Source organism: Erpetoichthys calabaricus, chromosome 7 (genome assembly GCF_900747795.2).
Source record: "Erpetoichthys calabaricus chromosome 7, fErpCal1.3, whole genome shotgun sequence".
Lineage (NCBI taxonomy): Eukaryota > Metazoa > Chordata > Cladistia > Polypteriformes > Polypteridae > Erpetoichthys > Erpetoichthys calabaricus.
Genome location: NC_041400.2, coordinates 1,411,346 through 1,483,434, shown reverse-complemented (window position 1 = coordinate 1,483,434; position 72,089 = coordinate 1,411,346). Strand labels below are relative to the sequence as shown.

The 72,089-nt window shown below is 41.5% G+C and overlaps 1 protein-coding gene across 3 annotated transcripts; it reads left to right on the top strand.

Moving 5' to 3' along the window:
• The first annotated feature begins 35,611 nt into the window (after positions 1-35,611).
• On the top strand, positions 35,612-56,884 carry pitx2 (paired-like homeodomain 2). Of its 3 annotated transcripts, none has more exons than XM_028805105.2 (5): positions 35,612-35,902; positions 42,662-42,729; positions 42,979-43,107; positions 53,242-53,444; positions 55,552-56,884. In XM_028805105.2, exons 2-5 carry the CDS (start codon positions 42,684-42,686, stop codon positions 56,113-56,115), a joined length of 942 nt encoding a protein of 313 aa, XP_028660938.1. In that variant the 5' UTR covers positions 35,612-35,902; positions 42,662-42,683; the 3' UTR covers positions 56,116-56,884. The 3 variants fall into 3 exon arrangements, with proteins under 3 accessions (XP_028660938.1, XP_028660936.1, XP_028660935.2); XM_028805103.2 differs by lacking the exon at positions 35,612-35,902 and adding an exon at positions 39,217-39,665; XM_028805102.2 differs by lacking the exons at positions 35,612-35,902; positions 42,662-42,729; positions 42,979-43,107 and adding an exon at positions 51,995-52,578.
• Positions 56,885-72,089: the final 15,205 nt, after the last annotated feature.

The following is a 72,089-nucleotide window of genomic DNA, read 5'->3' as shown; positions in this document are numbered from 1 at the left end:
ATTCCTAGAGGAGATTAGGCAGGGGGCCAATACTTTTTCACAGCACCGTGTTGGAGATGCCCTGTCATGTCATTTCATTGTGAACGTCTCTGACACAAAGGCTGATCTTGACGGCCGCCCGCTGAACGAATGTCATCAGTGCCAACTTGTCATCGATGAGCTCGGCTGACTTCTGTGAAGGAGGAAGAGCAAATGTTTGAGTCTAAAAATAACGGCACCCACAGTCCCGCTGTAAATCAAAAGGACTCTAGTAAAAGTATCACGGCCGGCTTAAGAAATTACACCAACCATTTGAACCACTCGGTAGACAATGGAGCCGAAGCTGGTCAGACCCCTGACTGAGGAACAGGCAGTCCCAGGCAGTCGACCACTTAGGGTCCACTGATAAAAACGGAACGGGATGAGCAGACCTGCAGGACCAGGAGATGGGGCCACCAACAGAGTCATCTCAAAGGAGCAAAATCTGACCATCTGATCATCTGACCATCACAAATCTCGTCCTGGCTGCCTAATAATCCTTTAGCCAGTAAGAATCTCCAGATTGTGTGGAGTTTTTTTTTACTGATGTCAAGGATACCACTGAGCCAAACAAGAGATGGGAAGAGTGAGGTAGGACACCGGGAAGTGAGATCAAAAAGACAGCGAGGGTCCAAATCGTGAAAGAAACTTGAAGTAGACAAGAAAGTCAAAACCAGAATAGCAGGATAAAGCAGCACAGCGTGGTGCAAAGAGTCCGATGACGAGATACGCGTTGTGCCAGTGTATAATGACGTCACATGTTGTGTGGTTCATGGGCAACTCCCCAGCAACCAGGGTTAGTGTCTTGACAACCGATCAACAAATTAGAGGCGCGCATTGAACAACCAAATAGCAACGCAATAAATAATGTACATTCACAACTGCCGCCATCTTAAATAGTGACCACATAATGACTTCGCCCATGTGAATTGGTGAATTTCACGGTAAACTCAAAATGGTGGCACAATGGCATCACTTTTCAGGATGATAAAGTAAATAAACCATAATGACAACCAGTGGACAATATTCTAAATGGAGGACAAAATCTAAATTATGACACCCACTTCAGGTAAACAGATGCCTTCCTGATGTGATATACTAGCACAAAACTGGCAAAAGCTGGGCAGACCTCAAAATCCCACAAACCTTGACCAGCATATCACATGTCAGCCTCAGGAACGGGCGTCACACTCACAAGTCAGGCTTCAAAGGCCTAAAATCGAGTTCAGGGGCCTTTAGAAGCTCTGAATGCTTAAGAATGTCCTTCAAGAGAAAGGATGACCACAAACCCTCTGGTTTGAAGGGCAACACTGAACTGTTCTGATTAGGAGATATGTGGGTGGGAGACCTCCAAATGGCCCACAAAAGGCTTTTACTGGCCAGGCCAGGCCTCCTTTGCCTATCTGAGAAAGGCCTCACCACAGTGAGCTTAGCCCCAGCTGCAGGGGCTCAAAAGGGATTCTGACGTAAATGTTTGAAAATCAGGCCATACATCCCAAAAAGAAGAAGCATGACCGTAAACCTTCAACAAAAAGGCGACAAAGGTTCCTTATAAATCAGTTATTTCATTCTTAAAATGGAAAACAAGTAAAATCCTCAATAGAAAAAGTAATTGGAAAGGAGCGGCCTGAAAGGCAAACAAGATAGATAGATAGATAGATAGATAGATAGATAGATAGATAGATAGATAGATAGATAGATAGATATGAAAGGCACTATATAATAGATAGATAGATAGATAGATAGATAGATAGATAGATAGATAGATAGATAGATAGATAGATAGATATGAAAGGCACTATATAATAGATAGATAGATAGATAGATAGATAGATAGATAGATAGATAGATAGATAGATAGATAGATAGATAGATAGATATGAAAGGCACTATATAATAGATAGATAGATAGATAGATAGATAGATAGATAGATAGATAGATAGATAGATAGATAGATAGATAGATAGATAGATAGATAGATAGATAGATACTTTATTAATTCCCATACTCCAGCAGCAGCATACTAATAAAGACAATATTAAATTAAAGATTGATAACAATGCAGGTATACAGACAGACAATAACTTTGTATAATATTAATGTTTACCCCCCCGGGGGAACTGAAGAGTCGCATAGTGTGATGGAGGAGCAATCTCCTCGGTCTGTCAGTAGAGCAAGATGGTGACAGCAGTCTGTCGCTGAAGCTGCTCCTCTGTCTGGAGATGATCCTGTTCAGTGGATTCTCCATGATTGACAGGAGTCTGCTCAGCGCCCGTCACTCTGCCACGGATGTCAAACTGTCCAGCTCCGTGCCTACAATAGAGCCTGCCTTCCTCACCAGTTTGTCCAGGCGTGAGGCATCCCTCTTCTTTATGCTGCCTCCCCAGCACACCACCGCATTGAAGAGGGTGCTCACCACAACTGTCTGATAGAACATTTGCAGCATCTTATTGCAGATGTTGAAGGACGCCAGTCTTCTAATGAAGTATAACCAGCTTTGTCCTTTCTTACACAGAGCATCAGTATTGGCAGTCCAGTCCAGTTTATCATCCAGCTGCACTCCCAGGTATTTATAGGTCTGCACCCTCTGCACACAGTCACCTCTGATGATCATGGGGTCCATGAGGGCTCTGGTCATCTTAAAATCCACCACCATTTCCTTGGTTTTGCTGGTGTTCAGGTGTAGGTGGTTTGAGTTTCACCATTTAACAAAGTCCTTGATGAGGTTCCTATACTCCTCTTCCTGCCCACTCCTGATGCAGCCCATGATAGCAGTGTCGTCAGTGAAATTTTGCACGTGGTAGGACTCCGAGTTGTATTTGAAGTCTAATGTATATAGGCTGAACAGGACAGGATAAAGTACAGTCCCCTGCGATGCTCCTATGCTGCTGACCACAATGTCAGACCTGCAGTTCCTGAGACACACATACTGAGGTCTGTTTGTAAGATAGTCCACGATCCATGCTACCAGGTATGAATCTACTCCCATCTCTGTCAGCTTGTCTCTAAGGAGCAGAGTTTGGATGGTATTGAAGGTGCTAGAGAAGTCCAGAAACATAATTCTTACAGCACCAATGCCTCTGTCCAAGTGGGAGAGGATCGGTGTAGTATGTAGATGACGGCATCCTCCGCTCCCACCTTCTCCTGGTATGTGAACTGCAGAGGGTCGAGGGCGTGGCGGACCTGTGGCCTCAGGTGGTGAAGCAGCAGCCGCTCCGTGGTCTTCATCACATGTGACGTCAGAGCAACAGGCCGGAAGTCATTCAGCTCACTAGGACGTGATACCTTTGGGACTGGCGTGATGCAAGATGTTTTCCAAAGCCTCGGGACTCTCCCCTGTTCCAGGCTCAAGTTGAAGATGTGCTGTAGAGGACTCCCCAGCTCCAGCACACAGATCTTCAGCAGTCGTGGCGATACTCCATCTGGACCCGCTGCTTTGCTGGCACAACGTCTCCTCAGCTCTCTGCTTACCTGCGCTGCTGTGATTGTGGGTGGGGGGGGGGAAACTCTCAGCAGAAGGATGGCTGGAGGGTGCAGTACTCCAAGGTGAGAGTGGGTTAGGGTGGTCAAACATGTTAAAGAAGTTGTTCATCTGGTTTGCTCTCTCCACGTCTCTCTCGATGGTGGCACCCCACTTCGAGCAGCAGCCAGTGATGATCTTCATCCCGTCCCACACTTCCTTCATGCTGTTATTCTGTAACTTCTGCTCCAGCTTTCTCCTGTACTGCTCCTTCACCGCCCTGAGCTGGACTCGGAGTTCCTTCTGTACGCACTTGAGCTCATGCTGATCACCGCCTTTAGACGCCCTTTTCTTCTGGTTCAAAAGGCCCTTGATGTCACTTGTAATCCATGGCTGACCTTTGACCAACGCAAAAAAGATCAAGAAAAATGCAATGAAAATAACGATATTTAGAAACTCTGCGGACACAAAACGCACGACTACTGAGTCCTGCAGCTTCTATTCCAGCCAGAAGGCGGGCCCAGCAGGTGTGATGTCAGAGTGGCCGCGCCCACTTGGAGCCATGGCACACTCTGAAGCGAGACACGCGCTACAATCCACACACAACAACAACACAGCTGCTTGTATGTAAATGAATATTGACATAATCAAAAACGGAAATAAAAAAGAGAAGCAAACCCGAGGGCAATAAAAAGGACAAAAAACAAAAATATGTGGTTATAATGAAGAACGTTACTTTATTGAAGTTAAAATGAAAGAAACTTCCTAAATGTTTGATACAACGAATCAGAAGCGTGTAAACGTATTAATCAGCGTGTGACTATCCAATCAGAGCCTCAGCTTATTCTTGGCGAACTCGGCTAAGCATCGGCAGGTCACATGTGGTATGAACTTCACAAGCACGAGGTTCCAGAAGCTTCAAGTAGTCTGAATATTCTGAGTTGTTTTCGCGTTCTTGCAGGGGTCCACAGAAGGCGAGACCCCCCAAAAGTTTCCTTTCTTCTGTCAGATGAGTGGGCCTCCAGGACCGGTCAGCGACCCACATGTGTTATAAATTCTGACTTTACTCAACTCTCCTTGTTTTGCTCTGGGGTGGGGTGGTGGGGCGAGGGGGGTGTATGTGTGTTTGTATAATGTATTGTCCCCTTATTTTCTGAATTTAAAAAAAAAAGATCACAAATAGAAAAAGTATCCTCATATTCGTAATCACTGACCGTGAGATGGTCTCCATCGTACCCCACAAACTTATGTCTTGACATTTGTCACTTTCAGCCTTAGGGGGCTTGGACCACCAGTAAAGAATCCAGTATCAAAAATATGATCATATTCGTGATCAGCAGCCTAGAAACAATATACTGTACATACACTGCTGATCCCCATTTCCTTGAAGTTTTGAGACCCCTCATACCCCATTAGGGGTCTTCGGTTCTGAGTGTTTTTGCTGAAGACACCTACTGGTTTTCTTTATCATTTCCTAAAGATACGGTCAAAAAATGGCTTAAAAATTAGTTTTTCATGGGGTCCAGAAGGCCGAAACTAAGAGGGTCCCCAAAAAACTCAACGTTTTGCATAACCAGACATGTCCAACAGTACGGCGCATGTGGGGGGTTTCCTGGTTTTCTCATAGGGGGGGAGTCAGGAGGTGCCTGACAATAACAAATAACAGCGAATTCTAAGCATCCAGATGGAATTCTTTTGCACCCAATTTATTAAAGTGGGTTTTGGGGAGCCCCTTTCGTACCCCCCTGCCCTTCACATGCCCCCTTCCATCTTTCTAAAGAACACAATGATGAGCTGCCATAGAAATCCCAAGCTAACATGTGGGTGAGCCAGCATGGATGGCAGGCTGCATGTGTCATGCCAGGTCTCGACAGAACTTCTCAGACAAGAAATAAAAAAGACAGATGATCTTATTTGCCAGCAGATCCTTCTTTTGGCACCACTGGCAGTTGCAAGAAGCACAAGACTGCATGGATGGCGTCCAAATGGCAGCTCTGCCAGCTCCGACTGTATTGTTAACACCTCAAGGTTTTGTAATTGGACAGAAAAAACGGTGGAGAGCTCATCCGTGCTTAGCGCAGCCACAGCCACCACTTTATTGGGCTGTTAATAGTGGGAAATGGCACGTGATTCTCTTCAGTCACTCATCACTCTGAAAATCAGGAGCCAAACTGGCGTTAAATGAACGGTTATCCCAGGCCGCCTTCACTGTATGCCCAGGATTTCTGGCACATTTTACAGGATAAAGCAAATGCCCCTTCTACTTGCACGATATTAAAAAATGAAAAATTATGAAGCTGGAAATGCCATGTGGTTTCAGATCGTGTGATCAGAGTTGGCTGAAAATGGGCACTGGACAGGCGACAAGTTCAGGACCATAAAGGCCAATCAACAGGCGGAAAGAGCCGGAAACCTCAGAAGAGACTGCATCTGCAGTCAGGAACTGGACCTGGGCACAAGTACTGCAGGGTGCCAGTGCCAACGCTCTGTGCCACACATCACCAACCACTTCAGTCTCTTCAGTATCCCTAACAATGAAAATGTAGTGGAGGCCACAAATGTGAACTCTGGGCTAGTGATCCATAAGACAAAGTGAAACGGGAGGCAAAACTCATTTAATACAGATGGGCACCAAAAAATAAATAAATAAAAAATTAATGGGTAAAGATAAAGCAATGAGACAACGGTAGAGACTCTGGAGCCCACAAGCTGCTCGCTGGCACATTTTGAAATTCACTCTCTCATTTTAGCAAGTAAGTTTGTACACAGGACCCCTCAGAGACAGTGCCATCATCAGGTCAATGACAGTGACAGAGAAAAAGACCCCAAGATGAATAACAGATAGATAGATAGATAGATAGATAGATAGATAGATAGATAGATAGATAGATAGATAGATAGATAGATAGATAGATATGAAAGGCACTATATAACAGATAGATAGATAGATAGATAGATAGATAGATAGATAGATAGATAGATAGATAGATAGATAGATAGATAGATAGATAGATAGATAGATAGATAGATAGATAGATAGATCTAAATCCCACGTACATAAGTATTCACAGCCTTTGCTCAATACTTTGTCGATGCCCCTTTGGCAGCAATTCCAGCCTCAAGTCTTGTTGAATATGATGCCACAAGCTTGGCACACCTATCCTTGGCCAGTTTGGCCCATTCCTCTTTGCAGCACCTCTCAAGCTCCATCAGGTTGGATGGGAAGCGTCGGTGCACAGCCATTTTAAGATCTCTCCAGAGATGTTCAATTGGATTCAAGTCTGGGCCACTCAAGGACATTCACAGAGTTGTCCTGAAGCCACTCCTTTGATATCTTGGCTGTGTGCTTAGGGTCGTTGTCCTGCTGAAAGATGAACCGTCGCCCCAGTCTGAGGTCAAGAGCGCTCTGGAGCAGGTTTTCATCCAGGATGTCTCTGTACATTGCTGCAGTCATCTTTCCCTTTATCCTGAGTAGCCTCCCAGTCCCTGCTGCTGAAAAACATCTCCACAGCATGATGCTGCCACCACCATGCTTCACTGTAGGGATGGTGCCAGGTTTCCTCCAAACGTGACGCCTGGCACTCACACCAAAGAGTTCAATCTTTGTCTCAACAGACCAGAGAATTTTCTTTCTCATGGTCTGAGAGTCCTTCAGGTGCCTTTTGTCAAACTCCAGGCGGGCTGCCATGTGCCTTTTACTAAGGAGTGTCTTCCGTCTGGCCACTCTACCATACAGGCCTGATTGGTGGATTGCTGCAGAGATGGTTGTCCTTCTGGAAGGTTCTCCTGTCTCCACAGAGTTGGTTCTTGGTCACCTCCCTGACTGAGGCCCTTCTCCCCTGATCGCTCAGTTTAGATGGCCGGCCAGCTCTAGGAAGAGTCCTGGTGGTTTCGAACTTCTTCCACTTACGGATGATGGAGGCCACTGTGCTCATTGGGACCTTCAAAGCAGCAGAAATTTTTCTGTAACCTTCCTCAGATTTGTGCCTCAAGACAATCCTGTCTCGGAGGTCTACAGACAATTCCTTTGAGTTCATGCTTGGTTTGTGCTCTGACACAAACTGTCAACTGTGGGACCTTCTATAGACAGGTGTGTGCCTTTCCAAATCATGTCCAGTCAACTGGATTTACCACAGGTGGACTCTAAGCTGCAGAAACATCTCAAGGATGATCAGGGGAAACAGGAGGCACCTGAGCTCAATTTTGAGCTTCATGTTAAAGGCTGTGAATACTTATGTACATGGGATTTCTCCATTTTTTTATTTTTAATAAATTTGCAAAAATCTCAAGTAAACTTTTTCACGTTGTCATTATGGGGTGTTGTGTGTAGAATTCTGAGGAAAAAAAATGAATTTAATCCATTTTGGAATAAGGCTGTAACATAACAAAATGTGGCAAAAGTAATGAAGCGCTGGGAATACTTTACGGATGCACTCTATCTATCTATCTATCTATCTATCTATCTATCTATCTATCTATCTATCTATCTATCTATCTATCTATCTATCTATCTATCTATCTATCTATCTATCTATCTATCTATCTATCAGAAAGACAGACATGAAAGGCACAATGCCATAAAAAGATGAACAATGAAAAGAAAGATGTCTATTGTGTAATATAAAAATTAGAAGATTATGTCTGAAGAAACACTCAGATCAATAAACATTTTGCCATTAATTTTAATTTTAATAAGACTCTGAGTTGGTGTCCCTCACTGAGAAAGTCTGCATAGTGAGACGCTGCCAGTGTCTTCAGTGCTTTGTCCCTACGGAGTGTCACTGAGGTGTCTTTGCGGGTGTCATCCTTGTCTAATGTGACATTTCTCTCCATATGTATTTTATAGCCCCTGTGCTGTACTGGGAGGTGCCATAAGACATTCTTCTCGATTTTTCTCCCACCTCTCGTTTCGGTGACTGTTGGATTAAAGCCGAGTGTGTAATGACAGACAAGTATCAGCTCTCCTGTATTATGTACCTAATTGTGAAACGAGTTACAGAGGGCCAGCTCTTCTTCAGACACAATTCTACTAACGTGTTCCTCTCATCGTTATTACTTTCCATACAGGGATTGTATGTCTTTTCGGACCCTCAAAGTGAATACCATTTAGAATAACGAGATTAGGTTTCTGTGAGGATGGACTTTTGCCCTTTTCATTGACAGGAATGTGTGGTGGCCTGATGCTAATTGAGCGATGGTGAGATGTTAATTGCCCGTGCATCTCTCAGAAGGTTAGCTGAGGAGTAATATGAGTCCAAAACAAGACGAGCTGCGGTTTAGAATATTAGAGCATGAGGACGAGAAGTGGCCATTCACACCACAAAGCTGGCCACTCCTGTCCACTTAACTCCTCGAAGATAACATCAAGTGGAGTTCTGAGGGTCCCTAAAGTCCTGCTGTCCACCACACTACTTGGTCACTTGTTTCATGTGTCTGTGGTTCTCTGTGTGGAGATAACCCCCCCTAACTCATCTGTGACACTGACCCTTGACAAGTTTCTAGTGGTGTCCCCGTGCTGTTCATGACCTCACCATCTCCATCCCCCTGGACTGACTCCCCTCATGGCTGATCTCATTCTGCTGTTCTCTGACACAGCACTTCCACCTGAGGGTTGTCCTCTCTCAGTACCATAATGCACAGTCTGGTCTCGAGCCATGGCCAGTGTGTCACCATCTCAGGTACGCTACATCCCACCGTGTGTCTCTTTAGGGGTTTAGAAGACGTAGAATTCATATTTAAAGTTTAATCGTTCCTAAAATGTTGAATGTGTTGTTGCCACGCCATTATGTTTGTCATGGATGCCACCAATTTGTGTTTACTTTGTGTAGCTACGCAGATTAATTGGCCCATACTGAGGGTCACGCACTCCCTGCTTATCCGAGATTGTGGATGGAAACCTAAAAGTTCTCGAGTGCTTGTATTTGTCGTTCTGTCTTTCTTGTCTCGGAAATCGTGGACCGGCATTCTGACCAGGACCTCGTTTAGTGAATCTGATGTGACGACAGGTTCATGGTGGTGGCCTTTGCTCATTTTATGACCTACAGATTATTTATCACAGGAACACGAGGACTGCAGTGCTGAATACTGGCAGCAAGTGCTCCAGAGTGGCAAGTCCACATTTGAATGGCACTTTGTCTGTAAGGGTGGCACCTTGGTAGCACTGCTCCCTTATAGTAAGCAGACCTGGGTTAGCTTTGAGGGTCCTGTGTAGAGTCTGCATGTTCTCCCCGTCTCTGTGTGGGTTTCCTCCCGCTGCCCAAAGACATGTCAGTTGGGCGAGTTGACAATGTCAAATTGACCTGTGATGGACTGGCACCCTGACAAGGGTTTGTTCCTGACTTACTGGCTGGCAGAGACTTCAGCGCCATCCCCACCCGAAGCCCCTGGTTTGTTCAGAAAGTGACATGAGATGACATGACTGTGTCAGCAGAAGTGTGACACGAAGGAGTAAAGCACAGTGGAGGCTCCCTGCTGGCTTGGAGCAAATGCAGCTACTGATCCGGTCAGAACGACTGGAGTCCTCCGTGCAGAGACGTCCAAGCAGATTGTCACCCATCAGTGTCTGCTCGTCCCAACGTCAGTGACCCCTCAAGAGATGGCATAGAGCCCAGACATCCAACGGCTGTCCCCAATGACTGGGAGAGACAGGCAGGACCAGAGGAGAATTGGGCTGAGCGGGTCAAGAGGCTGAGGACCAGTGACAGACAGACAGGGGACCCGAGAGAACTGAGGCTGCTTGAACAACCACAAAAGGGGGCACCTGATTCTCTTTTTTATCGTAGGGTGCTCTTCACAGTAAATCTTTTGAAATGTACAAACTTCATCGCATTATTTCTGAGAGCATCGGCCCCTTAAAGAATTGTATTTTTTGCACCCTACTCTGTAAAAGTTCTATAATTCATTCTTTTCAAATGTACCATTGAAGCTTCACATTTTAGAATTCTCCGATCTGCCCCACCTTTAACGGATTCCCTCCATCTGCCCGCCAGGCGCAGGGTCCCCGCCGCTTTCACTCAGCAGCTTTTGCTTCTGTAGGAAGATGGCCGCTGATGACAAACGGAGCAGTGAGTGACAGGTCCATCTGCGTGGGGGTCTCGGTTTTCAATTGTCGTGGGATGCGCAGTTCTCACCTTGTAAAGCCCTTTATGGCGGGCTGGAAAGCACCTCCGGCGGGACCCTTATGAGTGCGAGTGGTGCCAAGCGCCATCCCAGCTGGGAGAGGAGTGCTTTCCCGGTGCCACGGAGGAAGCCACTTCAGTCAGAGCCACTTGTTGGGTCAGCGGGGAGGACTTGGCTGGCTGGCGGGCTGGCTGGCTGGCTGCTCCCTCCGATCCTGGCAGGCACACTGATGACCCCCTCAGCCGCGCGACGTTAATTCACTGAATGCAAATCCACTTGAAAAAAAAATCTGAAAAGATCCTTCTGGTGCGCTCCGCCGCATGGATGCCCAAGCAAGCTGTTTCCTTCCTAAATGCAATCGAGGCGACGGGTTAAGAAATGCGCAGTTTCGAAGAATTGGACCTCCCTTGAGAAACATTTGCAGCTGGCAAGTTTTGTCATCCTAGTCTGAAACGAGAATCCTGATGCCTGCCTCTGGTAGTGAAGCATGCTGGCCTGGCACCTGGGGGGGCGGAAAGGGGTTGGTGCCCCCCAGTCCCAGCCAAAGCCCATTTGGAGCTCTAGGCGGGGTGGACAAGCGTTGCTTCTCGTCCATAGTGGGCAGCCAGTATTATTAGTAGCACAAATTGTGCCCCTTTGACTTTAAGGAAGCCACGCACCTTCATGCACACCCCTTCTGTGCCCCCCAAAACTCTCAAAAACGCCTGCAGATATGTCCTTGTCACTACAGCAGGAGATGAGACCACCCCTCAGTTTCAAAGAGGACTTGTAAGTGTGTAGCGACCTCCACGACTGTACAACCTTCATTGCCTGCCTGCTACATTTGAGGTTAAATGACGACGGATTTTCTGAGGCTGGAATGTGGACCACTCAGGACGGTGATGAAGGAGGGACATCCAGGTAAGACAGGAATGAAACTGAAGAGACAACATTTAAAGAAAACAGGGACACGAGCCACTGGTCAGCAGCAGCGGAGCACAGCATGAGATCACAACTCCTAACTTCTCCATCCCGGTGTTTCCTTCATCGTTCAAGGAAGGCCTGGCCAGTCAGAAGAATCAGAGACAAGAAATCCCGAAGAGCGTAACAATAAATCACAAAAGCAGATGAAGAGTTGGGCCACCGTGGTGCACCCCATATAACTGGCAGATCGGTAACAAAAGGAATTGTCTTTTTAGACGCGAGTCTCCATTTGATTGACTCAAAGATGGCGTCAGAGCCGGTCTTCACTCGGGAGGACAGGAAGAGGCGGGATCAGGCAGCCGGGAACAGGAAGTGACGTCATTGGTGCCGCAACTGTCAATCACTGCGTCTGCAGGAGGAGGAAGAGAACATGCATGAGGCAACAGCGCCAACCCCTGGTTGGGAGTGGAATTACATTTAAATGAGCTACACGTGTGTGACAACAGCCACGGGTTTGGGAGTCGTCTCTTCTGCTATGTCCTGTGGGACGGTCAAAAACTTTCATCAGGACTTCCTTTTATTGTCTCTGTTTGAATTGTCCAGTCTTGTCATAGCATCCATACACCGTATTGTGGCATGAAATAACAGAACCACCGTGGTGCAACATACACATAAACACAGGACAAGTGCAAGAGAGGCAAAGGACTACACTATACAATAAATAAATAAATAAATAAATAAATAAATAAATAGATAAATAAATAAAAGGAGACTGAATAGATAATAACAACAACTACTGTAATAATGGAAAACAACAACAGTAACAAGTGGCTGACAAATGGACTCCATATAAATAAGTAACTAGGAGCAGACCTGAGGGCAGCGGGGCATTCAGTGTCCGGACCACCGAGGAGTACAAACCATGGGAGACCCCTCAAGAACTGGCTGGGATGCTGCATGCGCCATCGGATGCTCTAAGCATCGTCTATTTTGTTATGTAGATGAGGGGTCCGTATGTTGGGCAGGTACACAGAAACGAGGTGTTTTTCTGCACCCCTTTGATTTTCACTCATTTGTATATTTTTAAATTCACGTGTGTGGTGGGATTTGCTGTGTGGCGGTCCAAGACAGGGAAGATGGCTAGGGAGTCTAAAATAAAAAGCACTTGACACTTGATCTGGGAAATGATCTTGATCTTATTGCCGCTGGTCACTGGGAATGAAAAGCTGGCATCGAAGGGAGGGCACCGGAATGGTACCGACACGTTGGCATCAGTGTTGAGTCGCTAATGCTATGAGCTGGCATTCCATCATTGAAATGAGCAAATCCGATTTGATTTGTCACATACATTGATATGTGGCACAATATGCAGTGAGATGCAGCATCAGCGCCAGTTGCAGAGGAGCCTAGAAAAACGGCCAGCTGGCGGAACGCTGTTTTCGTTTCGCTAAGCACTGACAGTAAGAGCTACATGACGTGACTGGACTCGATGTACGACTTATTAAATTTTATATTTATGATGTGATCAGAGGGCACCATATCCATAAACCCCAGGACTACAGGAATCAAATAAATCAAAAGAGTGAATCGAAATGCCCATTAAAGAGACAAAGTGACAAAAACACCAGAATGCGTGTCGGGATCTGACGCCACTTTGTGTGGCACCTGACGCTGAAGGCTTGGCTATCGCTAAGTTTTTAATTTTTTTTTGTCCAACTTTTAATTCCTTATGAGCTCTTTGATCAAGTAGCTGCAAATCACAATCAGGGCCGGATTTTCCTATAGGCTAACTAGGCTTCAGCCTAGGGCCTCAAGATCAAGAGGGGCCTACATTCAAATTGTTAGCAAAATTTTATTATCTCTCATGTAATTTACAAACTTAAAAATGGAAGGTGAAAGGGCCTCATAAGTGGAATAGCCTAGGGCCTCTTTTCATATAAATCCGGCCCTGATCACAATGAATACGAATTCTAAACAAACTGTCTTACTCTTAATTATAAAGTCTATGCACACACAACACACTTCACCAGAACAACAATCGGATGTTTTGATTGTTAATCATAAAAAGACAATGTCAATGTCAATGCAATTCTGAAATAAAACAAAATATCATCTAATTTAGTAAAATGGCGCACAGCTCCGGGACTAATATTACACAGTGTCGCAAAATTAAATGAGTCCTCTTCAATAGTGCGCATGTGCCGTGCAGTGGGGGCGGGATTAGGCGAGATCAGGTAGCCTCTCTTGTCTCCGCCCACATGACGTGTCATGGGCTGTCTGCCGCTCAGAACATTTTCAATTTAATTTCTTAGAAACGGAGCGTGTAACGTATGTGACGAAAATCTACTTAGGTCAGTAACTGTGACAGGACAGCGCGTGGCTGCCAAGTCTAATTAGGTGACAGCCACCCGTTAGCCCCAACTCTGCCTGGCACTTGTTTGACCAAGAAGCGTGAAATCTGAGAGGAATTACCTTGAGGAGGTTTCAACCCGTATAGTCATTAAGATCGTAAACGATAAGAAGCCCAATTAGTTATTCTGAAAATAGCAATGGACAGCTAGGGGACACTCAACAAAGTCTGTCCTCACTGTCACAGTGTGAAAAAAAAAATGGAGAGGCGCAGGAGCTTGACACGGAGCAGGTACAGCTCACATTGAAATTCAATCAATTCATCTCAAGGGTGCAGAATTAAACCGCGTGTGAAAAAAGAGCCAAATCCAAAACCGACGATCGTGGAGGCGCCAAGCAAACCCCCCGTGTGGATCCACGAAGAGCAAAACCACCCACGGAGAAACGACACGACACGCCGCTTATTGACGAAGCTCAGCGCGGGCGCCTCCTATTTACCAACACTTGATCTTTAATCTGATTTAAAGTAGCCCTGCATAGACTGGAAATTACAGCAAAGCTCAGTTGCTTACATGTTAGAGATGCACAAATTATGTCTAATGCTCCTTTTAATGAATAAAGGCTTAATTGAGTTAATCAGGCTTTAACAGATTAAGGCTCTTAGTTGAATGAATAATGATATTTAAACTGATAACACTTATTGTTATCCAGTGAATTAGTCAGTTGGTAATAAAGTTTGACTGTCGCTCTGTCAACAACAACGGAAGCAAATAATTTAAAGCCAATAAATAAATCTATCTATCTATCTATCTATCTATCTATCTATCTATCTATCTATCTATCTATCTATCTATCTATCTATCTATCTATCATATAGTGCCTTTCATATCTATCTATCTATCTATCTATCTATCTATCTATCTATCTATCTATCTATCTATCTATCTATCTATCTATCTATCATATAGTGCCTTTCACTCTATCTATCTATCTATCTATCTATCTATCTATCTATCTATCTATCTATCTATCTATCTATCTATCTATCATATAGTGCCTTTCATATCTATCTATCTATCTATCTATCTATCTATCTATCTATCTATCTATCTATCTATCTATCTATCTATCTATCTATCTATCTATCTATCATATAGTGCCTTTCACTCTATCTATCTATCTATCTATCTATCTATCTATCTATCTATCTATCTATCTATCTATCTATCTATCTATCTATCATATAGTGCCTTTCACTCTATCTATCTATCTATCTATCTATCTATCTATCTATCTATCTATCTATCTATCTATCTATCTATCTATCTATCTATCTATCATATAGTGCCTTTCACTCTATCTATCTATCTATCTATCTATCTATCTATCTATCTATCTATCTATCTATCTATCTATCTATCTATCTATCTATCTATTATATAGTGCCTTTCATGTCCAACTATCTATCAGTGAAGAGATGGACATCCTTAAAGGACCCTACGCCGTTTGCAATGTGCTCTATAACTATGTGCATGAATGTATGATTTATAAATGTGCCCCTTTATACGTGTTACATGTTTGTAGGCATTTAAAATGCGTTGTAATTCCACGTGAATCACCAGGCGTGCCACTCACGACTGCGTCAACTGCTGCTCGGCCACCGATGGGGCAGCTCCCCGGCGTTTGTCTGCTCCTATTGATCTCAGTATGGATTTAGACTTTTTTTTCAGAGCTGCACTTCAAGCGGTGGAAGAAAAGCTTTGCTATGTCAGCTTAATTAAGTCTCATTTGTTTTGACGTGCAGCTGTTATTTTATGTGAGGGAGCTTTTAAATTAATCATTTATTTAAATAGCATTATTTGCCCAGGAGCACTGGTATATTCACTCCCAAATTTGTTTTTCACTTAGTGAGATGCCAGTGCCTATGGCGGCACTACCAGTTACCTGAAGGAATGCAGAACTGTGGCAGAGCACCCTGACACACACACACTCACACACTCAAACACACACACTCCGCCTCGCATGTCTTCAGGCTGAAGGAGAAAACCAAACGTCACCGGGGAACATGGGGAGAACATGCAAATCGTCGAAACAGGCCTCTACTGTGAAGTCAAGCAGTAACAGTACCCGCTGTGCCACTGCGCCATCTGTTTAATAAATCAAAAGGGTATAAGATTACTTGGGAATTGAATAAAAACTTGCATTGAATATCAGAAAAAATGCCGAAAAGAATTTACAGGAGATCAAAAGGGGCCACATAGTCGTAAATGAAAAATAAAGAAGAAGTGGACCGCGACTCAGACATCCACCACAGTCAACACGCCAGCTTTCTCCCTTGTAATCAACTCCATTTCCATCTTGGTTTTCTTTCACAAATTCTTATGATGGTCCACCTTTCAGTTATATAGTGCCTTTGACTGAATGCAGCAGGAGAGTTCAAGGTGCTCCTTTGAATTCATTAAACTACTTCTTAAATAATGTGTGCTGCTTAAGAAGGGAGGCGTAGTGTTTTATTGGGTCACTTCATTTGAAGAAGCAAACAAATAAAAGTTAGGAATTTTCCCATAAAATATGTTAAATATCCATCCATTATCCAACCCACTGAATCCGAACACAGGGTCATGGGGGTCTGCTGGAGCCAATCCCAGCCAACACAGGGCACAAGGCAGGAACCAATCCCGATCAGGGTGCCAACCCACCACAGGACACACACAAACACACCAAGCACACACTAGGGCCAATTTAGAATCGCCAGTCCACCTAACCTGCATGTCTTTGGACTGTGGGAGGAAACCGGAGCGCCCGGAGGAAACCCACGCAGACATGGGGAGAACATGCAAACTTCATGCAGGGAGGACCCAGGAAGCGAACCTGGGTCTCCTAACCGCGAGGCAGCAGTGCTACCCACTGCGCCACCGTGCCGCCATGTTAAATATATCCATCCATCCATCCATTTTCCAACCCGCTGAATTCGAACACAGGGTCACGGGGGTCTGCTGGAGCCAATCCCAGCCAACACAGGGCACAAGGCAGGAACCAATCCCGGGCAGGGTGCCAACCCACCGCAGATGTTAAATATATGTTAACGTTAAATATGGATGACTGTATTGTCGTCGATAAAAGGTGATTTCAAAATAATATAGTGCCCTTCCTGTAGCTCTAGTGATATTATATATATATTATAGTGCCTTTCCTGTCTGCATGTCAATTATATTGTAATTTATGTATCCATCTACTTATCTGTCTATTATATAGTGCCTTTCCTATGTAGCAAATAGTGCCTGCACCATTCAACTTTCTACCACATGCACATTGTTTATTTTAAAGCCATCTGTCTATCTGTCTATTGTATAGTGCCTTTCTTATTGAAAAATCTTCCAAATTTATTTAGTGCCTTTCATATTTATTTATTATATAGAGACTTTCTCATGTACTATACTGTATAATATCTATCTATCTATCTATCTATCTATCTATCTATCTATCTATCTATCTATCTATCTATCTATCTAGTGCCTTTCATATTTATTTATCAGTCACTAAAGGTGGACTGGTGGCTCTGAGGCTAAGGATCGGCACTGGTATATCTGGAAGACTGCCAGTTCAAATCCTGATTCTGCCAGAAGGGTCCTATGCCATTGGGCCCTTAACCTGTTAATTTTTCCAGGGGTGCTGAACAATAGCAGACCCCGTACTCTGACCCCCTAATTTCCTCTCGAGGATTATTACAGTGTATTAAATATGTAATGACTTTCCATTGTAGCCATCTATTTATTAGATACTTCTGTGTGTTTTTATATATAGCAAGGAAAGATGAACATATGTTAAAAATTTGGGGGTATTTATACAGTAATCCCCATTTAAACACAAAAAATCCAATTTATTATTGGCACAAAGTAAATCTTGCTGCTAACAGACCCAGAAATTCTAATTGGTTTGGAGCAGCTCCGCTATTCTCACACACACACAGCTAATTTCAGTCAGTGGGCTGTTTATATACGTCCAGGAAGGGTGGAGCTTGAGAGTTCTTGTGGGCGTGGTCTGGCGCTGTATGGCTGTGGTCCTTTTAGGTGTGAGAGACAGCGCCACCTCTCTTCCTGTGGTCACATCACTTACCTTGTCAGAGGCTTGAAGGTGACCCCCCCCCCCACCACCACCACCATGCACAGGTGTGTGAGAATATATATATATATATATACAGTGACACCTCAACACACGACAGGGTTAAGGACCACTCATACGGCTGTGAGTGGGTTTGGCTGCGAGTCTGACATCATGTAAAGTACACAGCGCTGCACAATACAAGTACCAAGAAGGCACATCTGTAACTTGCCAGATGACGTCACTCTAAAGAGAATGGTGTCTGCCACAGAGCTATACATCTACATATCTAGTCAACTCAAAAACTCAGTGGATGTGCTGCCATAGTTGGGGTGTCAGTCCACATCCTCCAACCCCATCTAATAATAACTGCATTGGCAATCAGAAGGTTGCCGGTTCGAATCCCGTAAAATGCCAATAGGGACTCTTGAGGAAGGCCCTTAACCTGCAATTGCTAAGCGTTTTGTGTAGTGAGAAAAGCGCTATATAAATGCAAAGAATTATTATTATTATTATTAATAAACTGTTCCAAAACAAAAGGTTCATCCCAGAGGACACAAATACACGACCCTCACTCTTTGCCATCCCAAAGAGCTCCATCTTGTTCCCTGGCTTGGGCTGTAAGACGACTTCCTTTCCTTGGCACCTCGTTTCTATTGGTCCACTCCTGGAAGGATTAGGGGCGGGGTTAGATGTCATCTCCTAGCAATGGCACCACACTGTGGAGGAAACAAGGAACAAGGTTAGTGACGGCGCCCCCTCCTGCCTGGCAGTGGTATTACGCAGCTTAGCTGAGTCGCCTTAGTTTGTATGCGTGGCACAATATTTACACCCACATTTCTACAGTATATAAATACAGTATGTATATAGATATAAACAGATGTGGGGTATTTCCCATGTACCTGTCCTATGTATCAATTACACAGATCATCCCTGTCATTTATTCAGCGTCAAAGTCCAAATTAAATGTAAATAAAAGAGCATAATAAAGAGAATCCACCCTTTTTGTTTTCCGTTGTGTTTCATTTTTCACCCTGCTACGTGCCGTCTGCCGCCGAGCTCTGCTTGCTGTTCTTGCCGAAGCCCCCCTGCCTTGGCTTAGTGGCCGCCTTCAGGTCACATTTATCCTGTCGCATCTTTTAGCAGATTGCAGCGAGACGCCCTTCTTTGGTCACTTTGTCACGAAATGCTGGATTTCTAGGCGAAAGCGAACGGTCATTCACTTGAAACGGCCGGACATATTTGGACTTGTTAATTTTGAATGGGACTGTTTGTTCCCGTTATTGCCGGTGATGTTAACAATTTGGTGATATGTCGCTTCTTCTCTTCTCTTTCATTTCTTCCTGTCACCTTGCAGACCCCCCCGTATTTGACAAAGCCCACCTCGTGGAGCGGCCGTTCCTCGCAATGTCACACGGCACCCTGATTGTTTGTGCGCCATTTCATCGCCGGCGAGGTTTACCTTTAAAAGCGTTGCAATGCAAGTGGAGATACCTGGACACCCACTGTGTGTCCTCACGTGATTAGCGGGCCGACAAGGCCGGTCAGTCCGGTGTAATACCCGAGGCGTGTGAGCAGGATTGGCATGTCAAATGAAGAAGTGTTCATCGATTTGTTTTCCCTTTAACGACATGTAGGCTGGCGTCACCTGGCCGAGAGCTGTAACAGCAGCTGTTCACCCCGTTAACCCGCCGGTATTTGAACTGACCCGGTGTCACGGAACGGCAGCAGAGCCGCGCTCTTAACTTGAGCTCCGCCCGGGGTCTTCGACACGCCTGACCGTTTCTGGTGGGTCTCGTCAGCGTCCCTTCAGTGCTTGAGCTGCCTTGTGGGGGGGCAAGTGGGGCGACCGCGCCTAAGGGGGCCCCGCTTTTGAGGTCCACGTGTCCCGTTCCAGCGGGTTTGTCAAGTTATATTCTCCAGTTCTATTTTGATCAAATCCGCGTGTTATCTTGTAAAAAATGTGACTGAATACTGCAATGAGAAAATCCGGTGATTGTTAACATAATTTTTATTATTTTTATTAAATTCGCGCGCCGGTTTTTACAGTCCACACATAGCGGTAACAACGGGTTGGCCAGCCATATAGGCCCCCCGCACCCCTAAGGCCACCTCTACTTCACTGTCCCTTCGGTCCCCAAGTTCGGACAAATAGAAAATCAGCCCCTTTCTGTGACTGGTGCTTTTCTCCTGTCTCTCCTTGAGACAAACTGGAGCCATCAGGATGAGGAGACCGTCCTGCACCCCATCATTTTCCTTGGAATGGCCGCTTTACTCTTTCTGTCCAAGTCCCGCTCACCATGCAGACGTGTTTCAGATTTTCTTGATTTTTGTCCTCTGTACTTGCAGACTGGAATCATTTCTGATTCAGAAACTTAAAAAGAGTCGGGGTCCCCAATGGAGGTCCTCATTTAGTAATAAGGATAAATGTGAACGTGTCACTTGGTCGCTGCACTTCCCAGTCAGAGATGCTGTGCTGCACCCAAGTGGCGTCCACTTCTATAGACATGGGGGGCACAAAGTGGACTTGGCATGAAGAGAATCAGCGGTCTTCAGGTGGCACTTCTCCTGGGTTGGAATGAGGAGGAGGAACATTGAATGAAAGTCAAGTCTTCCTCCTGCTGCCCTCCCACATCGGCCCCCATAAGAAACCCCCCAAGCTCGTGTGTTTTTCATAACACCTGTCCTGAAGTGGCACATCTTGGCACAAGAAACGTTACCAAGCCTTGCCCATGTGCCCTTTCCAATTTTCCACACCTCCTGTGAGGATGGCTCAAATATCTGGCCCACCGTTGAAAAAAGGCTTGGAGCAAACAGCATTAGGGAAGAGGATGGCACTCTTCTGTGGCATGTGCCAAGAAAAGTGCCCATCTTTACAGTAGTTTTAAGGGGGAACTCGCCTCTACGCCGTGACCTTCCTCTCATCTGTCAGCATTTATGCCCCCCTCGTCTTCCTTACTAGGCTGCCACTATTCTGTGGGTGACATCTGCGATTTCAGCAACATACAAAAATAACACGTCACCTTTAAACACACAACACCGCCGAACGCGTGTAAATGAGGGGGCGGACATTTTTTTAATTAAAAACAGAAATCACGTCTAGACTTCTCTCTCCTGCAATCGGTGAAAAAATATCCAGTACGTATTTGCTTTAGTGCAAAGAAGGCAAACATTGCTAATATTTGATGAATCAAGTTCTAAAATGTCACGGGTATCACAGATATTAGTTACTCCATTCCCTAATGTTGTCAAAAGAGTCAACACTATCCGTGTTTGTCAAAGCCCAGGAAAACTTGACACCCCTGCTCTTATTTTGTACTTTCTCGAAGGCTGCCATGGGAGAATCGGCAAAAGCAAGATGTCTGTCACGCCGGCACAGCTGGGGGTCTCCAGACCTAAGCCTGAAAGTCCTCGGCGGGCCCAGAGAGGCCAAGATGCCACCTGCACCCTCATTCAAAGGTCACCTGCTTACCTGCAACACATGGCGCGAGGACACCAGCCATCCCGGGGCTTCACCCCAAAATCCCCCATTTTAAACACTTGAGTGATTGTCAGACCCCCTGAGTTTGTCATGTCGCGCAAACAAAATGGATTCGGGTTTACCTCCTCAAGTAGCCAACAGGCCAAGTCGATAAATGGCCGCCCTCAGCTCTAAACTCGTCTTGTCTCCTTACTGAAGAAGCTGAGCTACAACAGAAAGAAAATTCAGCTTCACCTGCTCACTGCAGCGCGCCACATATGGGACAAGACGCGCTGACATTCTTAGGCAGCGCTTTAATGACTCGGCTATTTGATTGTTTGTCTCAGAGGACGTGTTGCTAAATCAAATGCAATTTCTTTAAGCAGTTGCTGCCCAGCGAATTTGATATTGTGTTAGCAGATCCTGCTGCTTTCGAGAAAAAGACTGCAGAAGGAACTGCCGATCTTGTAGCACGAATATCGTTAAATCTTTTAGATGACCATTCCTCGGGGAAAGGTTTAGCAAAAGATCAAAGCGCGTTTTTTTGGCTTGAATTATTCCATTACAGCTGAATGTGACATAATTACAAAAGATGTTAGATGTGGAATCTCATCAGGATTATCTGACACTCATCTTTGTTGAAAAAGTCTCCCCAGCTGTTGCGTTGCCAGTCCAAATGTGGCAGGCAGAGCTCAAAAGTGCTCCTAAGTGACCGGGGCTCAGGGGCCATCGTCAGCCAGCGCGGCTCTCTGCGGCGTGCCAATCATTCAGAGGAGAGCGCGCAAGTGGCAAGCGGGTCCAAAGGTTCTCTGGAGCCACTGGGACATTTCTTGGATCGAGGGCAACAAATTATTTCGCTCTCATCCTACGCGCTATAATATAATATAATATAATATAATATAATATAATATAATATAATATAATATAATATAATATGATGTGTCATTCCAATCCAACAAAATCCAAAATTCAGGGTGGCAGAAGGACCTGCCAACACTGGGTACAAAGCATGAGGCCACTTTAGATGAGGTGCCCTTTGCTGAAATTGTATACATGTATTATATATATTACATATAATGGGAGTACATAATACAGTATTATTAATATTAAATATTATTATATAATGTATAGTATAATTATTATGTATAACTAATTACATATATATTATATAGTACATAATAATATAATTAGGGTTAGTATTATATTATACATATATCTATATAATATAATATAATATAATATAATATAATATAATATAATATAATATAATATGATGTGTCATTCCAATCCAACAAAATCCAATTCAGGATGGCAGAAGGGCCTGCTAATACTGGGCACAAAGCATGAGGCCACTTTAGATGAAGTGCCAGCCCTTTGCTGAAATTGTATACATATATCATATATATATTACATATTATGGGAGAACATAATACAATATTATTAATATTAAATATTATTATATAATGTATAATATAATTATTATGTATAACTATTTACGTATATATTATATACTACATAATAATATAGTAATATAATTAGGGTTAGTGTTATATTATACATATATAGGTATATATAATATAATATAATATAATATAATATAATATAATATAATGTGTTATTTTCAAACCAATTTAGTCCATTTTAGGGATGCAGCATTAGGCACAATACATGACACTGTCTTAGATGGGGCACCAGTCCCAAACAGACATTATATTATATTATATTATATTATATTATATTATATTATATTATATTATATTATATTATATTATATTATATTATCAAATCCGTTTAATATATTTCAAGGTGGTGGAGACTTGACTGCATTAAGCAAAAAGCATGAAGTAGACCTGAACAGAACACCAGTCCATTAGAGATATATTATATTATATTATCCATCCATCCATTTATTTTCCAACCTGCTGAATCCGAACACAGGGTCACGGGGGTCTACTGGAGCCAATCCCAGCCAACACAGGGCACAAGGCAGGGACCAATCCCGGGCAGGGTGCCAACCCACCGCAGGACACACAGAAACACACCAAGCACACACTAGGGCCAATTTAAAATTGCCAATGCACCTAACCTGCATGTCTTTGGACTGTGGGAGGAAACCCACGCAGACACAGGGAGAACATGCAAACTCCACGCAGGGAGGACCCGGGAAACGAACCCAGACAGGTCTCCTAACTGCAAAGCAGCAGCGCTACCCACTGTGCCACCGTATATTATATTATATTATATTATATTATATTATATTATATTATATTATATTATATTATAAAACTAGTCAAGGAGGACTCCTGGGCTGTCATAATGGTCGTTGGTTTTCATGACAATGCATTGCACTGCACAGGCTAAGGACACAGCAGGAACAATAACTATCCTGTAAGAAAGGCAAAATGCCACCATGAATATCAATACACTTTCTCCCACTGCTCAGATGGCTTTCCTCTGGGGTCTTCTGTTTTCACAGACTTGCTGTTTAACTCCGACCCTGAGTGTGGTCTCAGCTTTAATCCCGTGCCTGTCTGTCTGTGACGGTGGCTCACTGTCCATCTGTAGTTCCCTGTTTCAGGTCGTTGCGAGTGTTCAAGGGGCCACATAGGAATAACTGTCCTACTGTGTTTCGAGGCTTGGGGACGCTTGTGGAGAGGCCTACTAATTACACGATTGCTGACGTTTTCTGCTATTGCTGGTGTTTGGTGTCCTCCAGAAACGTCTCCTTCTGTTGTCTGAAGAACTACTTGTTTTAAATGTCTGAAGATCATAAACCTGTAAGCAGTGCCCAGTTCTAGTTTTGTAAGAAAGAGTCGTAGCTAAGGTTCTAAACCAGAAGGTTTTGGCTATTCGTTTCTAAAATTCTGTGTTCTTGTAAGTGACTGCACTATGACTCTGTGCTATAAAAACATCTCAATATGGCGTTCATTAAAGAAAGATGTCACATAAAATGAATGTTTAGGTGACTGGCAACTCAGGATTGGCTTTGCATTCTTCTCCAGACGCTGACCAGCAGTGTCCCTCACAGCTTGTCGTTAGTTTTGCTTAAATATCTTTTGGTGAAGATTCCACTCCCCTGTTATTCGGAAGTCTAATATTGTGATGCAGCAGACATGTTGCTCCTGGCCATGAGCTTCTGTTGCTCTTCATTGTCTTTACTATACAATCATGGATGTGTTTTTGTGTTGCGCAGTTTGGTGATGCTGGGCACTTAAATGTTACTCTGTGTTGGAAGTTTTTGCACTGAGGGACCTGCGACATTCAACTGCACTGAAGGACAACAAAGAAAAACTGAACTGAAAGAAAGTCACTGAGGTGGAATTCAAAATAAACAGATGGACGAGTTTGATTGAATTCTAGCAAAGGTCTTTCCTGAGCAGCAATCACCTGACATCAGAGCCCACCATTACCAAGAACGCTGAATTCTGAGCAGGGTCACGGGGGGCTCGAGCCAATCCCACCCAGCTGAGAGCACGAGGCAGGAACAAACCGTGGACAGGGTGCCAGTCCATCACAAGGTGAACACACATAGAGACACACGGGCCTACTTCATGTCACCAGTCCACCTAACCTGCGTGTCTTTGAGCCGTCAGAGAAAATGGGAACAGCTGAAGAAAAGCACACAGACACGGGGAGGACACGCAAACTCCACACAGGGGGCGACCTGGAGGGGCAACAGCGCTACTTTGGCACCACTGTGCTGCCATTATATTATATTATATTATATTATATTATATTATATTATATTATATTATATTATATTATATTATATTATATTATATTATATTATATTAATAAAACATGTGGACCCCTGCTTATGCCATGGTTCTCCCACTATAAAAAGCTCAGATAAACAACATTAAACTCTCTGCCCGCTGTTTTCAAATGTAAAAAGTTAGACTTGATTATGAATTCTGAACACGTATGTAGCGTGTCCTGGGGGATTACAAATAGATGGTCTTGTGGGGGGCTCTGCTTTATTTATAATAAACTTTTCTGCCCACCAGGTTGACATGACATAAAACATTTTGAATTTCCAGAACATTTTTGGTCATAAGCCATCACTTGAGACCAAGATCAGGGTTCAAGCCCCACTAGCTCAGAAGAGATTGTATGACATATGGGCAGACATTCTGTTCTATTATAACAATATGCAAGTATCATATGGTATACTGTACTGACTATTATATTATATTACATTATATTGAAACAATATGCTAGGATCATATACCATACTGATTATATTACGACAACACCACTACTTCTACAGTACAATATGTTCTATTCTATTCTATTCTATTCTATTCTATTCTATTCTATTCTATTATATTATATTATATTATATTGAAACAATATGCTAGTATCATATGCTATAGTGATTATATTACGACAGTACCACTAGTTCTACACTACAATATGTTCTATTCTATTCTATTCTATTCTATTCTATTCTATTCTATTCTATCCTACTCTATTCTCTTCTATTATTTTATTTTATTTTATTTTATATTATATTATATTATATTATATTATATTATATTATATTATATTATATTATATTATATTATATTATATTATATTATATTATAGTATCATATACCATACTGATTATATTACGGCAGTACCACTAGTTCTACACTATATGTTCTCTTCTGTTCTCTTCTGTTCTCTTCTCTTCTATGATGTTCTATGACGCCATGTCATATCACAGTAACGCTACTAATTTATTATATTGGATTATTTTATGCCCAGGGTTGGCTCAGGCCTTCAGTGAGGACAGACGTTTGTCCCCCAAGACCCTGCATTGGGATCAGCAGGTTCATTAAATGGCTCTGAAAGGCCGCATGTCCTGCCTGATGGCTCCCACATTTCACAGCTTGTTGTCATTAGTGGCCTCAGCGCCATGCGTGCTAACGTCTCCATGTTCTTCACCCACCCAGTTCCTTGCTCCGTGTTGTCCTCGTGTTTTCTCTACCATACAGTTGCAGAACCCACTGGTCCCACGTAGAGAACCCCTTTGGGCTGTGTGAGTCACCGAGAGAAGACGCCAGCCCCACGTGGACGGTGACCAGGACTGACCTCTGGACCTCAGGAAGGTCGATGCAGCCGTGCCGGCCCCTGACTTCTGGGTAACTTCTTCAGTTTTCCCACCCTGATTCCCCCCTTAATATCGTGGAGCTGTTTCAGTTAACCATTTAATTACACCGAGCCTCCTTGTTTAAATTCAGTGCAGTCAGCAGAATCGAGAGGTCGTTCCGAAATCGTTTTTTTTTACGGCCCCCCTCGAGGTGACATCTTGTAAACAGCTGGACGCTCACACTGGACGCTTGTGACCAGTGAGACGTCCGGCAACAGGAGCGCCATGTTAATTGCCTATGCTAAAGAATTTATTAAGCCCAAAATGACGCGGTTTTCTCTTCAGATCATGGATTAGATTGTCTTCATACATTATTAATGAAGTTAAACTACTAGTAGCATGCCAAATGTGCTGCATAGGAGATTTGTGGCTAATCCAGCACAAAACAGGCCCAGTCACATAATGATGGAAAAAAAGAACAAATGTCAACAGTTTCACACTGGGACTGGATTAGGCGGAGCGTACTCCTGATTTCTTACACAGGGATTATCTCCCTTTTGGTGTTGTGAATGCCGGCCACACGTCCCCCGACTAAAAATACCAGACCGTCCCTTTCCATGTGTCAGCTGTTTAGTGACGCCGGCGTCTGACAAGTTGCTTTTTTGTAACGCTTCATACCTTTTGAGAGGGAGACTCCTTGTTGGCGTGTGATTCGGACGGGAGAGCGGTCCACTTGAGTGTTTGAGTTGGGGGAGCCCGAGACCCTTTTAGCACTCGCAGGATTTGAACAAATAAAGCTGACGGGACGTTGTACAAATAAACTCGGATAATACGAGATGCTCTCCAAATAAAGTTTAACAGCAGTTTAAACAGGCCCACCTGGGAGAAGTGCCTGAGCCTGATCAGGAATGTGTTTTATTAAAGGAGACCACCGGCCTTCAGAACGGGCCGCTGTAGGCCCAGGCCTTCTGGTGCCGCTTCACAAACGCACACAACAAATAAACACACACACGAAAGTAAAGGACGCTGAAGATGCAAACGTCATGGCCATCACATCTTCATTCTCCATCACACGGCGGGCGCCTGAGGAATCACCTCACCACCGCAACGTGTGCTGCCGAGTGCCAATTAAAAGTTAAGCTCATTTAAATTTCTGCCGCCTGCCAGGCCCTCGCTGCTCGGCTCTCCGTGCTTTTGATGCAGGACACATCATGGTCATTTTATTACTTCAATTTCATTCTTGGGTGATTTCCCCTTCGGCGTGTTAGTGGCAGTTTCCCATTGATTTTTCATGCCATTGATTAACAACGGCTGGAGGAATTTATTAGTCCCGCTGCATCTGTGATTAAGACTGAGCTTTTATTAAGAGGAATATGAATTGAGGGAAGAGTCCTGCTGAACAGCCACGAAAAACCACAATGGTGTCCGAGCGAAGACCGGCAGGAGGGACGTCCCGATGAATTTGGTGGGGTGCATCAGCTCACCCAGTTGCCCCGCATTCTGAGCTCTGAGTGCCCATTGCACGCCATCCACTTAGGAGGCACAATGTCAGCTCTGCGCTCGCACACACACACACGCACACACAAACACACACATGCGCACGCATACACACAGTCTGGCCAGGCCAAAGTCCAGGAGGTACACAAGGAGCAAAGAGGGGCCAACAACTGAGCCAAATAAAAATAACACAAAAACAAGCAGCGGGTTACCGACAAGCGTATTCCAAAGCGCCATTCCTCAGACGCGCTGGATCAGTTTCCCCAGGGTGAGAAGGAGAGGATATTTAAAAAAATAAAAAATAAAAGAGCTGAGTAACTGACACAGCTGGATCAACAGTTTGAACAAAACAGCTGCTTTACGGGTTATTAAAAAATACTTCAGAAGGAGAGGAAAAAAAACACACACGTCAAATAAACGGGTCACGTACAGGATCAGGTTAACACAGTGTGAGAAAGAAAGCTGACAACGACGGTGGGCACACACCACGCAGAGGAGAGGAAAGGCGCTCTAACAAACCCTGGATGAAAGATATGGCTGGAGAGAGAAAGGAAAGACACAAATAATGAAATAAAAAAAATGGTAAATAAATAGCCTTTCATTTGTCCCGGGGGGAATTTAAACTTAAATAGATGGATTGATGGATGAGAGGCTCCATATAAAATACAGAGCAAGAGATGGAAGGGGCACTCAGAGACATGAAATAAATGTGAAAGACGTGCAAAGACAAAAAGGCGCTATAAACGACATGGATGAATAGGTGGAAGAAAGGATAAAGCAAATGCCCCTTCTACTTGCACGATATTAGAAAATGAAAAATTATGAAGCTGGAAATGCCATGTGGTTTCAGATCGTGTAATCAGAGTTGGCTGAAAATGGGCACTGAACGGGCGACAAGTTCAGGACCATAAAGGCCAATCAACAGGCAGACAGAGCCGGAGACCTCAGAAGAGACTACATCTGCAGTCGGGAACTGGACCTGGGCACAAGTACTGCAGGGTGCCAGTGCCAACGCTCTGTGCCACACATCACCAACCACTTCAGTCTCTTCAGTGTCCCTAGCAATGAAAATGTAGTGGAGGCAACAAACGTGAACTCTGGGCTAGCAGTCCAGAAGATAAAGAGAAAAGGGAGGCAAAAATCATTTAGTGCAGACGGGCACCAAAAAAATAAAAATTAATGGGTAAAGATAAAGCAACGAGAGAACAGTAGAGGCTCTGGAGCCCACAAGCTGCTCGCTGGCACATTTTGAAATCTACTTTCTCATTTTAGCAAATCAGTTTGTACACAGGACCCCACAGAGACAGCGCCACCATCAGGTCAATGACAGTGACAGAGAAAAAGACCCCAAGATCAATAACAGATAGACAGATAAGGCACTATATAATAGATAGAGAGATAGATAGTGTAGTTGGCAGGATTAGATAGATAGATAGATAGATAGATAGATAGATAGATAGATAGATAGATAGATAGATAGATAGATAGATAGATAGATAGATAGATAGATAGATAGCGTAGTTGGCAGGATTAGATAGATAGATAGATAGATAGATAGATAGATAGATAGATAGATAGATAAGGCACTATATAATAGATAGAGAGATAGCATAGTTGGCAAGATTAGATAGATAGATAGATAGATAGATAGATAGATAGATAGATAGATAGATAGATAGATAGATAGATAGATAGATAGATAGATAGATAGATAGATAGATAGCGTAGTTGGCAGGATTAGATAGATAGATAGATAGATAGATAGATAGATAGATAGATAGATAGATAGATAGATAGATAGATAGATAGATAGATAGATAGATATGGCAGTGGGGTGTAGTGGTTAAGTCACAGGACTTGATACTCTCTGGTTGAGGATTCACATTCTGCTAATGACACTGTGTGACCCTGAGTAAGTCACTTCACCTGCTTAATGTACCAATTTGAAAAAATAAGAAATGGAAGAAATCATGTTTCTAAGATATCGTAAGTCATCCTGGATAAAAGCATCAGCCAAATAATAATAATAATAATAATAATAATATGAAAGGTACTAAATTACATAAATAACAGATAACAAGTATTTTATAACAGCTAGATATGAAGAGTCTATATGACAGATAGCGATGTATGAAAGGCGCTGTATAATCGTATATAAAAGACGAGTACAGTAGATTAGTAGACAGACAGATGGATATGATGGTGTTACTGTATGACATGGTGACCGGCTGCCCGAGGGTTTTCTAAGTCCCGGATGTCTGCACTTTAATAAATTTACTTCGATGTCCTTCCTGTTACTTCTCATTTCTTTTGCAGTCCCACCCTGACACTCCCCGTGTTTCTCGCCCCCATTTGTTGCAGCAGGTCTGACAAGGTGACCAGCCGATGGGGTCCCGTTACCAGCAGACCCGCTTGCCTGAAGGGGTTGAGACTGGGCGCGGTGTGGAGTGTAATCGGGACTCGTGGCTGTCCTGATGGGGTCTCAGAGGGTCTCATCTTTAAAATGTATTTATTTATTTAGCTCTCCTTTCTTGCGCTGCTCGGTTTCTTTTTTCATTCTTTCTTTCTTTGTATTTTTGCGTTTCTTCCCGAGGACATGTCTGATGCCAACGTCCCTTTTTCAAGCCCTGCCGCCCTCGAGATCTGCCGGATTTTTATGAAGTCTTTACTGCTGGGGTGTGGCAGCTGCTTTAGTGAAAGAAAAAAAAAACGAACAAGCATGGATCTCGCTGGAGTTTGTCCAGATTTTTATTTAAAGCAGAATCTCAAAGAATAAGAACTTATAAAAATGCTACACAGTTTGTATTTAGCCCCATTAATTTTTTAGTCAGATCTAACTATCATTTAATTGATTCCTCATGCTCAACATTGGATTCAACTTTAATCACTTGAAACTGGAGCATGAAGAATAATTTGTTATGCCAAGCTATTTATCCCACATGTCAGTGAAAATAAACCATTCTCAAAATAGACCTTCCCTACCTTCTGCGCTGACACAACATTAATAACGCAAAGCGGTGGAACAGAAGTAAAATATACATTGGCCAAGAGAAGACTGTGTAATGACCTCACGACCACTCACTTCCATTTCGCTATTACGATTAGCTGAGAAGTTCGTTAGGAGACACACACGCTGGAAATGGAGAGGAGGGCCCGACTCGCGCGCCGCTTCCTGAACGGGTTATCGAGCCTTTAGAGCCCGCCGTGTTATTAGCGTGACTCCGCTGTTGGAGCGACTCTCGTCTCGTGGAGCTTCTGGGATCACAACGGCGGTGCACAACATAAACACCTCAGACAGACAGACAAAGCCACCGCCAGACGGCCAGTACGTCAGTAGCAGGGACAGCAGCGACCGGTCGCACCGCAGATCTACACCCCCAGTGTCAGCCACCCAGACGATCCCATGACGGCCACCGGGGTTTCTCGTTCTCCTTTGTATTTATTTCTGATGTCTTTTTTTTTAATGAAGATGATTTGGTCGCAAGATTTAAATATGTGCTACGACCCCATCTCGACGTCACTGCATTTTCAAAGCGACACGCGGACCGCAGTAGTGTCAGGCCTACCCGTACCGATCGTATCGTCAACGCCATGACGTTTGGAACCTGCGCCGAAACGGGCACACTAGCTCTGGGGTTTGCTAGGGGGCACGGGGTGGAGGTGGGTATGCCGGTAGGGGGAGATCTCGTAGAGATCACGTGCGGCGCTATAACGAACTCTATCTGAAAACGACACCTTTAAACTTGACTTGGGAATAACGGTCGTTCTGGTGATCTCAGAGTAGGTGCTGGCTAATGCTAGAAGGAAAAAGAAAGGATCATTTCGGATAGGGAGAATTAAAAAATAGAATCAAATATTTAAAACCCAAAGAAAGGAATAAACTGCGTAACACTAATGTGAAAGGCACTATATGAGAAAGAAAGAAAGAAAGAAAGAAAGAAAGAAAGAAAGAAAGAAAGAAAGAAAGAAAAGCAAACTTAATGGAAAGTGTGAAGGCGATCTAGATGATAAATAAATAAATGGTACAATGTAAACCATACATAGACAGATAAAGTGCAGAGTGAGGAGGACAGAGAGACCCATTACTCTTATTGTCTTTACTCTCATCGATTATAGTGCCATTCCTATGTATTACATACTGACTTTACATATCTATGTTATTTAGTGTCTTTCATTTGTGTTTTTATAAAATGTCCTTTATGTCTGACTATTGCATTTAGTGGCACTTTCGTACAGTTCATTCTATCTATCCATCTATCTAATATATCTATATAACAGACAGAGAGACAGACACTATATAATAGAGAGACAGACAGATAGCCCGACAGACACTATAGCATAGGGAGAGAGGGAGCAAGGCGCCATATAACAGACTGACAAACAGAGACAGCAGTGCACTTTATATTAAACAGACAGAGAGACAGAGAAAGGCGCTATACAATAATCGGTCGAGAGATTGACGTCACTTCTATACATAATGCTATAGATTGGAAAGGCAGGCGCAGCATTATATGCATAGCTTAGATCGAAAATTAGGAAAGGCGCTATATAGTAAATAGAAAGACAGGACTAACACTGGTGAGTGGATTATCGTCTCTGGAAATAATGAAATCGCTGAGTTTTATTCAGAGTAACACTTTCAACTCTCTACTTTGGGAAGTCCCAACAAATCAATTTTTTCAAAACTACTGCTTATACTTTTCAGTTATTCTCAGCTTTATCTGATAGCACTATACACAGGAAAACGAAAAATCTCTTCAGATTAAAACGAAATCATCATCATCATCATCATCATCATCATCCACTTTTGCACATGGGTCACGATTGCTTTTGCTCATTAAGATTTTTTTTCTGGAGTTGGCAAGAACTGAAAACATTTCGTTATATTTATTACTCTGAACCACTCGCGCATAAAGATAAATTTCTTTCATTACCGTATTAAATTTAAAAGCCTTTATTGCAGGATACTTGGCTAATTACAGTTTTTCCCTTTTACGGCCATTCATGGGCTTGGCAATCTGAATGGTTTAGAAGAAAAAGACAAACATCCCAAACTGCTTTTCCCTAACTACTGTTTTATAATGTCAGTTCAAAATATACAGGGGTGGGCAAAAGAGTTGTGAGAACGCGAGGCCGGCAATTTCAGCAGCGACGGGATTGTACCCAAGTGCCATTGTGATATTCATTTGAGTCAATCAAGTTAATAAAGCTATGCGTTAATAAAAGTCTTTGTAACACTCATAACCGGCTTGTCTATTTCCATACGTACAACTATAACCCCGCCCGTGTATCTATATATTCACTGTAACGGTATGATGGAGACAAACAGAAATAACAGAAAGCGTTCAAAGGGTGAAAGGCGTCCACACGCGCATGAGAGGGTGAGTGCCACGGCAGCAATTGGCACAAAGCAAAACCTTTCCCTGGTAGGGATGCCAGCTTTTATTTTTTTTTTTTTTCTCCTGAAGAAGTTCACACATCCTGATCGGGACAATTTAGAGCCGACATTTCACCTGACAAGTAGACCTTTGCGCTGAGAATCGAAACGGAGATCGTAAAGCTAAGAGACGGGGCGACATGTCAGTGTGGTGTAGCGGTTATGGCTTTCGATCTCAAAACCCTGAGGCTGTGGGATCACAACCTGCTACTGACACTGTGTGACCCTGAGCATGTCACCTCACCTGTCTGTACTTCAGTTAGGAACAAAAGAAATGTTGTTGGATGTCGCCAAAGCTGCCTTGGATAAAGGCGTCAGCTTAATAACTAATCGATTTATTGCACCTACTTTGGTTTATGATTCTCTGCCTCTGTTATACACGTCCTCTCATATTTCTATCTACCTATTATATAGCGCCTTTCCTCGCATTGTTATCACATTTCAAAGCCGTCTGTTCACCCTTTTGGATTCAATTCGAACAGACTCAGCCCTAAAGCTGCACCTTTAAATTCTTCCAGTTGTTTGTCTTATTGCAGAGTTCGTGTGGTGTACATTCGGAAACTAGGATTGATTAATTAATTGATTAATTGATTGATTGATTGATTGATTGACTGATTGGTGTGTTTATTTTATTGTACAGTATTTTATTTAAATGCTGGTAAATGTAATCACAAGCGAAACGCAATATTAAAACATCATCTGCCTCTGCGCGGAGCCTCCTTACGTTCAGAAGTAAAGGACGATAAGGAGATCCGTGACGCGCGGTCCGTCCGTCTCTGCAGGTCCGTTACGATCTCCAGATTTCCATTTTTTGTTTTCTCTTCAGATCTTATAGCGACTAAGACACGACCTTAGGTAAAAGTTGACGTTTTAAGTTTTTGATCCACGTAGAGCTCCAGTATTTTCACATTTTAATTTAGCGTTCGTTTATTTTTATTTATTTTTGTCATTTGTGTGTGTAACGCCGGCCATTCTTGCGACACACCATCCATAAATGACACTTTATAAGGAGTGGGTTTTAAGAACGATTTCTCACAATGAACGGCAATAAACTCTCAATTTTGGATTTTTTTTTTTTCGAAAGGCGTACGTTTAATTTCCACACACCCACAATAAATGTGTTATTATAATCTGTGCCTTACAAATCCCGGTAACAATGAAAGGTTTATTTGAAACCCGAAGGTGGGTTTCCTTCTCTAGGTAACCCCTCAGTAAAACGGCACGACCTCACGCAGCACTGGGAGTTTACCATTTTTTTAGGACAAAGAACAATTCCGACTTTAACGGCAGCCGCTCTGAACGAGTACAAAAGCGCACGTTTCTTGAATATTTCTGGTAAAACACAAATTTTAAATCTTGCATTCATTTGTCGGATTTTAAACGTCACCCCTCGTCGAGTATTGCGCCCTGTTACTTCTTCAAATTACCGTTAGTTGTACCCCAAGCTTTGAAACGGGGCTGCCATGTCAACTTAGGTTCTTCTTCATGGCACATCGTGATACCTGTGATAGAAATGTACGTGCGATATGTAAATTTCCTGTCATATAGCGCCTTTCCCAACTGTCCACTCGGCTTGTCTGGATTCATTCCACTTCTTGTATTAATTCCTGTAAACCCCGAAAAATATAATTTGAAGTGAATTTCAAACGGGCAGGTTGTTTGGAAAGAACCTTGAAGTGCGAATCCTTTACTTCAGGAAACATGTCGATCTTTAATAAATATTAGGAGATATGACCACCTGTGCACTTATGATTGGTAAGCGCGAGGTAGCAATGAAGGGGTGTCGGCAGATGTTTCAATGTTTAATTCGGTCAAATTGAGGATTTGTTTTTCTGAAAGTGCAAATCTGAAACTTTAACATTTTCAGGGGAAGTTCGCCACCGCGAATGTTTCAAAATAACTGTAACCTTTCATTTATGTTTTTATGCAGTGTCTGTCCTTCATGTCTGACTATTTTATATAGTGGCACTTTCAAACAGTTCCTTCTATCTATCCATTTCTATATAGCAGACAAAGGACGAGGGTCTTAAAGATTTTTTCTTTTTTTTTTTTGCCGAGCCTTCAATCATTAAATTAAAGATTTTTTGGGGGGGGGGGGGGGGGGGGGCGGGGGGGGGGGGGGGCGTGGGGTATAAAAAAAAACAAGAAAAGAAAGTTAAGACAAAGGTAAAGTTGATGCGCTTGTCAGCAGGCGCATTTGTGCGATTCGGTTGATGTGGTAATTAAGAATTTGGGAAGATCTCGACGGTCAGGTCACCTCCTCTTTCACATCACAGTCCCATCACAAATACTTTGAAGTGTCCTTCTGCGTCGCCAAAGATGACAACAGCAAATCGATAAGTGCTTGAAATGAAAGAAGCTGCTGGCGAACCCCGGAGGCTAAAGATTTCATAGCGCCTGCCTTCTGTGAACTTCAAGCATTCCTCCGCACCTTCTCCGCCAGAGACGAGCCTTTCATGCCGGCGGTGCTCCTCAGGAAGGTAAGACGGCGGCGGGCCCGGAGCGGCACGAGCGGACCGGGCGGGGGGGATCTGCCCGCTCGGTCTGCACCAAAGCCCCCCGGCCGGTCGGCTATTTATTTCTGCATCTAAGACACACGGCCGATTGTCAGATAAAGACGCCGTTATTTACATCGCACTTTCAACAGACGGCCGTGCGAGACACGAGCAAAAGTATTCAGGAACAAAAGCTCGCTGTTCATATTTTAGAAGAAGAAAAAGAAAAGCAAAAAAAAAGGCGAGTTAAGCGGGCTTGTTTATATGACATGTGTCAGCCTGAGCAAACAGGGGGGCGTCACAGGTCAGCGACTGAACTGACTGATCGGCCGCCCTGCACTTGAAACTGATTTCCTAATTAGTCCGCTTGTGATTATGCATGAGGGACACCGGTTCAGATTCAGGGGGCCGCGATCTCACACGCCATTTATTCACTTAATGCGCTCGCGTTAAACGCTAATGAAACAGAAATTGCCATTAGGGTGTTTACGCTTTAGCGCACAGTTGGGATGGGTGGGCGGATTTGCTTTGTGTAGACACGATTTAGATACGGTTAGTGGTGGTCCATTACTCCGCACAAATATGTCTGAATTATCTGTTTACTGACAGAGGGAAAGCAAACAAGGGCCTTTAGAACAGCAGGAAGGTGACGACGAAAGGAAAGGAAACGATCTGTCCTTGGAGAGGGAAAGCGACAGACAGACAGACAGACAGACAGATAGATAGATAGACAGACAGACAGACAGGCAGACAGACAGACAGACAGACAGACAGATAGATAGATAGATAGATAGATAGATAGATAGATAGATAGATAGATAGTGAAAGGAATAATATATCAATTTTCATTTATTACTATCTACTATAAATAGTTTTTCATATCTAGAATAATAGATTCACATGAAAAAATGTAATCGATATAGAGAGACAGAGAGGCAGACGAATATGAAGAGAAAATTATAATAGACAGATGGGTGAATGGATGAAAGTCACTGATAGATAGATAGATAGATAGATAGATAGATAGATAGATAGATAGATAGATAGATAGATAGATACTTTATTAATCCCAAGGGGAAATTCACACACACACACACACACACACACACACACACACACACACACACACACATATATATATATATATATATATATATATATATATATATATATATATATATATATATATATATATATATATATAATTCTATATGATAGATAAATAGATTACATTACTGACTTGTGTGCTTCCTCATAGAGCCATAGCCTGGTAACGAACTACCTCATTTTATGAAGAGTTCTTTGTATATCAAATTGTTTCTTTGGGCTTTGAAAAGTTTTCAAATGTGGAAAAATAACACATATGTAATGTACAGTATAGCTACCTATAGCTGGGTTCTTGTATGCAGTATTTAAAAAATCGTGAAGCCTTGGTTTGGTATTTTGTAATTCTGCTGTTATCTATTTCATGGTTATTTATGGGGCCTGATAGTGATCTAAATAAATAAAGGATCTTTCTGGTACCAGTATGCACAGTTCTTCAGAGAACAAAAAAAAAAAAAAAAAAAAAAAGAAAATAGTCCCTTATGGCATCGCTTTGAAGAACCGCTGTAGCACTTTTACATTTCATATTGAATATGCAAAAATCAGAAAAGTTTACTTAACAGATCGACGCAAAAAGCGATTCATAATAGATAAACAGACGTGAAAGTAAAATTTAGATAGATAGATAGATAGATAGATAGATAGATAGATAGATAGATAGATAGATAGATATGAAAGGTACTATAAGATTGACAGATGGATAATTGGTGTATGTGTAAATTTTGTAATCAATTCATTTGTATGTAATCAGTTTTTTAATAGATGCAGAGATAAACAGATATGAAAGGCAACTTATAATAGATACAGAGCTAGGTTATGATGATTTTAGTTTAAGCGTTTAGGATTAATATTCAGTTGTAAAGTTTGTTACATTCTACAATTTATATTTAATGGTTAAATTATTTTTTTTACTATTTTTTTCCTCTCTGTCGAAATTAATAACGCATTTTATATCTTAAAGTGTGTACTTTATACGCACTGAAAGAAAGAAAGAAAGAAAGAAAGAAAGAAAGAAAGAAAGAAAGACGTAGAAGCCTCTTTTATTTGCCAGGACCTCAAGTACTATCCATTCCCCAGAGCCCGTGTGCATTAATTAGTTATTTAATGGGAGTATGACTAAAAATGTAAAAGAAGGATTAAGAGCGTGGAACGTACGTCCGGTTGATTTGGCTTTATTCGAGATGCGAATGAAAATCATTCTGTATCTTATGTTTCTCTATGGCACATTTGCATTTCCCACCAGCTGCTCACTTCAGCTGCAGAAACCTCCTTATTTAACGCTAATGATGAGGAAAAGAGGAAGAGAGCTCATCGATAATTTCATTAATGTCGACATTACACAATCAGACAAGTCACATCCAGTGCATAGTGAATTTAAAAAAAAAAAAAAAAAATCTCAAACCATATATTACCTTGTAAAATAAAGCTTTACATAAACCAACGATAAGATGGATATATAAGATGGATGAATGTAATTTGTTATTTCATTTTGTTTAGTACGTCTTTGTATGTCTTTATACTGTGACGTTTAGGACAAAAAAAAAGAAAACCTCTCCAAACCCTTAATAATAATAATAATAATAATAATAATAATAATAATAATAATAATAATAATAATAACCAACTGCTTTTAAGGCGTTCGCCGGTGACCAAAAACACTAATATATAACAAAGATAATAAAGTGGCTCTTCAGATAAATATCCATAATATAATCTTTCGTTCCTACATCTTAAAAGCCGTAAAGAATCCGTTACAATTGCAGGTTATAAATCATTCCGTAATGCAATTCAAAGTATGAAAGCTTACATCAGTCTGCTGTGATGTGCCAGTGATCGTCGGCGCTGACATGGTCGCCCTCTTTCTGTCCTGCTGGTTGAGGACACCTTCACAGGTTGTGGTCTTCCGCCAGACGGCAGGTTCTAACGGGTAAGAAGAAGAATTTCTAAATGTGACAATCGCATCTCAGAATAGACCCGCTAGGCTGCTATTAAATCCGCTTCTGTTGTTCTTAAAGGATTCCGGTTATGTAGAAGACGGCAATAACTGTGACTGACCCATTCACGAGTGACTGATTTTTTTATTTTTTATTTTTTACACGGGTAACGCAGACCCGAGTGTTTTATTTATTTATTTATTTATGTATTTATTCTTAGCTGCCATTTCGATCGCTTTCATCGACCTGTCCCTCTTTACCCCCCCGAGATGACCGGATTATTGTCAAATTTCGGATTGACACTCCAGGTGAAGTGAGTGCGCGTGACCCGGGGGTGCGCTCTAAACCTGAGAGGCTCGGCCCCGCGCCGACACTCCCGCACTCAGCGCTGTGAGGCTCCGACTGTGTCACAAGTTCACTCTCTCTTTCTAATTCTGTTACGACGAGTGGTTTATTGGAATCTCTTTTGACGTCACGTCTTTTCTCGGCGGAGAGTGAAGGTTGGGAGCAGAAACTCTGAAGACCTACAACCCGTACGGGACTTTATTTATGTTTATGTTTGGGGGATTCTATTTTTAACGCCACGCAAAGAAGTCGGCAAAGAAGTTCATCGAGAGCCAGGGATTGTGTCTGTTACTCTGCTGAGCAAAACTTGGACGAGAGTAAACAAAGCGAGGAGAGGATCTCGCTCGCTCCGGATTTCTGAACTGGTGAGTGTCGAGGGCCGTCATCCTCCTTCCTACGGTGTGAGATAATGCGACTGCAGGAATTCGTTCCACTTTCCGAACTCTTCATGGCTTGTGATTTGTAACTCTTGATCTTTCTTGTGGTGTCGCAGAAGTAGCGCATAGACGTGATTTGTTGTCGGTAGAAGGATCGTTTTCATAGCGATGAACAAAATAATCTGAGCTCATGTGTACAGTTACAGTGTGTCGTGATGCCATTCCCAGCCCGCGTATTCTTCAAATGTAACGGAAGAGACACGTTCTGAAAAAGTACGAGCGGCATTTCTTTTAATGGGGACAACGAACATCTCCTGAAAACGTAGCTGAAAAGACTTTTACATGGTGGATTTTCAGGAGACAATTCTAATGATAAGGGTTATTTAACAATATGCGCTCACGTCCCCCGCTGATGAAAAGAAAAAGTCGTGCTGCAGACAACGAGGGGAGCGCAGGGAGCAGGACGGGAAAAGTGCGAGGAGACACCACGGCTTGAATCACATATCGGAATATATGGCTAAAGTTTATGTGATGCACTTCTATCTATCTATCTATCTATCTATCTATCTATCTATCTATCTATCTATCTATCTATCTATCTATCTATCTATCTATCTATCTATCTATCTATCTATCTATTATATAGTTCCTTTCATCTCTTTTATATAGTATCTATCTATCTATCTATCTATCTATCTATCTATCTATCTATCTATCTATCTATCTATCTATCTATCTATCTATCTATCTATGTGACGTAACATCCATCCGCCCATCAATTTTCTAACCCGGTTCAAACTCCTGAGTGTGGTGTAACATTTTGATGCTTTCTGGGATTTTTACGATAATCAAGAATCACATGTAACTTGGTGTGGCAGAAAGCAACAGTAGCTTACAATGTCCTCGAAATTACACAATGAATGATGACTGCAGGAGGTGACACGGCCGGGTGATAAGAAAGATCTGCTTAATCAACCGATTTGTGAATGAATACAAGACCACAAATAAAAGAAGAAGAACTCTGCTGTAAAGTCAAAGCAATGCTATCGATACGCACTTTAATTATCTGCGCTTATCTGAAAGCTAAGAAAATCGGGGGTTTAGACAGCCTGGCATCAAAACCGTTTTACTGAGCATTACACTTTAGTTCAATGAATACGACATTAAAGAAAGTGTCTTATTATGTCAAACTGCTCAAAAACAGGGATGACTAAAATAATAATAGAAACAACAACAACAACAACAACAACAACATTTATTTATATAGCACATTTTCATACAAAAAGTAGCTCAAAGTGCTTTACATAATGAAGAGAAGAAAAATAAAAGACAAAATAAGAAATTAAAATAAGACAACATTAATTAACATAGAAAGGAGTAAGGTCCGATGGCCAGGGTGGACAGAAAATGACAACAACAACAACAATAATAATAATAATGGTAATGATAATAGATACTTGTACTATATTATCGAGAACATTTAGGTGCCTCTCATCAAATGACATGAGGATGATATTGTTGATGATGATTATTATTATTAACGAGTTTTAGTCACCTCAAACAATATAAAAACTTTAATAAACAGGATATTAATAACAGTAATTATATGAACAATAATAACAATATGCAGTTTTACTATATTATCAAAATATCTAAGTGCCACTTATCAAATTAAATGACAGTGATGGTGATGATGAGGATGATGAGGATTATTATTATCATTATTGTTATTATTATTATTATTATTGTTGCTATCATTGTTGTTATCAACTGGTTAATGCAAGCAACTGAAAAACTTTAATAAGCAAGCGAATATTAAAATAATAATAATAATCACTGCCATCATCCTGATTCTATTCTGATAGCACTTTAGGCTGAGGTTGATGCCGGCCTATTTAAACTCAAAACGATTACCAGCCAGATAACATGCAAATTTTCTTCTAAAATTATCATAAGCAAACATCTGAAGCCTGGACTAATAAAATCCCATCTGTGTTACTTCATATCAAGTTAGTACAGAGCTACGATAATGAATTTTGTAATATCCCACCGACAGACATCTCAATCAGACACTAATCCTGTGATTTTACTGCAGAATCACTAAATCTTTAACTGCCAGGCTATGCTGTGTTTTTGGCACAAAGTGAACGAGCGGCCGGCCCGACTGTTGTTGAAGGACTTCTTGCTTCACCCTCACGTACTCATTAAATGGGTCATCGTTTGATGTGCTGGGAAGATCACAAACCCAGATAATCGCGGCGGGCGAGTCTCCTTCTTTATGAAAATGTATAAGTTACGCTGAAGCGGTCCGCAATTAAGAAAGAAAGAAAGAAAGAAAGAAAGAAAGAAAGAAAGAAAGAAAGAAAGAAAGAAAGAAAGAAAGAAAGAAAGAAAGAACTTGTGATGAAATTAATAAGCGCAACGACGCGGGGCCTCAGTGCCTGTTTAAGAAATTGAGAGAAGAAGACGCGCGGTTGGGTTTTACTTGATATGTAGCGACTCAGTGGTATATACTTTTAAAAATTTATAATATACTGTATATTTGTTTAATAGTTGCATGTGAAATTTAAACGAACCTTAAATGTAAATGTGTTGGCCAATTTTATAATATAATACAACGAAAATCCAATTCGATAATAAAACCAAATAAAATTGTGGTGCAAACTTAAACACTGACGAATGTGATTTTGTTAATCATCAACTTGGCTCCTGTCTGAAGGGAGTCGTCGTGTTGAAATTATGTACTTTTTTTTTTCTTTTTCTTTTTCCTTTTAATTTTCTTAAAAAAAAAAAAAAAAAAGCCAATGTCTTTTTAGTGAATTGTCAGCGTGAAGTCGTGTTCCTCAGGCAGGGCAGGCCTCTTGTAATTTCTGAAATTGATGATTGCGTTTGAACTCAAACTTTTCTTTCGCTAGTTAATCACACATCACTGATGTTTACCGATTTATTACGGATTTTACAATCACTTTTTTTTTTTTTTGCAGAAATAATTAAATAAACGGATCAATGGATTCCAACTGCCGTAAGGTTGTACAGTCTTGTGTGCAGCTAGGTAAGTTCAAACAACATATTTTTTTCTTTTTGCTTACATTTACAAAAAGTATTTGTTCAATACATATTCATTTTGCTTTACAAAATGTAAAGAAATACATTTAATATTGAACAATAAGTCTTCTCCCGCATGGGCTTTTAAATAACAAAGAGTATTTTTTTAATTCGCTGTGCATTTTTTTTTCTCTCTTTCTCTGTCGCTGTTTCGAGGTCTGGCATTGTTTGATTCTTTTTATTTTTCTTACGAAAGGAGTACAAGTACAGACCCTGGAAAACATGTTCTCAAAAGACTCAGATATAAAAAAAAACGAATTATCCCCAAACGACTCAACAATCATTAAAAAAGACAAACACTTCGGAAGGCAGCAAGTCCAAAACGGTAAGTTGGGTACCAATGGACTAATATATTTTATGAACATATTTTATCTCTTTTCAATCTGATTATTTATTTATTTATTTATTTATGTGTGTGTATGCATGCATGTATGTGTATTTTTATTTATTTTAGAAAGTCCCAAAAAGCGCAATCAAAAAAGAAGAGATGGCCATGCTTAGATTGTATTGTGTTAGAGAGACACCTACTGGTTACTCTGAGGTATTACGCAGTTGCCTCTGCTTAGTTCAGTTTAACTGTTTTGGGACAGCTGACATGTTAGCTAAACAAACGGACATGATGGACTGAATGGTCTCCTCACATCTGTCAAATTTGTTATGTTTCTTATGCATGTTTCTTATGTCTCCAGCAATCGTTAGCCGTAACTTCTCCTCACGTAAAGGTTGGCTGATGGCAACGCGCTCAACGCATCGTGCAGTTGTTACTTTGACGTTTAAAGCCGATGAGGTTGACATTAATCTATCTATCTATCTATCTATCTATCTATCTATCTATCTATCTATCTATCTATCTATCTATCTATCTATCTATCTATCTATCTATCTATCTATCTATCATATAGTGCCTTTAACTATCTATCTATCTATCTATCTATCTATCTATCTATCTATCTATCTATCTATCTATCTATCTATCTATCTATCTATCTATCTATCTATCTATGTCTTTTTAAATGTTATAGACTTGTGCCTGTTAATATGTGTTTAGGATATAATTGTAAATAAAGGTCTGTTTCAAATTTAAACTGTATCTATCTCTTTTATAGTGCCTTTCATGTCTATCGTACAGTATTTTTAATGTAACAGCACACAGCCATCTTCCTGCTCACACAGCTTATGCCAACAACATAACACGCGTCTGCCTACTTATCTGTGTGAAGTTGAAACTTTCTTCTTTTTTCTTTTTTTTGTTAACTATTATTATTATTATTATTATTATTATTATTCGTTTCTGACAGATTAACCCTGTAATTACACTGGATTATTTCTGATAATTTCTCGTGTCATAGTGCAGGTGCGTATAACTAAAAACGACGAATATTCTACTTGGGTGTTAAAAACGACGCCTAGCAAGTGTGTGCTCTCAGTCGGACTCATGACGGAGATAATCCATTAAAGGTGGCTGACAGTAACAACCAGAAGAAGAGCTGAGCCGCTCGGAGGACCGCGCCATTAGCTCTTTAGTGCCCATTCAATTGTTCTTTTGGATTAGGATAATTCGGGTGTGTAAGAGAGGAGGATCAGGATTGTCGTCGGTGTCTTCGGGCGGTTGGGTCTGCTCAGCCACTAAGCCTTCACTGCGCTTTTCTTTAGTCGCCTTTCCCAAAGTTGTATACAAAAGTAACAGCAGACTGCGGTTTATTGAGGAACACTTCATGTTTACGCCAAGGATTAATGCATTGAAACATAAAATAAACGTGAAACCGACAACACGACAAACTGCCTTCAAATACCAGTTCACATTTAAACACATGTGATTAATGGGCTGTTTTATAATCGTTACACTTTAAAATGTATAAAAACGTGAAACAAAATAAAATCATTCGTACGTATAGCGCTAAATCAGCAAATTGCCTTCACATTTAATGGCAAGATCCGTTTAATGAATTCCAGATAGATATTTACTTGAACGATTCTTCTGACTTCGTTTTCTGCCTCAAGTCATCTCTACGAGCAGACGCCGGCATGAAAGGCTCCCTCCTTCAGTACCGGCCAATTCGGAGTTATCAAAATTATAATGCGGCTATATGTGCGGGAATGGGGAAACAATTAAAATTTAAAATGTGTGTGACAATGAACAAACAATTAAGAGTGAAACGATTACGTTTTAGACAGTCGCCTGTGCATTTTCTGAATAAATGACGAGGTTTATGAAACGTTTTGGACTTTAGTGAGAGCGCTTTGGTCTTGGAAATGATCACAACTGGCCTTAATTAAAAATAGATGGACATGAAAGGCACTATATAATCGATAGATAGATAGATAGATAGATAGATAGATAGATAGATAGATAGATAGATAGATAGATAGATAGGGATATCAAAGTGAATTGTTTGCAACTGACTATTTTAAAGAGATGAGAGCGGGTCTGGAAATGTCGCATTGTTCATTTTAGGAAAGTTAAAATGGTTTTAGCATTGGACGAGCAGCTACTTGGACGCGATTTGATGACAAAAGAGGGAAAACAATAACAGTTGGCATCGGGGAAGTTTTCTAGTTGCTTATTGCTGATGTGCTATGACCCAAATTGTGTGTGTATAATACAAGCTGGAGTTTTCTGATTGACTCCAGGGAAAACTAAATGTATAATGAAAGCTTATTCGTGAGGAGGAATATACTAATGGAACAATTTGATGTCTTCTTAATCCTATGTAAAAAGCTTTGTCGTCTTCCTAATATTGACTGAATGGGTAATTAATGGCTCTTCATCTTAGAGAATACTCAGTAATCCAAGATGGGGAGAGATATCATGGAAAAAAGGTAAAAAAAAAACAGGAAATTGTCTGTTTAAAGCACATTTACAATAAGAATTGACGTGCTGTGACAGCGTACGTACGTACAGTAGAAGTAATTCGGGGACTCTCGGCCTGTGCCGCCTCTTTGCACCTGGAAGTGTGGAAACTTCACAGCAAAGACGCGGAGCGCAGGCCTCGCAAAACAATCCACGTCGTTAAAGTGCGCCTCTTAGTCAGTTACCCGTTACACCTTAAATTACCCCTTTAATTCAGAAAATATATAATACACTACATATATTAGCCATACTGTACTTTTCTGACGATTATATCATATAGAGTGCAATAATGAGGTTGTTTAGTCAGCTGACAGCCTTTTAAATATTATTTCACTTGGGAAATAAAAGCTTCATCTCAGATTATAGGTGGGTATTTTTGGATTTATGCGATTTACAGTAACCATGACAACTAATGCTGTATGTTATCTAGCACAATGCTTGGGAAAGTACTGTCTGATTTTTTTTTCTCTTAATCAAACCAAATGGGACACCGCAGCATATTTGTTGTCTACTAAAGTAACGTCGTGTACAAGAGAGGAGTGCAGCCACCGAGTGAGGCGAGGCTTGAGACGGAGAAGATGAGCGGCAGCCCGATCAGGGTCACATTATTCATTAAAGTGCACGCTTATACATACTCGTACATTATATATATATATATATATATATATATATATATATATATATATATATATATATATATATATATATATATAATATACATGTTTTAATAAAAAACTTTACAGCATTGATGTAAGAGCTGCTTTATTACTAGCGATTTACTTATGCTGGCAAGCAAAGTCAGGAAACACAAGCCTGTCAAAAGGTGAAAAACCCTTCAGCCCATATTGTGGGTCATCTTTCTTTCTTTCTTTTTCTTTCTTTCTTTCTTTCTTTCTTTCTTTCTTTCTTTCTTTCTTTCTTTCTTTCTTTCTTTCTTTCTTTCTTTCTTTCTTTCCTTTAATATAATCTAAAATTAATTACTTTCTTGTTTCTGTTACTAATGAAAGGTGCTATATGAACTATATCTTATGGCTGACCGTTTATTTCTTTCCGTGTATTTAATTTTCACAATATTTCGTCACTAAGCATCCAATGATTGATTGATTGATTGATTGATTTCTTTCTTTCTTTCTTTCTTTCTTTCTTTCTTTCTTTCTTTCTTTCTTTCTTTCCTTTAATATAATCTAAAATTAATTACTTTCTTGTTTCTGTTACTAATGAAAGGTGCTATATGAACTACATCTTATGGCTGACCGTTTATTTCTTTCCGTGTATTTAATTTTCACAATATTTTGTCACTAAGCATCCAATAATTGATTGATTGATTGATTTTTTTCTTTCTTTCTTTCTTTCTCATATAGTGCCTTTCACATTAGTGTTATACAGTTTGTTCCTTTCTTTGAGTTTTAAATATACCTTTTATAATCATTAACAAGCATTGCAGAAAAACATTTTTAAAAGGCAAAGCACTACAGCGTAAAACATAACCGTGTACTCTGCCTTTTCTTTTTCTTTTTTAATTAAAGAAATGTTTCAATAAAACTAGAAAAATGAATTCACCCCTTTACAAATTGCATGCGCCATGGCTTTTGTAAAATGGTTTATTTTCACTAAAACGCGCAAATGCCGTCCTCTTCACCTGCACCTTTACAATAAAAGAAGGCAGCAGACGTTTGGCAGAGCGGCCCCGCGAATCTGTGGTGTTGTTGCAGATTTCAGTTCCGCTGTGATTTCTCAATCACAGACACTTTAAGAAATCCGACTTTACACGCTGTGGCTGCGAAGCAGGACGCCATTCAGTCCTTCATTACATCGTGATGAGAAATAAAAAGACTGCCTAGTGAACCCGGTGACCTAAACGCCAGTAGCACAAATATTGTTATAGAAGACGAATTCCAACGAAATGCACGCATTGCACACGCACTTCAGCTTCTTATAATGTTTACATGGTCTGACAATAAATAGGCCGGCATTGTCTGTGAGTAAAAACACACAAATATGCGTTAGAAAACACTCGACATGTAGGGGACATGAGAAAAATAAAAAATATAAAACACAAAAATAGCAAAGCTCTGAGCGAACAGTCCGGCTGTCTGTGCCTTAAAATATGTGGGGGGCCTGACATCGAGATATTCAGCGAAAGTGTTGGGGGCTACAGTTTAGTTAACGAAAAAAAGGAAAATTTAGGTCTGAGCGAAATACACGGCGCTGAAAGAAACGGAAATCACCGCAACATTCAAACACGCCGCACGTTAATTGGCACACAGCGAATTTACCGGGATGTCTTCATTTTATTCTAAAATAATCATTTTTACTGTATTTTTTATTATCTCTCTCTGTATATACAGGGGTGGGCAAAAGTAGGTTTACAGCTGTGCATACGCGAAACACAGAGTTGATTCGTGTACTATTATTTATTTATGTACTTATCATTGTTATTTATTTGTTTTATTCGACATCTTATTTGTCTTCTTCTTATTATTATTATTATTGTTGTTATTAGCAAGTAGAAAACAAGACTGTGCAAATAATGAAGGACGGCAATTTGAGCCCTTCCGAGATTGTACCTGAGTGTCTACTCTTTGCATAAGAATCAAGGACGTTTGGTTTAAATCGCTGCAGGCGCTGGTTTGGCTCATTCACCTGTAACAGAAATAATCACCGTGCTCGGATTCCTCAACTATCTGTCCATCCATTTTCTGAACCCATCTGTGGGAACTGTGGGCACAGACACAGCCGCCCACCTCGGAAGGGGCACAGGCCCAGGCCTGGCTTTATAAATGGCGGTGCGCCGGATTTCGGCTTAGGTGTCGCCATTTCATTCCTGATTGCTTAATAATTGTAATTCTTTGCATTTATATAGCGCTTTTCTCACTACTCGCTTAGCAATTGCAGGTTAAGGGCCTTCCTTGCTCAAGGGCCCAACAGAGCAGAGTCCCTATTGGCATTAACGGGATTCGAACCGTCAACTTTCTGATTACCAATGCAGATCCCTAGCCTCAGAGCCGCCACAGAGCCTTACAAATTGGGGGTATGGCGAAGGTAACGGACTTTGTTTTCCTCAAGGGGGAAACTTCGCTTTTTACAGAAGCTAAAGAAATAAATAAACACATATAAATTATATTATATCAAGTATATATTTCAGTGATCAAGTGGGCTACTATTACTACTAAGAAACTCTGCCAATAAATGAGGTCAGTCCTGTTAATCCAACGGCAGGTTCCAGGGGTTCTAAATCTGGAATTACAGGAACCAACCCTGGACGGGGCAGACGTGCCAGCCCTGCTAGGATATGAGCGTAACACGAACGGGCAACTAAGTGGCATTGCGAACCGAGACACCCTGAATTAGACTGAAATAAACAGATAGATAGATAGATAGATAGATAGATAGATAGATAGATAGATAGATAGATAGATAGATAGATAGATAGATAGGAATGGCACTATATAAAAGCAACTATCGATTACAACATTAAATTTAATGTATATACTAATAAAACTATAAAACACATTTACAGTCCAAAGTTGCTTGAATTCATACAGTTCTGATTTCTATCTATCTATCTATCTATCTATCTATCTATCTATCTATCTATCTATCTATCTATCTATCTATCTATCTACTTTATTTGAAATAGTCTAATATAGTGTTCTATCTATCTTTTGATTATACAGCATATTTAATATTCATTTAACAACTATATAATATCTTTCACACCACGAACTGAGACACTGAATTAGACTGAGATTATGACATAAAATTTAATGTATACTTATAAAATTAGAAAACACACCATCTAGCAATAAAATAACGGCTTTATATAGTGTATACGCACATATATGTATATGAGATTCATATTTGAAGTAATATATTCTGTTGACAATGCTTTTTCAAAGGCGACTCATTTGAGATTTGATCGACTCCATTTCTGTTGTTTTTCTAATTGCTGCACAGTCAACCAAAGCGACTTGCCCAGGGTCATCTAGTGTCAGTAGTGGGATTTGAACCCCCAACCTCAGGGACTGAAGTCGAAAACCTTAACCGCTGTGTCAGGCTATTCATATTGAATCTCTTGATTATATAGTGCCATGCCTTCCTATCTATCTATCTATCTATCTATCTATCTATCTATCTATCTATCTATCTATCTATCTATCTATCTATCTATCTATCTATCTATCTATCTGTCTGTCTGTCTGTCTGTCTGTCTGTCTGTCTGTCTAGTAATGTAAGGTCCCGTCATATTAGGCGTTTGCCAGCTCCTCACGCTTCGGACTTGCCGGTTTCTCATTCTGAACTTCGTAAATGTCTCGCCTTCAGCCTACACACATCACCTCTAATTCATTGGTATAAAAGAGGAGGACAAGTGACAGTTTTACGATGTCGTGGTTTTAGGCTGCATGGTGGACCATAACGACACCAAACGATGCGATGCCTTTCTAAGAAGGCGAGAGGCTCACTTGACTTAAAGGTCAGTTACAAAGGAAATATTTACTTTGCGTTTATGTTTTATGATCTGGAGGGAATTGCAGAAAATTCAATGAGAAAACTGCTAAAACTCATCTAAACCTCCTGTTTAAAAGACTTAAGCAAATTAGAGTCTTATCAGATTAAAAAGCACTACAAATCTAAGTGCGTCGTCTCCATCGGAACGCTGTGGGGTCTGGAGGAGAGATTCTCTGCCAAATCTCAAGGATAAAACACGTCACTTAAACACCGTATAATGAACAGAATATAAATTAATTAAACACATTCATTTACCAGCTAAGGACTTCTTGATTTGTAGATATCTATGTTAAATAAACATATTTGTATATTTAAAACGAATGAATCTGAAGCATGTGCTTAGCTGTGGAACACATGAAACAGCGCGTGAAATTGCATTTTACATAAACGTTATAAAACACGCGAAAAATAAACAGACGTAACTCGTAGTCCACCGCGTGATTGCTTAGACGTTTATTTGTTTATCGCTTCCTAAAATATTGATTCGATCTTTGATGAACAGGATTGAAAAGCACAGGAGAAGACGCGAATGTTCGCATTTTTTTCGCCGCTAACAAATGTCATTACGAGTCGGCGGATGACGTCCAGTCGGCACATTTTGAGAACGCGAGGCGCAGTCGGCCGCTTTGACGCTTCTCGTTGTTTTTGAGCGCAAATATAAAAAGCGGCATCGGGTCGTGACGGACATCTGAGCAGAATAATAAGGAGCCCGAATCTTTCATTCAGAGTACACGGGCCTCCCAAAGATTTTTTTATTTATTTCGTTACTTGTTTATTTATTTTTGTATTTGTTTGTTTGCTTGTTTTCCTGTAGTCCAAGTATTTTTTTTTTCAAACTTCATTTTTAACATTTTACTACTTAATGTGGGATAACTAATTTAAATAAATAAACATACAAATAAAGCTTGAGAATTTCAAGTGTGGTGTAATGCGTCTTTTTAAAAATTGAAATGCCGATTTATTTAAGACAGCGCTTTATTCCTTTTTAATTGATGGGTACCCTGCAATCCTCTTTGGTATTTCTTAACTAATTGTGTCCCTCTGACAGTTCCTGTGACATCTTCATCTAGCAAATGGCATAAGTGTGCAGTGCAGCGCTTTAATTATGTCGACCACTGAGACCTTTCGTTTGTGATTACACGCCTGTCACTTTTCAGAGCGGTTGTCGCGTTACAATAAAAGTACCCAATACATTGTGACCGACTCGAGTCAACGAACAGGGTTTGAACTTACAAACAGACAAGCAAGTGAAACAGAAAACCCAAATCAGTGGCGACTGCGATGCAAATGAATCCCATGTTCGTACACGTCTCTGAATGAATGTCCTCTCGGTCACAGTCATTTGTCGCTTCTTCTTCTGTTCACTCACCCAGACATTAAAGAAAGAAAATCACCTGAAGGCTAAAACAGCACAATGGAAAAATAAATAAATCAAATGCACAATTTCGAATGCTTATAATAGTTTAATTTTCAGCCACATCGACCCTTAACATTAAACCATTTAGGGGACCTACAGGCCTGCCGTGTCTCGAGATTGTAACTCGTTATTCGGACCAGCATTGTTAAAGTTTCTTTCACTCAGGAAAAGGGCCGCCTGACAATGCGGAACAGAACAGACAGGAGGCTTCTCTGCAGCCTGGGTATGAATCCCCTGCGCACCCCCATTAGCTCTTTAATAAGCAGACGGTAAGCAACCGCCGCCGCCATTGGCTACTTGTCTTCGTCGACGTCCTCGGCCTTTTGGCCATTGATTGGACAGATTGGGATTCTTGACGCGTCTGTCAAAAAAGGGGGCCGGTAGTGGGTGACGTCACAACCCAGAAAGGTGGTTCTGCAAAACTGAAGGCAAACAGGGAGCAGCTGTACCGATCAGTGCATTAGAGTGCGCCAGTGGATCTAATACCAGCTACCTGTCCCTGTCACTCTGACGCTCCTGCCTCGGCTCGCCTCGCTTCGCGTCTGCCAGGATATTTTTATTTGCCTCGGCTTCCTCCGAGAGAGAGAGAGAGAGAGAGAGAGAGAGAGAGAGAAATCTCTTTATTTCCTTCTGATACAGATAATACTTGCAGGGCTTAATTTAAGACAACTTAAGCCATTGAAGCAGAGCTGTGCAAGTTATTTATTGGAAAAGGAGATTCGTCGCTTCATCTGTGATACCACCCGCGTTCTTATTACCTTTTTTTCACGCTTCTTCCTGGACGATCTGTTTTTGGAAGTTAATCTGCTTATAATACCGGGCTCTTCAGTTTTGCTATTCGATGAACTCCATGAAGGATCCGTTGAGTTTGGATCACCTATCCGGTAATAAAATTCCGTCTTCTCACCCAACAGCACTGGCCATGGCTTCGAGCCTTCAGCCTCTGCAGCGAGCCGTGGAAGCCAAACATCGGCTGGAGGTGCACACCGTGTCGGACACCTCCAGCCCCGAGTCCGTAGGTAAGCACGAGCGGCAAAGCCTCCCCCGGTCTGCGTGTCTGTGCCTCGTATGCGCCGGTTACTAAAGTGCATGGCTTTGGGCTGGGAGGAGAACTCTGAAGCAGGCTTCTACACTTGCGCTTTTACGTGTGACATTCAGCGACACCTACATAAGGGGGGGACAGAAGGGTTACAGGCTGTGGAGAAGCAAAGAAGGTTAAGGGGGCAACGCTAGTCTTCATCAGGTGTGTCATACATACGTGTCTGTGTGTGTGTGTGTGTGTGTGTGTACATGTATCAAGAAGAGAATAAACATACAGATTAAAGTGGTGTTCATACGGGACACCAAATGATCGTTGTAGGAGCTCTGCGAGTAAGTAATCCACATTGATTGATACATTGGGGCAGCCCCTGTAAGGACCATGTTGGCTTGTCTAGAAGTACACTTTTTTATTTTCCTACATATAGAATCTTCTCCTGCTTCTTGCCAGTATTATTATTATTATTATTATTATTATTATTATTAATATTGTTATTATTATTGTTGTTGTTGTTATTATTGTTATTATTATTATTATTATTGTTGTTGTTGTTGTCGTTACACGACTTCTGAAAGGATCAAGACCAAAAGTAAACTAAAGACTGCATTTCCAGTTTTTAATTTATTCCTGTTGACTTCAACAGAAAAAGAAAAAAACTCGAGTAAAAACGACGACTCCTCGGTGGATGATCCGTCCAAAAAGAAGAGGCAGCGACGGCAGCGGACCCACTTTACCAGCCAACAGCTGCAAGAACTGGAAGCCACGTTTCAGAGAAATCGATACCCCGATATGTCCACCCGAGAAGAAATCGCCGTTTGGACAAACCTCACGGAAGCGCGAGTCAGGGTACGGCACTAATCTTGTTGTTATGATGGTGGGCTTGTGAGGCGCCTTGTGCTGATCCACGCTGTTAAAAGGAGCTGCGGAAAGCTGGCAGACTTTCGTCCATTTGAGTCATTCTTTTATTTGGCAGAATGTGACACCGTGGGCATCGTAATAATTATAATAAGAAGAATAATAAAAAAAAAAACACGGCGGCTGTTTGTTAAATGATTAACGAAAGGAACGTCCAATAGGTGTGACCCGGAAAATTAGCTGCAAGAATGCGGGACGAAAAATCAGGGCTTTTCTTTCAGACACACTAAATATTATTATTAGTAGTAGTAGTATTTATATTAATAGTTTTAGTACGATTGTTATAATTGTCTTTATAATACTATGGTTTTTATTAATTTTGGATGTCATGATTATCATTTATATTATATATGACATATTATTATTATATTTTTATTATTATATTATTACAAGCGATAAAAAAAATTGTAGCTAAACATATTATTATTTTTATTATTATTATTTCTGGGGTGTAGTGGTTAAGGGTTTAGACTTGAAACCCTGAGGCCGTGGGCTCAAATCCTGTTAACACTGTGTGACCCTGAGCAAATCTCTTCAGCTGACTGAGCTCCAAATATAAAAAGCAAAATAATGGAACGAGTTGAATTTCTTAGATGTTACAAGTCGCCTTGCATAAATAATAAATTTTAATAACAAATAATAATTGCTAATAACTGGCTGTGATTATAATTGTTATATTTGTGATAATGTATGTAATAATAAAAATAATAATTTATTGAATTCTGATGATAATATCCATTATTCTTCTTATTATTGATAATAATAACAGATATTACCATCACAATTCAATAAATTATTATTATCGATAATAATAACAATAATAATATGAATACATTTATTGCATTACGCTTATCATAATTAATAATGACAATAATAATAATAATAATAATATGTGATTATGATTACTTAATCTCTCATCTTCTGTAACCGCTTTTGGTGAGGGTGGCGGCAGTAATAATAGTTATAGTAATAATAGTAATGAAACTAATTGCGATTTTAATGATCATATACACTATAAGATGTTATACTTATAACGATGTTATTACTGTTACTATAAAGCATGGGTGAACGAAAATGGAATTTATCTCGGCAGTTATTTCTCTATGATATTTTGCCGCATTTCTGTGCCCACATCGCGTACTAAAGACGGTTTAATCGTTACATTCTTGGCTCGTTGCAATTCTAATATCTTTAAAGATTTTTTCAAAGAAATGGCTTGACTTGGAAACAATGGAGACGTGACAGTGCGCCCTGCTGCCCAACAGCCAGACGCGGAAGTCCTCCGAGGTTTGTCCGTTTCAACTCCAAATTCCGACCTGTTTTTACTCCTTTCCGCATGCCCGCGCCGCCTGCGCGTTCCCGACTGTGAATTGCCCACCGCTGCCGCCGTCTTCTCGAGTACCTGAGTGACCGCAGGCCACCGCCGCCGTCGTCGCTGCCATTTCGCTGTCCTGCCTTCAATCAGCTGTCAATGACAAGTAAAGCTGCCGCCCGGTATTTGCCCAGTATCGAGGGCTTGGCCTGAATACACAAACTGGGAGGCCCGAGTGACAGATCAGACGGCGCGGATGTGTATTGGGAGTTGAGGGCAGGAGGCTCCATTGTGGCACCTCTTAATTAGAGCTCACTTAACACCTTGTAAGCCAGCAAACTGCTTGCTGTGAGGAGTGCGAAAAATTGATTGCCTTTTTTTAAAGTTTATGCCTGTTTTTTTTTTTTAAAGTGCTTCGGCATTGCCGTTTGAGAGGCGCGGATCTTCGGATGAGCGAGCCAGAGGCTCAGTGCGCCCCTAACCTGCCATGCCCACAGTCTGCACAGCTCCTTATTTTGGCTTAGTCGGCCATTCACAGACTGACTGAGGACAGAATGCGTCGTTTCTTAAGACGTCTGTTGCTCATTGAAACAAACGTTTGTATTTATCAATTGCAGATTAGAAACGAAGGCAGATCCTCGCCCATTTATTGTGTCGACATGGAACAGAGCAGGCGTGCTTCAAACAAAGTTCCAATTCGCTTTTCTTTCCTTTCCTTTTCTTAAGGTCTGGTTTAAGAATCGCCGAGCCAAGTGGAGAAAGCGAGAGCGGAATCAGCAGGCAGAGTTGTGCAAAAATGGCTTTGGCCCGCAGTTCAACGGCCTGATGCAGCCTTACGAGGACATGTACCCCAGCTACACCTACAACAACTGGGCTGCCAAGGGACTCACATCGGCCTCCCTCTCCACCAAGAGCTTCCCTTTCTTCAACTCCATGAATGTGAACCCCCTGTCGTCTCAGACCATGTTCTCCCCGCCGAACTCCATCTCGTCCATGAGCATGTCCTCCACCATGGTGCCGTCGGCGGTCACGGGCGTGCCAGGCTCCAGCCTCAACAGCCTTAATAACTTGAATAACCTCAGCAACAGCTCCCTGAATTCGGGCGTGCCAACGCCAGCCTGTCCCTATGCCCCTCCAACCCCTCCGTATGTGTACAGAGACACGTGCAACTCCAGTCTGGCCAGCCTAAGACTGAAGGCCAAGCAGCACTCGAGTTTCGGATATGCCAGCGTGCAGACCCCCGCCACCAACCTGAGCGCCTGCCAGTATGCGGTGGACAGGCCAGTTTGAGCGGACCAAGGTGGGGGGGTTTATGGGTGAGTGAGACACCCCGGGACTCAGTGGGCACTACGGACTCAATGGCTGCATACAGGACAAGACAGAGAGAGAGAGAGGACATGTTGGGGGAGGATGCGCAGACCCCTTCTTCTTCTTTTTTTTATTCGAGGGAACTTCATAATCGTCCATGTGCTTCATTATGCTTGTTCCCCTAAAGAATACATGTGGATTTCAACTGGATACTTTACTTTATTCTTGCATATAAGCTTGTTACAGAATAATAATAGAAAAAAATAGCATTATGAACACTAAATGACTAAAAGGATGTACATATCAAAATGTCAAAATTAATTTTATAAAACAAATGCTGGTACTATATCAACAGTGTTTTAAAAGTTTAGTTTAAAAAATAAAGAAATGAGCATGTGGAAACGTAAAGGACATTTTGTTTTGCTTGCAACAAGAGAATGTATATACTAAATGCACCAGTTGTATGTTTCTAACATTATTATGATTATTATAATAATTATTACATGTCTGTGTGAATAGCGGTTTTAGATTATAGCGCTTTTGGTAGTAAGACGCAGCAATGTCCCAAAAAAAACAAAAAAACAAAAAAAAACAAACAAAAACAAAAACAAAAGAAAAAAAAAAACCCAAGACTTTACGTTTTTCGCTGTGTATGATATTTGGTAAGGAGTTTTCCTATTTTTTTCCCCCAGGACAAAAATATTGTGTTTTATTTCATGGAGTAAATATATTAAAAATTAAGAATGGGCAAGTTTTATTTATTTATGTATTTATTTATTTATTTATTGTTAAATATTCCTAGACCTACATCATCACAGCGGTCAAGATAATAAAACACTGAGATTCTCCTTCTTTTTATTGATTTATTTGATAATGTGAGGGGAAAAATGAACAATTAGCTTGGCAATGGCGATCAAAACAGCACTGTCGCAGTCCGAACAGAGCCGACGGTTTGATTGGAGTTGTTTGTCTATTATTATTATTATTATTATTATTATTAATTCGTTTAACAAATCGACGTGTACGGAAGGATTTTTCGGAATTGTGTTTGAGAATTATTTTTAATCTAATGGTGCATTAGTAGAAAAAAATTACCGCGATTTCATAAACTTGCCATTTATTTAAAACGCTGAAAACTGAATATGAAAATAAGGGGAAAAAAAATGCATATTATAATACGGAAAAAATATTACCGTGAATCACCTCGATATCAATAACGAATAAATTATATAAAAAAAATGACTGGTGTGGCTTTGAAAACGTGATCAAATTTTACAAATCCACTTGCTCTTCTTTCTGTTGCGTTGCCTGCTCTGCCAAACAACAGCCCATTGTTCTCGTGGCCTTTATAGCACTTTACAGATATTGAAGATAAAGCGACTTTTTCGTTTTAGAAATCCTGTATATCAGTTTGCCGAGCCGAACTTCAAAAGCCGACTTCACGCCATTGAGTGAGGCCCAAGTGCTGCAGGAGCCGCGCTGACTTCGGCTTCGCGTAAAGAAATGGAGACGCTGATGGAGACTTTGAAAAGAAAGAAGGACGCGTTTTGGGAGAATTGGGGGGGGAAAAAATCATTAAAGTGCTCAGAGCTCAGTAGGGGAAAACGGCGGAATCGATCCGCAAAGCCAGCCGATAATGAAAGTCACAAAGTTTGTTGGACGCTATTTGCACTTAAGAAAATGGCTGGAACGAGAAATCGATGGAGAAAGTTTCAGTTGGATACTCGGAGACAAAACACTGGCAAAGGGAATAAACCGGGCGTGTTTAAAAAGGCTTGAACGTCTATACGTATATAGATAGAAATAATACGTTCTGTATAAATAGATTCTACAGTTTGTCTCTGTTTATTCCTTTTATTTGAGCAGCAATCACGGCCTCGCGATCTCTACCTGATTATAAACGAATTTCCATTGCGACCCCCATTTCTCGTCGCGTTATCCCGTTTTATTTAGTGAATCCCGTCTTCCAAGTCGTATGCTCTTTAATTCCATGACTTGTGTTCTTCGATCGCAGTTCCAGGGACTGAAGATCCCAAATCCGATGACTTTAAAGCAACAATTTCGCGCGACCCGTTACGGCCTTTTTTTTTTTTTTTTTTTTAAAGGAAGGCGATGCAAAGTGCGAGTCCCCAGGCACCAACCACGCCTCTGAAGCTCTGATTTTATTTCCTTTTAATTGTACACAAGAAGATACCGAGGTGTGGTAAAAGCATCTTGACATTTTTCTAGGACTCATTTGTTTGCATGTTGCGGTTAGAAAAAAAAAAAAAAAAAAAAGAAGAAGAACAATTGGGACTGTTATCCAGAAATGGTTTGATCCAGAAAGTTCTTCCTAACTTCTATTAAGTGAAACGACGAGATAATAATGGCTGACAAAGGAGCCTGGGCTCGGTGAGAACAAACAACGGCGCTGTCTGGGAGCCAATACACATCGTAATACACAACTCGGGACGGAGCCTTAAGTAGGCGACTTCTGCTGCACAAGTCCCACTGACGATGAGAGGAGCCGCTCGGTGGAATTAAAGGTAAGGCTGGCAAATCTCGGGCTTTCTTTCTTATTTCACGTGTTTACGATGTGAAAACGCCATCGATTATTGGACTGGGCTCCGAAAACCCGCGTGTCACACAGCGGACTCTGCACGTTGTCGTTACATTCGTTTACCTCGATTGGCTTTTCATACATGTTGGTCAAATTCACTCAAGTAAGAAAAAAAAATGTACGTTTTAGATCTTTACGGCACACCGCAGTGCGCTTTCTTAAATCTGAAATACGACGACTGAAGACCCCGAACTGAAAAAAAAAAAAATCCGTTTGGACGTTAAAAATTCGCTCCACGCGGAATTAAGAGTGCGAGCCAAAGGAGCACGAGAACAGAGAAATAAAATAACATTAAAAAATAAATCAATAAATAAATTATTAGATCAACATATCAATAGAAAATGCAATAATACATTCGATTCAAAAATGTATGCGAATTCAAAATTAATAAAAGCATAATAAATACAATTTAAAAAAGCAAGCGTTTGAGAAGAAATTAGAGCAGACGGGATTTACCTTTGAGGCGAGAAATTTTTAATCTGCAATGATTTGATCTTTTGTATTAGCGAATGGGGTTTGTCACTTGTGGAGTGCAAGCAGAAGAATGAAAGGACAAGAAAAAGACGTGAAACTAACGACATAAACATCTACTGTACATGTATACACTGGTGCAGATGAATAATACGGGTATTCTCTATGGGTCGGTGTATTTCTCTACACACACACACACATTTATATATATATATAATATATGAGTGTGTGTGTGTGACAAACCCCATTCGCCAATACAAAAGATCAAATCATTGCAGATTAAAAATTTCTCACCTGTATAGTATATGAGTGTGTGTGTGTGTATATATATATATAAAGACGGACATGAACTAAACGGTACATATGTAGATTTAAATGTGTGCATATCTGTAAAGGAAAAAAATATATTTAAAAAAAAAAAAAAAAATTTAAAACAATGTTTCAGCTGTAAAGCTTTCATTTAAATCTGTCTGCGTATATATATATATATATGTGTGTGTGTGTGTGTGTATATATATATATATATATATATGTGTGTGTGTGTGTGTATATATATATATATATATATATATATATATATATATATATATATATATATATATATATATGTGTGTGTGTGTGTCTATCTCTCTCTCTCTCTCTCTCTCTCTCTCTCTATATATATATATATATATTTATTTATAGATAGATAGTTCATACATTTTATACAGGAGATACACCAATACACACACGTGATTGAAACATGTATGCAATACAATTGTATGATTGTGTGCTGTCTATCAGACGAGCGTTATACAAATTAAAAACAGAACTGATACATACTGTATATATTATTGATTTAATTTTGTGTGTGTGTGTATATATATATATATATATATATATATATATATATATATATATATGCATATATCGTATTAATAATAAAAAGACCCACGTGAAATGAACTTTATAAACACATGCGAATGTATTCATCTTTGAATATATGTGTATGTATATATATATATATATGTATAGATATTATTATTATTATTATTATTATTATTATTATTTTCAGAATAACGCTGTCTCGGTGAGTTGTAAGGCCGACTTCTTCTTCTTTTTTTTTTGTTATTATATACCGCTTGCCCCCAATATTCCTCAACACCCCACCTGCTAGTCTAATGTCAGTGTTTAAGTGCCAGGAGTTATCGAGAGTCATTTTTACACCATAAGCCGCCAGCCCCTCGCCACGCGGGTGTGCGAATACGCGGTCACAATTAGCGCTGTCTTGTCTTTTAATCAATTTCACGTTTTCTTTATCCGCACATTTCCAGTTTTGAGCGCAGCTCGCTTTTCAATAATCATACTTGTGTTCTGGTAAATGTAACTGGTTTTTACCAGCCTACAGAGAGAAGCCCCCCGCATGTAAGACTTCTACCTGGGGGTCTGCAGGTGTGCCTCACCTCCACGAGCGGGGAGTCTTTCTCACGCGTGTCTGTCTTCATGGCGCTTTTGTTTTGTGTGTTTTTTTTTTGCGCCACTTCATTACTTTCTCCTACTTGTGAATGCGTGTCTTTTATTTAGCGACATGTTGATATTTATTTGGACGTAAACGAAGCTCGAAATAATCGCGTGTACCGAGAACGCGACCTACGAGTGACTCGAGCCCACAGCAGCACCGGAGTTTCTGTCGGTTTGCGGTTTGTTTCGCTCCGGCTCTGCGTTTTTCATGTGAGGTTTATGCGGGGATAACCACGTAAGTCTTCGCCCCCCATCACGCACACTTCAGGTTCTCTTTATGACCCAACAATGTCCTGTCGTGTCTTCATCTTCATACACAAAGCGCCCTGTGCACATTAATACGTTTTATGACTGCAGCTGAAAGATAACAGGTCAGCCACCCTATAGAAATTGGAATTTAAAAGCAATTAAATAAGTGATCCAAAGAGACTAAATCAATTGACTCCTATTTTGGTAACTCCACTAATTTTTATCTAAACTGATACGCGTCTTATTGTATTTATTTATGCAATTTAGTTACACTTTACCAGCAAAATATATTAAGTCCCTATCTTAAAGGGAGCCAAGATTGGACCCATAAATTTGTGCATAATTTAATTATTTTTAAAGATTGCAGCAATAAAGAAAATAATTAATAAAAAAGAAGAAATCACGGCACACGCAGCCCAAATGTGCCGCAGACGGGCCGACCGAGGCTTGAAATGTCCAGTGCGCGAACTTTGTGTGCGTCCACGCAGGGACAACTTGGAAAGAGAGCAGGACACGTGCGTGGAGAGGACATTTCTAAACGAAGATGAAGATGCAATTTAAACACATCTGGTTTTTAATTTGAAGATTTAAAAGATTCTAAAAAAGACAAAAAAAAGTAAGTTCAACAGGTAGGAGGACGCGCGAATGAACCCCACTCGCATATCTGTGGATTTAAAATGCTGCGTGGTGTTGAAAAAATAAAAAAAATAAGATTTGGGAACTTTTATAGCAGATTTCAAACAAATAAATAGAATTACAAAAATACACTGAAATGTATTCCTTTCTAGTTTACTTTGTTAGTGCCATCGTGGTGTGCGAGGGTCCCGTCTCTTAAACAACGGGAGCTCCACTTTGCTTTTTGTGTTGGTGATTTTTCTTTTTTCTTTTCTTTTCTTTTTCGTTTCTTTTCTTTTTTCAGTTAGATGGTGTGAAAATTGATGAGTCAAGTAAAGCAAACACGAGTTTCGAAGCCCACCTCCGTCCACTCGCTGGAGACTCTGCACTTCATTAGTAACTATTTGTCAACGTTTTACTAGACTTCCAAAATCCGACTGCAGCTTTTATCTCGTCATTTCTTCACAGGATCAATGACCTGGCTTTTTTTTTTTCTATCGTCCCGGCCAAGGATGGGGCAAGACGGGCGAGTCTCCTCCAAAAAAGACCGGGGAGGGCTAGTGGTGGTGGGGGGCGCATGCATGCCCCTCTTTAAGAAGGTCCACCCATGAAAGGGCTTCTAGGAGTCCGGGTCAGCCCCTTTCTGGCCATTTTAGGTAAAGAATTTGCTTATCTGTATACCTTGCATTTGAACGCGTTTTCAGTCAGGGGTTAAGTGTCATTTGGGCTGCTCTGCTTGTGACTCCGAGCTCGGAGCAGATAAATGAAAGTAAAGGATCTCACGAGCTTTGGGTGTGTCCACTCGGCCGTGGCTCCGGTCGGCCGGCTCGCGTTACCGGAGGTCAGACTCAAACGGCTCTCAGTTGTTTATTTATCTTACGTACAGTAAGTGTGCGTTGTTTGTTTGCTGTCTCTTATTTATGTATTGATGTTCTGATGTCATTTTGATTTGATTTTTCTTTTCTTGTGCCCATTTCTTTGAGATCTTGTAAAGCACTCTGAGTGTGACAATATGCCGAAGAAGTAAATGTCGTTGTCGTGGACCGAATTCCGCCTCCCGGGAAAAAGTTAACGGCGCTGGGACTGGAAAGCTGCGCTTCGGCACTCGCGGGGAGTTTGGGGCGGAACTGAGGTCGACTTTGAAGAAATCACGGCACGGTGGTCTTACTATTCACCAGGCGCCTCCGTCCAAGGGAAGGCAACCGAACAGTTACAACTCAACAGGCGACCGACGGTGGACTCCAGTTTGGTCAACCTGCGCCAAAGACGACACGCGTTCCCTCGGCTGTCTTTTATTTTCAGATCTTCAGTTCGCCAAAGACGCGCAAACCAAGCGAAAAGCCCAAAAGACCCCCGTAAAAGGGACAAAGACGATCACCGGGCATCCCGTCCATGGCAGAACCCTGCGATGCGCTCCAATGCCGGGGATGGCACCAGGAACGAAACGCCATCCTGTAGCGGAGCGGGTGGGCCCAGGAAAAGACGTGAATGGGTTAAAAATCACAGCAATCAATAAATAAATAAATGAATAAAAAGTTGAAAAAACATACAGAGCGTTTGGTGTGCAGTTTGGGATTTGACATTTCTGTTGTTTTTGAGTCCCCGCGCAAGAGAAGTGAACATTAAAGCGAATTCTTCTTCTTCTTAATTTCTTTTTTTTTAATTTATTGATTTTATTGTAATAATTCCATACAATTAGATACATTTTTACAAAAAATAGGATTGAAAACAAAACAACCCCCACTCCTTATTATTATTATTATTATTATTATTATTATTATTATTATTATTATTATTATTATTATTATTATTATTATAGCAGTTACACTGATTGTATTCATAGTTGTACTTTTAGTTCAGGATTAATTAAAATGGTGTGAACAAGTTGAACTCCTGAATATACAAAGACCCATAGAGCTTCTTTTCTGTCTGCATTAGCAACATCTTCTAAGGGTCCTGATTACTCGTCATTTATCAGCGTATGCCACTTTCTCAGAATCACACTTGTAGTTGATTTTGCGTGTGTTGAAGCTGTTTACAGCATTTGGACTTTTCCTGTATTATTTGTAGCCATCCATCCATTTTGAAATCTGCTTCTCCAGGTTAGGGTTGCAGGGCAGCAGCTGAAACTGATCTCAGCCTTCAGAGGGTGCAGGACAGGAACAACAACTGGACGGGACGGCAGCCCCTCGCAGTCTAAACACACAGACAGACACCCACTAAATCAGGGGTCAATTTAGCTTCACTGATCTGCCAAACCTCCATGTCTTTGGTCTGTGGGAGGAAAGTGGAGCACCAGGAGAAAACTCACATGGACACGGGGAGAACATGCAGTCCTCAAATGGGGCTGGAACTCCGGTCTCTGTGTTGTGAGGCAGCAGCAGTACCACCACACCACACACTCTTCTTCATCTTGTTCTTATTATTATTACTATTATTATTGTTTAATTCTCAAACTTATTTTTTTTATTCAGGGTCATCGGGGAGCTGAAGCCGATCTCTGCAACAGGTGTGCAATAAACCATCTGAACCTGAATAAGCTGCTGATACCTCAACGGGTCATTTAATGTGAAGTGTGTGTTGATTAGCACATGCAGGGGGAAATGATTCCTGTTCTCTGTACATGTAAGACTTCTGACCCCATAAAGCTGCACACCTATAATGATGGGTGGCACAGTGTTGGCACCGCCACCTCACATGAAAGAGAGAGACCAGGGTTCAAGTCCCGGGTCCTTCCTGCATGGAGTTTGTGTGTTGTCCCCGTGTCACAGTGGGTTTCCTCCCACTGTCCAAAGACATGCAGGTGAGGAGAGTTGGCGATTTGAGAGAATTAGGGTGAGTGTGTGTGTGTGGGGTGTGTGTGTGTGTGTGTGTGTGTGTGGTGGACTGTCCTGGGCTTGTTGTTGTCTTGCTGCCTATGCTACAAGAGATGGGCTCCAGCACCCCTGTGACCCTGGTCTGGATTAAGTAGGTTAGAAAGTGACAGAACATCACCTATAATAATAATAATAATAATAATAAGAAGAAGAAGAAGAAGAAGAAGAAGAAGAAGAAGAAGAAGAAGAAGAAGAAGAAAAACAACAACAACAAAAAAACATTTATTTATATAGCACATTTTCATACAAAGAAGTAGCTCAAAGTGCTTTATAAAAGACAAAGTAAGAAACTAAAATAAGACAACATTAGTTAACATAGAAAAGGAGTAAGGTCCGATGGCCAGGGAGGACAGAAAAAACAAAAAAAAAAAAACTCCAGACGGCTGGAGAAAAAAATAAAATCTGCAGGGTTTCCAGGCCACGAGACCACCCAGTCCCCTCTGGGCATGATGATGAAGAAGAAAAGAAGAAAATAATCGTGATGCAGAATCAGCCAAACCTTTATTCCATATTTTAGTTCTTCTTATCTCCAGTTAAGAACACCCACCAGCTTCATCTTGTCTAAATTTGTGCATTCAATGACCGGTCCAGACAGACTGCCAGGTGTGTCCCTTTTTAGAAAGGTCTTTGAGGGCATCAATTTAATGCCAGCCCAAATAGCAAGAAGGGCAAGGCAACGCAATTTTGCATGTGATGGAATTATTAACAATGACAACAATAATAATAAAAATACCTTAATATGTAAAAAGACAATTTTCCCTCTGGCATTAACAAAGTATATTATTAACAATAATAATACTAATAATAGTATAATGCATAATTATAATAACAATAAGAGCAAATAATACTAACAGCAATTCTGTAAAATGTTAGGTTAAACCTTAGGTCCATGGTTAGGTCAGAGACCACTGAGCAGACCCCAGCAAATTGTTGTGATTAATTAATTAATCTAATAGATAGATAGATAGATAGATAGATAGATAGATAGATAGATAGATAGATAGATAGATAGATAGATAGATAGACACTATCTATCTATCTATCATATAGTGCCTTTCACTCTATTATCTATCTATCATATAGTGCCTTTCTATCTATCTATCTATCTATCTATCTATCTATCTATCTATCTATCTATCTATCTATCTATCTATCTATCTATCTATCTATCTATCTATTATATAGTACCTTTCATATCTATTTTAAAATGTATTTCTATCAACCTAGCATATAGTCCCTTTCATATCCATCTACGTATCTATCATATTGTGCTTTATATATCTCTGAATTAATTACATTGTTCCAATTATAAATTTATTTATCTATGTATTGTGTTGTGTCTTTTAAATCTCTCTCTCTCTCTCTCTATCTCTCTCTATCTCCTATATTGTGCCCTTTATATCTGTCTATGTATATACAGTATTAGTGTCTTTCACAACAACTACATGTACAGTATATAGTGCCATCTTAGGCCCATCTTAATACATATTTTGTATCAATCGAGCACGCCGTGTCTCTCCTCCTTTATACGTAACCACATACCGCCGTTCGTTTTATTTTTTAACGTCTGTCTCTTATGTAGCGCCTTTCATTTCTACCTGTCACTGGGATTGCTTTGCAATTATTTATTCAATGTGATATCCGAGGACACCTACTGGGGCTTAAAAGGAAGTGCAGTTAGGACGGCAAACCGGGGTCACTTTTCACCACACAAGAACAAACTACCGAGCCAGCGATGTCGACTACGAGAAAAGCTCGAGAACTTTTCACCCGGGTGATCGTGTGACACGGAACTGCTGGCCAAGCCAAGGAGTGTGACAGGCTGCATGGTCTCCTCTTGTCTGAGTCATTATGAAGCGCCCTGAGCGCAGCCCCCTGACGGGTTGTGTGCGCCGCAGTGGCCGGTGATGGAGCCGCCGCGATGAGCAGTAAAAGTGCGGAATCGCAAAGTCACGTGCTAGTAACAGGTAAAGGGGCAAAAACAGGGAAAGAAAACTAGAATGAGATCACCAAGAAAAAAAAACATAAAGAAAAAAATTAAAGCGTTAAAAGCAACAACGACAAAAAGCTGCGAGCTGCCAACCGGCCGGCGCAAAACTACCGGCCCGCTAAGGCAGAGGTGAGCGCGCGTCTCCCTCACTTGACCGACGCATCATTAAAGTTGTGTAGCAACAGACGCGATGGGAGGAGACCTTGCAAATGAGGGCCAAAGGGGTGGTCCGAGGGCGGAACTCCAGCCTATCGGGGGCGGGGCCTGAGCCACTGCCTGCCGCCCAGCCTCCTTCGGTTGCGTGTGTTTCTGCATTGATTTACTTATTTGTTCATTTAATTGAAATGCGGCGTGTGACTAAACCAGGGAATGAAACATAAATGTGTTTGTTTAGCAGGTGTTGGGGCCAGTTAGAGTTCATTATGGAACAATGAATGTTCTGCACAAGCGATGGAGCCTCACGGGATAGCTCTTAATTGCACCCTTTGATTGATAAAGAGGCTAAATGAGCCCGAGAGGTGGGCATGTAAGATCCAAACGTGACCTGAGATGGGAATCTCTCGTGTTTAGCGTGACCAGATTTTCAAAGACCCAAACCGGGACACCTCTTATTGTAGCAGACAGCATATTACCTAAAAGATAGGCGGGGCAGGACGGCTGATTGACAGCAAAATGTTGACAGGCGTGCTGAGCTGTGCATTCGAGGACCCCCTGCAGCTTTCTCGTTGCACCTTACAAGTCCGGGAAGGCTCGAGAAGGCGGATGGAGACTCCCAGGGCGTTCTAAATACAAATAACGGGAGGACGGAGAAGGACACACCACACAACGGTCAGGGACACCAACGAGTGGAGTAGCCCGTCTAGTTTATGTGACCGCCATTTTAACGAGGTGTCTCATCAAGGTGATTCTTGAAGCAGGGCTGCTAAGTAAACCCGTCCGTCATCTGACTTAACTGTCATTCATTTGTGTGTCTCGGTCCTTGCATCTCAGTCCTCCCTACTTTTATTAATCAAACTGCGGCCCCCTTGGAGTTTCGTGCGTGTCGATGTACTTGTAGCTCGGCCAGCAGGTTAGAAACGGGACGCACTGCATGATGGGACAGTCTCAGAAACAAATGGGACATCTCCTCACCCAACTCCTATTCTAGTCCTCAGTCATAGTCCTGGAGGGCCACCCGGGAGGGGGGGTTGTAGGTTTTCATTTCATTCAGCTTCCAAATTTGAAACTTGCTTAATTAATGATATGGCAGAATCATCAGAGCTTCCATTTTCTCTTTATCACCTTGCAGGTTTTCCTCTTCAGCGGACGTTGTCCATATGTCTTTTTGACCGGCTCTGTACTTCTGGGTCCTTCTATTTTCTCTAAACATTTTATGAGCTCAGATACTTCATGGTGCACGTTCATGGGTTCAAATGGGACGCGTCAGCTGAAGATCTGTTGCTGGCTCCCTTTGGGTTGCTGGAGTCACGAGTGGCCGTGTCCACCAACCAATAGGAATGTGACTTGTCATATTAAGGATTCGGAATCATAACATGTGAGTCAATGCAAAGGAAGCTCCCCAAAGTGATCAGCTTTGGCTTTTAATTAAGAAACTATTTCAAATGAAAACCTGCAGCCACTATCAACCCCCCAGCCAGGACAGTAACTGAAGACCCCCTTGACTCGCCGTCCCATCCCTTCAGCTCTCCATTCACCTTCTGAAGCTGATCTTTTCCATGACGTGTCTTGATGAAGCCAAATGCCATTTTTGCAGGGTACACGAGCCCCCCTACTGAGAACACCCACGCACCCTCCACACACCCTGCACTAACTTCTTAAAGTTCAGCTCAGAGTCACCAAACCATTAAAATCAAAAGTATAAAGTAATCAGAAGGGACCTCCAGAGAATGTGTGATGGCGCTGCACCACCAATGGAAAGGAAAGGACACGGCGACGGGCATCTGGCAATCTGGTCAGAGTGCTCATCATCTTTGTGGTGCCAGCACTCACATCTTGACGTGCCCACACAGCTGGCAACGTGCGCTTGGGTGCTGACCGTTCATTGTTGATGGGCACTTGTATAGCGCCTTTCGAGTTTATTGATTGCACCTGTGCACACCTACGGGCCCCACGACACTCACTTTTTAGGTCAGACACCTTTTGAATTTGGGCGTTCAGAATGATTTTTGTCAGTTTGTCATTTAACCGCGACGGGGTTTCATCTCTTGGGGTTTGTTTTGTATTATTTCTTTTATTGCTGTTTTTTGTTTTTGTTTTTATTATGGATGAATCCAAACCTGATCTGGGATGGGACAGCCACCCTGGCCAGATGAAATACAAAAAGGGTGGAAATGTGGGAGAAAGAAGTTCAGTGTTGTGCAAAAGTCTTTGCCCCCCTCCTTATCTCCGGTTTTGCATATTTTACACTATGAGTGATGTCAAACCTTCAGGTGAAATTAAATATTAGAAGAGGGGGACCTGAGGGGGCTCACAGCACAGTTTGAAATCAGGACTTTCTTTCTTCAAAGAACAAAGCCATCCAGCCACCCCCATGGCAAAAAAAAAGTTTCCTTCCTTGGTGGCTGCACCCTTAGCCTCAGTAGTCACAAGTACTGTAAATGCCACCTGTCACAAGACGTCTGTCTGCCTCACACCTCCCTCTTCTCTGCAGGGCTCCTTCCATTCAGCTCTGTTTCAACATCTCCACTGGGGTCTTCTCAGCACTTTGACCAGAACACCTAAAATTTCAGAGGCCTTCAGCTTGTTGACTTGCTTTTGTGCTTTAGCTCCTCATTCTGCTGTGTAACCCAAAGCCGCTTCAGTTTCAGGCCGGGACAGAGGGCTAGACATTCATCTCAAGAACATTCTGGTCGAGCACACAATTCATGGCTCCTTCAATAATGGCGAGTCATCCAAAGCATCCACGCCATGGCACCCTAGCACCTCCATGTTCTGTTGCAGGACTGATGGTGTCCTTACTGCACAGCAGCAGACATCGCTGGTCTTGTGGTGACCAAAATGTTTGACTTTTGACTTCTCCTTCCTTCCTTTCTAAGGTCTCCCTTTGTGCTGAGGCTCCGCTCCCATTAGCCCTCCATCTCTGTCTTATCGTGGAGTCTTGAGCTCCTTGATGGAGTTGTCACTCTGCCCTTGGGATCGTTTTGGCAGGCCAACATTTCTTGGGACGATCCCCCACTGTTCCAAATGTTGCCCACTTGCAGATGGTGGCTCTGATGGGGGGAGTCGTACAAATGGCTTTGGCAGCCTTTTCAGCTTAAAAAGTTTCAACACCTTTCTTCACTCATCTCTTCTGAATTTCCTTTGGTCAAGGCCTGGTGCTCCTCTTGTGGTGACAACTTCACTCTTAATGGTGGCGGGCAGAAAATGGGCAGGTTTGGCTTAAGTGGGCAGGCTGAGGTCAGACGAAATTATCAATGGACTTGTACTGTTATGGCCAAGAAAACGTCACTGATTTACACAGATGACCCTTGGAGCCCCTCGGATAATTTGGGTATTCAGGCAAATGTTAAGACATCAACTGATCTGCAAATCTAATAATAATAATAATAACAATAACAACAACAAAAACAACAACAACAACAATAATAATAATAATAATAATGATTGTACAAAACCCAATGTATTAAATAAGAAATTTCAGTGTTCTTCCAGCCCAACAAAATGACACTCGCCTTCCATTTTATATGCACTGTGACCCATAGGGGGCGCAGCAGAGCCCCAAACTTCAGAGATAACCTCACCCACACAAGTCCATATTTTCATTTGATGAATTACCTTCTTCTTCTTCTTCTTCATATTCTTATCTTCCTCCTCCTCCTCTTTCTCCTTTTCTTCTTCTTCTTCTTCTTCATCTTCCTCCTCCTCTTCTTCTTCTTCCTTATATTCTTAATCTTCCTTCTCCTATTCTTCTTCTTCTTCATCATATTCTTCATCTTCATCCTCCTCCTCTTCCTCTTCTTCATATTCATCTTCTCCTCATTTTCTTCTTCTTCCTTATCTTATTTTTCATCTTGTTCTTCATCTTCTTCCTGTTGTTATTCTTCATATTCTTCATCTTTTTCCTCCTCCTCCTTCTTCTTTATCGTCCTCTTCTTCTTCTTCTTCATATTCTTCATCTTTCTCCTCCTCTTCCTCTCCTTCTTCTTTTACTTCTTCTTCCACAATACAATTCTATTCATTTTGGTTTTTTTCTTTATATTTCACATCCACTCCTCACTCCTCCCAGCTGAACTTTGACCAACTCCTCTCCTGACGCTGACTTGCTTGTGGAAGGTGGAGCGGCTCCTTCTCAACCAAGACCTGGTAGAATTTCCTGTGCAACAGCAGTGCCACCATGAAGCAATTTTGGATCAGGCAGAAATTATATAGAACTTGGCAGTGTCCACCTGGCAGTACCTCAACAGAGCTGCCTATCAGGACTACAGATGCCATGGCACCTTGTAGGTAGTGGCGTATCCACCATCAGGCTCTTCTGGGTGCGTGTGTGCCAAGGAGCCCACAATGGCAAGGGGTCTTTCACCAAAAGCTTGTTTAACCGATCTAGTGTCCATGTATCAAAATGATCAAAGTGGGGGGTCCCCCTGCTCATTGAAAACATTGAGTATCCGTGAGTCATAGTGACAAATGGGGACCACCTGGGGGTGATCAAGTTTTGCACCAAAGCAAGAGCGAGCAACAAACACAGTGGTGTGCAGACTTTGAATTGTTAAAAGGCTCTCTGTTAAGGAGATAAGTCACTCAAGGGCCTGTGGTGGTCTTAAGATGGCCTTGCATGTCTTTGGGAGGCCATCTGACACTGTCCTTCTGTTATAAAGGCCTCCTGGCTGGGTAAGTGACCACCATCCACGCCAGGTAGGATGCCAGGCTGGCATTACCATGTATATCAGCACCTATTAACAAACCCAAGAAAACAGAAGAGAAACAAGAAGAACAAGAAGAAGAAGTTGAAAATCGTCCTTCCTAATCTAATCTAATCTAATCTAATCTAATATATCCATCCATCCATTTTCCAAGGGTCATGGGGGTATGCTGGAGCCAATCCCAGCCAACACAGGGCACAAGGCAGGAATCAATCCCGGGCAGGGTGCCAACCCACCGCAGATAATATAATATAATATAATATAATATAATATAATATAATATAATATAATATAATATAATATAATGTCTTTATAGATGAAGGAATTGGAAGTGAATCTGTGTGAGACAGCAAAGGAGTCAAGTCTTAGCCTACCAGACAAATTTAACTCGGCCTTTATTAAAAACATCAGAAAAGGGGTGACACTCTAAGAAGAAAAATAAATCAATAAAAAAAAGCAAAATGTCCTCCTCTTTCCTCTTTTTCACTTTTAATCAGAGTGTTGTGTCCTTTGGCAGCGTGTGCCCCCCTGGATGGTCTCGCTCAAGCGCCAACTCCTCGCTGTCTTCATGACGTCCTCCCTTCCTGCCAATCAGTTCCTTCTTTCTGTTCAGTTTGTTACTCACCAGTCACCAATCAGGTGACACAGGACCTGTCCAAGTCCTGCTGGGAAATTTCCTTGAGGACAAAATCAATGTGTGCTGCTGCTTATTTATCAGCATTCAGTGGGAAAGCCACATTAGCGAGACCACTACAAACTGGTCAGCTCTTTGAACATGTGATTAAGGGGGCAATTAC

What these genes read in the sequence shown, in the direction of transcription:
- pitx2 (XM_028805102.2), top strand. Translation starts at nt 52,401, where the DNA reads ATGAACTCCATGAAGGATCCGTTGAGTTTGGATCACCTATCCGGTAAT. An exon ending in CTCCAGCCCCGAGTCCGTAG is followed by an intron (nt 52,579 to 53,241) that starts GTAAGCACGAGC and finishes TGACTTCAACAG; the next exon opens with AAAAAGAAAAAAACTCGAGT. An exon ending in TCACGGAAGCGCGAGTCAGG is followed by an intron (nt 53,445 to 55,551) that starts GTACGGCACTAA and finishes CCTTTTCTTAAG; the next exon opens with GTCTGGTTTAAGAATCGCCG.